The 72,089-nt window shown below is 37.9% G+C and overlaps 1 protein-coding gene across 9 annotated transcripts; it reads left to right on the top strand.

Annotated features, from left to right (window-relative positions):
- The first annotated feature begins 28,830 nt into the window (after nt 1–28,830).
- Nucleotides 28,831–70,176, top strand: THUMPD2 (THUMP domain containing 2). Of its 9 annotated transcripts, none has more exons than XM_025355031.1 (11): nt 28,831–28,993; nt 36,406–36,528; nt 37,918–38,330; nt 38,945–39,136; nt 39,535–39,612; nt 41,590–41,642; nt 46,314–46,401; nt 52,812–52,883; nt 53,367–53,481; nt 64,799–64,907; nt 69,421–70,176. In XM_025355031.1, the coding sequence occupies exons 5-11, from the start codon at nt 39,565–39,567 to the stop codon at nt 69,743–69,745; spliced, it is 810 nt and encodes a 269-aa protein (XP_025210816.1). In that variant the 5' UTR covers nt 28,831–28,993; nt 36,406–36,528; nt 37,918–38,330; nt 38,945–39,136; nt 39,535–39,564; the 3' UTR covers nt 69,746–70,176. The 9 variants fall into 9 exon arrangements, with proteins under 9 accessions (XP_025210816.1, XP_025210814.1, XP_025210813.1 ...); XM_025355029.1 differs by having other exon boundaries at nt 38,847–39,136; XM_025355028.1 differs by having other exon boundaries at nt 36,406–36,538.
- The last annotated feature ends 1,913 nt before the right edge of the window (nt 70,177–72,089 follow it).

The following is a 72,089-nucleotide window of genomic DNA, read 5'->3' as shown; positions in this document are numbered from 1 at the left end:
AATAAATACTGTTGGGAAAACTGGATAGCCATAGGCAGAAAACTGAAAGTGGACCCCTTCCTTACACCTTATACAAAAATTAACTCAAGATGTATTAAAGACTTAAACATAAGACCAAAACCATAAAAACCCTGGAAAAAAACCTAGGCAATGCCATTCAGTACATAGGTATGGGCAAAGACTTCATGACTAAAACACCAAAAGCAATTGCAACAAAAGCCAAAATTGACAAATGGGATATAATTAAACTAAAGAGCTTCTGCACAGCAAAAGAAACTATCATCAGAGTGAACAGGCAACCTACAGAATGGGAGAAATTTTTTGCAATCTATCCATCTGACAAAAGGCTAATCTCCAGAATCTACAAGTAACTTAAACAAATTTACAAGAAAAAAAGAAGCAACCCTATCAAAAACTGGGCAAAGGATATGAACACTTCTCAAAAGAAGACATGTATGCAGCCAACAAACATATGAAAAAAAGATCATTGTCACTGGTCATTAGATAAATGCAAATCAAAACCACAGTGAGATACCATCTCATGCCAATTAGAATGGCGATCATTAAAAAGTCAGGAAACAACAGATGCTAGAAAGGATGTAGGGAAATAGGGATGCTTTTACACTGTTGATTGGCGTGTAAATTAGTTCAACCATTGTGGAAGACAGTGTGGCAATTCCTCAAGGATCTAGAACCAGAAACACCATTTGACCCAGAAATCCCATTACTGAGTATATACCCAAAGGATTATAAATCATTCTACTATAAAGACACATGCACATGTATGTTTATTGCAGCACTATTCACAATAGTAAAGACTTGGAACCAACCCAAATGTCCATCAATGATAGACTGGATAAAGAAAATGTGGCACATATACACCATGGAATACTATGCAGCCACAAAAAAGAATGAGTTTATGTCCTTTACAGGGTCATGGATGAAGCTGGAAACTATCATTATCAGCAAACTAACATAGGAACAGAAAACCAAACACCACATGTTCTCACTCCTAAGTTGGAGTTGAACAATGAGAACATATGGGCACAGGGAGGGGAACATCACACACCAGGGCCTGTCAGGGAGTGGGGGTCAAGGAGACAGATAGCATTAGGAGAAATACCTAATGTAGAGGATGGGTTGTTGGGTGCAGCAAACTACCATAGCATGTGTATACATATGTAACAAACCTGCACGTTCTGCACATGTATCCCAGAACTAAATGTATAATAAAAATTTTTAAAAATAAAAATACAAAGCCGAAAAAATAGAAATCAATACTAAGAATATCAATCAAAACAATACAATTATGTGGGAAGTAAACAACGTGCTATTGAATGACTTTTGGGTGAACGATGAAATTAAGGCAGAAACCAAGAAATTCTTCAAAACTAATGAAAACAGATACAACGTATCAGAATCTCTGGAACATAGCTAAAGCAGTATTAAGATGAAAATTTATAGTGCTAAATGTCCACATCAAAAAGTTAGAAAGATCTCCAATTGCAACCTAACATCACACCTAGAGGAACTAAAAAACAATAGCAAACCAAACTCAAAGCTAGCAGAATATAAGAAATTATCATAATGAGAGGTGACCTTAATGAAACTGAGATGCAAAAAAAAAATACAAAATATCAATAAAACCAAATATTGGTTTTCTGGGTTTTGTTTTTGTTTTTGTTTTTGTTTTTTTTGTTTTTTTGTTTTAGATAGACTGCTAGCTAGACTAATAAAGAAAAAGAGAAGATCCAAATAAACACAATCAGAAATGACAGAGGACATCACCACCAACCCTACACAAACACCAAAAAGCCCTCAGAGACTATTATGAACCCCTCTGTGGATACGAACTAGAAAACCTAAAAGAAATGGATTAATTCCTAGAAACACAAAATCTCCCAAGATTGAACCAGGAACAAATTGAAACCCTGAACAGACCAATAATGAGTTCTGAAATCAAATCAGTAATAAAAAGCCTACAAACCAGAAAAAACCCTGGACCAAATGGGTTCACAGCCAGATTCATAAAGAAGAATTGGTACAAATCATACTGAAACTATTCCAAAAAATTAAGGAGGAAGAGCTCCTCCCTAACTCATTCTATGACGCCAGCATCATTCTGACACCAAAATCTGGCAGACAACAAAAAAACTAAAACTTCAGGTCAATATTCCTGATGCATAGATGCAAAAATCTTCAAAATACTATCAAACCTAATCCAACAGCACATCAAAACACTAATCCACCACAATCAAGTAGGCTTTATCCCTGGGAGGCAAGGTTGGTTCAACATATGCAAATCAATAAATGTGGTTCATCACATAAAACAGAACTAAAAATGAAAACCACATGATCATCTGAATGGACACAGAAAAGACTTTAGATAAAACTCATCATCCTTTATGTTTAAAGAAAAATACTCAACAAACTAAGCATTAAAAGAACATACCTCAAAATAATAATAGCTATCTATGACAAATGCACAGCCAACATCATACTGAATGAGCAAAGGCTGGAAGCATTCCCACTGAGAACTGGAACAAGACCAGGATGCCCATTGTCACCATTCCTATTCAACATAAAACTGGCAGTCCTAACCAGAGCAATCAGGCACGAGGAAGAAATAAAAGGCATTCAAATAGGAAGAGAGAAAGTCAACTACATCTCTTTGTAGATAATATTATTCTACATCTAGAAAACCCCATAGTCTCTTCCCAAAAGTTCCTAGACATGGTAAACAACTTCAAAGTTTCACGATACAAAATCACTGTTAAAAAATCAGTAGCATTTCTATACACCACAAAGTCCATTCTGAGAGCCAAAGAACACAATCTCATTCATAATTGCCACACATGCACAGAAATACCTAGGAGGATAGCTAATCCAGGAGGTGAAAGATCTCTACAATGAGAATTACAAAACACTACTGAAAGAAATCAGAGATGACATAAAAAGGTGGAAAAATATTTCACATTTATCGATAGGAATATTCAATATTGTTAAAATGGCAATACTGCCCAAAGCAGGTTACAGATAAATGTTATTCCTATCAAATTACCAATGATATTTTTCACATAATTTGAAAAAAAAAACTATTCTAAAATTTATATGGAACCAAAAAAGAGCCTGAATAGCAAAGAAATCCTAAGCAAAAAGAACAAAGCCAGAGACATCACACTACCTGACTTCAAACTATACTACAAGGCTACAGTAACAAAAACAGCATGGTACTGATACAAAAACAGATACATAGGCCAATGGAACAGAATAGAGAACCCAGAAGCAAGGCCAAATTCTAATAATCATCTGATCTTTGACAGAGTTGGTAAAAACAAACAGTAAGGAAAGGACTCCCTATTCATTAAATGGTGCTGGGATAACTGGTTCATCACATACAGAAGATTGAATCTGGACACCTTCCTTTCACCGTGTACAAAAATCAACACAAGATAGACTACAGACTTAAATGTTGAACTTAAAACTATAAAAGTTCTAGAAGAAAACCTAGGAAATACCACTCTGGACATAGGCCCTGGCAACAATTTTATAACAGAGGAACCAAAAGCAATTGCAACAAAAACAAAAATTGACAAATGAGAGGTAAATAAACTAAACAGCTCCTGTACAGTAAAAGAAACTATCAACAGAATAAACAGACCACCTACAGAATAAGAGAAAAGATTTGTAAACTCTGCATCTGAAAATGGTCTAATATCCAGAATCTATAAGAAACTTAAATTAACAAGCAAAAAACAACCCCATTAAAAAATGGGCCAAGAACATGAACAGACACTTCTCAAAAGAAGACATACATGCAGCCAACAAATATATGAAAAAATGCTCTACATAACCAACCATTACAGAAATAAAAATCAAAAGCACAATGAAATACCATCTCACATCAGTCAGAATGGCTACTGATAAAACTTTTTTAAATAACAGATGACATCAAGGTTTTAGAGAAAACAGAAAACTTATACACTACTGGTGGGAATGTAAATTAATTCAACCACTGTGGAAAACAGAATGGAGAAATCTCAAAGGACTTAAAACAAAATTACCATTAGACCCAGGAATCCCATTATTGGTTGTACACCCAAAGGAATATAAATCATTCTACCATAAAGAAACATGCACATATATGTTCACTGCAGCACTATTCACAATGGCAAAGTCATGAAACCAACCTAAAGGCTCATCAATCACTGACTAGATAAAGAAAGTATGGTACCTATACACCATGGAATACTATGCAGCCATAAAAAAGAAGGAAATAATGTCCTTTGCAGCAATGTGCATGGAGCTATCCTAAGTGAATTAATGCCGAAACAGAAAAACAAATAGCACATCTTTTCACTTATAAGTGGGAGTTAAACATTGAGTACACATGGACACAAAGAAAGGAACAATAGACCCAGGGGCCTACTTGAGGGTGGAGAACGGAAGGAGGGTAAGTACTGTGCTTACTACCTGAGTGGTAAAATAATCTGTACACCAAACCCCCATGTCACAAAATTTACCCATATAACAAACCTGCATATGTACCCCCGAACCTAAAATAATAGTTAGAAAAAAAAGAAAAGAAAATTAAATAGAAAATAAGAAAAACAACAAAAAAGACTAAAACAAAAGCAAGTAAAAGACTAAAAATTATATAATATCTAAAATTAAGAACTCAGTGGATGATTTGAGCATTATATTAGAGATAAAGAGAAAATCAGTGAATTGAAAGACGTGTCAAAAGAAACTCTAAAATACAGGACAGAAAATTCAGAAAAGAAAAGATAGATACTACATTGAGAGCTTATAACATATGTTTCACTGGAGTCCCCCAAAAAGAGGAAAGAATGTGTCAGAGGCAATATCTAAAGAAAGAGAGGAGCTGAGAATAATTTAAAACCGATAAAATACATTAATCAACAAATCCAAGACAAATAAATCCTTAGCAGGAGACATAAAAAAAAAAAAAAAAAAAAAAAATCCATACCTAGATACATCATACCAAATGGCAGAAAACAAAGACTAACAGGAAATCTTAAAAGCAGTTTAAGTAAAAAGACCTTCAAAAGATCAAAAATTAGAATTACAGCTGACTTCACTATAGCAACAATGGAAACCAGAAAATGGTAGAGTATTTTCAATACGGTGGGGCCAGCGAGGTGGGGGCAATCAGTGAATACCAACGTAGAATTTATACCCAGAGAAATTTCAAAAATATTTTCAAAAATAAAGAGGAAATACTGACATGTTTAGGTTTAAAAAAACAAAAATGGGCCGGGCGCGGTGGCTCAAGCCTGTAATCCCAGCACTTTGGGAGGCCGAGATGGGCGGATCACGAGGTCAGGAGATCGAGACCATCCTGGCGAACACAGTGAAACCCCGTCTCTACTAAGAAATACAAAAAATAGCCGGGCGAGATGGCGGGCGCCTGTAGTCCCAGCTACTCGGGAGGCTGAGGCCGGAGAATGGCGTGAACCCGGGAGGCGGAGCTTGCAGTGAGCAGAGATCGGGCCACTGCACTCCAGCCTGGGCTACAGAGCGAGACTCCGTCTCAAAAAAAAAAAAAAAAAAAAAAAATGAAGTTATCACCAGCAGACCCGAAGGAAATTTTAAAGAATATACTTCATGCAAAAGAAAAATGATCTGAGGTGGAAGTTTCAAAATGCAGCAAAGAATAAAGTACAAGTAAGATGGTAAACATATGGATAAATACAAAAGAATATTGGCTGTATAAAATAAAAAACAGCATCTTATGGCATTTTAAATATTATAGCAAAATTACTTGGCAACAGTAACATATAAGTTAGAAGGGAAATAAATGGAGCTGAACTATTCTAGGGTTCTTTGTATTATCTGGTAGAAGGGTAAAAACATTCATTAACATTAGACTTTTATAAATTATTAATGAATATTTTTGATAATTATAAATGCATTTTTTAATTTTGAGAGTAAGCACTAAAAGAATGTTTAATGTAATTCCTAAACTACTAGATTTTTAAACAATGGAATCATAATTAAATTCAAAAGAAGGCAGTAAAGAAAAAAAAAAGAATGAGTGGGACAAATAGAAGGCACAAAATAAGATGATAGATTTATTTCATTTCATTTCATTTTTTGAGACCAAGTCTTGCTCTGTTGCCCAAGCTGGGGTGCTGTGGCACAATCTTGGCTCACCGCAACTTCCACCTCCAGGCTCAAGTGATTCTTGCGCCTCAGCCTACCCAGTAGCTGGGATTACAGGAGTGCGCCACTACGACTGGCTAATTTCTTTATTTTTAGTAGAGATGGGGTTTCACCATGTTGGACAGGCTGGTCTTGAACTCCTGGCCTCAAGTGATCCACCTGACTCGACTTCCCAAAGTGCTAAGATTACAGGAGTGAGCCACCACACCTGGCTGAGATGGTAGATTTAAATCCAAACACTTAGTAATTTCAATAAATGACCAGAACCTCAGAATTAGAAAGCCTTCTCCACCCAGATGCAGGAAGTGCTGGAACGATCAAGTTTCTCCTTGGGCACAGATGGAGGCAAGTTGCCCTGTAAACTTTTCCACTGAGTAACCTGAGATTTTGCCACTATTCTCCAACCTGGGTGACACAGTGAGACTCTGTCTCAAAACAACAACAACAACTTTGCAGCTTGGAGGAGCCGAAAAAAATGCATGCTCTATTGGGGCAACTTGGTCAACTGGATCCCAAGAGAAAATGGAAGGAGAAGGTAGAATCGTTTGGACGTCCCTTCCAAATTTCATGTTGAGATGCAATCCCCAGTGTTGGAGGTAGGACCTGATGGGAGGTGTTTGGGTCGTAGGGGTGGATCCCTAATGGCTTGGTGCTGTCCCGGAGATAGTGAGTTCTCGCAAGATCTGGTTGTTGTAAAGTATGGCACCTCCCCAGCTCCACTCTCTTGCTCCTGCTTTCTCCATGTGAAATGCCTGCTCCTGCTTCACCTTCCTCCATGAGTAAAAGCTCCCTGAGGTCTCCCCAGAAGCAAAGCAGATGGTGGTGCCATGCTTGTTCAGCTTGCAGAACCATGAGCCAATTAAACCTCTTTTCTTTATAAATTACCCAGTCTCAAGTATTTCTTTATAGCAGTGCAAGAATGACCTAACACAGAAGGGTCTCAAGAGAAAATGGAAGGGGATACCCTGTTGAACACTCAAACGTGCCCACTTCCTGTTCCCAGTTTTATCAGGAAAATAATTCACTTTTTCCCTGAGAGAGACGCAGGAGGGAGCAGAGAGGGGTTGAGAGTATTATAATAATTGATAAAGCTCAGGAAAAGTCGGGCCACTTCCACAGAAATATTTTTTGTTTTAGTCTAGGCCATTATGACATGTTTATTTGAGGTGAGGGGGGAAGTGAGTGTACATAGAAGGAAACTCTGAAAAGATATAAAGTCCATACCAAGTTTAAGGAGGACTGGAGAGAATGAGTCAAGGGTTGTTAGGACAAAAATAAAGAGTAATAGGAGGAGATACAAATGATTGGGAGCAATAGGGGAAGAAAATTGGTTAATACAAAACTTCAGATGGCATATCATTCCTTCGAGGCTGTATGTCTATCTTTACCTACATCCTCTTGAAAAATATCAATTGCACAAAAGCACTTTTTTAAAGGTGCATTTTTCAGCTAAAATGGGAGAGCAGTTTCAACCAAAGGGCTCAAGTAGAGTTAGAAAGGATATCATCTCAACCCTTCCATCTTTAAAAATACCCCTAAGCCAGTCACCTCAGAAAGATAAAAATATATCCTGTATTTAAAGACCTCTAAGAAAGATTTTACACGCCCTCTTGAAAATTAATTTCAGCACTTTAACACTACTTCTTTTATCAATTAAATTAACCATTATTCAGAACCTTAACAGGAGCTTATTCAAAAAAAAATGCAATTTAACCTACGACTAAATCCAATTTTTTTCCTTCCAAAAGACAGATATTATGTGAGTGCCATAAGGCTGGTGGTAAAACACCCCATCAAACTCTCAAGCAAATCTCCCCACAAGAAGACTTAGAAAAGTAGGAAGTTGCATGAAAATGAAAAAACCAGAAACAGCATCGTTCTTCATCATTATTGCTTGACAGATCTGGTGTAGGTGCAGAATTTATAATGCTAAAGTGAATTGCTTGACTTTGCAGAAATCAATGGAAGTAAAATTCAATTTAAACTTTTTATTAAAATAACATAAATTGTAAGATGTGACTTTCCTGTCATAGTAAATCATCAAGACTGGTAAGGATTACTAAAGGTGGAACCAGAAAATCATCATTCAAGTACACGAATTATGCCCTTGCGAATAGAGTATTGGCCCTTTTGAGCCCATCAAGACGAGAAAATTTAAGCCAAATCTATATATTGCAGGCACACTGAACTGCAATATAGCATTCTAGGCATGTCAGTAGTCCCCAGAGACAGTGATTGGTATGGCCAAGTCAATTACACAGTAATATGCATCGATTATCCAAATTACTGAAATTTGGAAAGAGACCAGGTTATACACTATCCTTTTCAAAATAGCGATATAGCTTGAGAACTGGTAATATTATAAAGAATGTACACTTGTGGTATTCTATCCTGAACCTGATCTTAAGCCAAAACAAACAAAGTAAAACAAAAAACAGCTAGAGAGAATCAAGTGCATTTAAAATGCTAACACAAAACCCATAAGAGATATTTGGGGATCCAGAGGGTGGGGAAGAAATGGCATCCCAAATTCACCAGCAGGTTGGCAAACTGGGGCCTGAGCTTGGACTCCTCTCTCAAAATACTCATTATAAGCCAAGGTAGCAAATATCCCCAGAGAAATATAGGCTTGGAAGGAAAATGGCATTAGAACGGCCTAAGTGCTGTAAAACAAAAGATAGCAAACCATAACACATAGCAGAGATGAATCGTGGAACAAAGAGATTAGGAATTTAAGGTAAGCATAAAATCACGTATTGGTTACATGATGCAGAAACGAGAATTTTAAAGAATCAGTGAAGAACCATGACAGGCAGCATGGATAGAGCAGAAAACTGCCTTAGAGAGTTGGAAGACCAAAGAAAACAACCATCCCAGAAGGATTCAGGAATGGAGTCACAGACGGAATATATGAAGGATATGAATACATGAAAAGATATAAGAATAGTGTTACCATCTGTATAATAATGTAATAGGAGTCCCAGAATAAGAAAACAAAGTAAACAGAGGGAAGTAAATATTTGAAAAATTAATGACTGAAATGAAAGATGAAACACCTCAGTTTGTAAAGGCTCAGAGTGCCAAGGACCTTACAGAAGAGAGAGGGTAAAGAAAATCCAAAATCCAGACATCAATGGGAAAAAACTGAAGCACTTCAAAGTTTGAGATTAAATGAGTAAAGCTTTCAGAAAGAAAGAGCATCTCAACTATAAAGAACAACGTTGAGATTGTTACCAGTCTTCCCAACATTTACACTAGAGACAATGGAAGAATACTTTTAAAGTGTTTCAGGAAAATAACATTAAATGTAGAATTTCATGTCCAGTAATCTATCATTTAAATATGAGAAGACAATAAGGATATTCTTTATATGCAAAGCCTCAGAAGATTTACCACACAAAGACCTCCTGCGAAAACACCCTTAGAAAAAGGACTGTAACAAAAAGAAAAAAAAAAAATGCCAGATACGTGGAAGTTAAGATGAGCAAATAATTCAGTAAAATTTATTTTATCTAAAAAAGCAAAGGCAGAAAAAGTGAATGAACATACATAATAATCCAGAAGTAAAACTGGATGATAATAAATGACATTTCTTCAGGGAAGAGGGGGCTGGAAGCTGCAGTCAGAGAGAAGTGAGACTTCATTTGACAGATGAGGAAACTGAGGCACAGAGAGGTTAGGGAGTCTGAACAAGAGGCAGCACCAAGATTCAAACTTAGGCAGTCTGACTCAGAGTTCATAGCCTTCAGGGGAAACTGTTCCACCTCAGATTATCAGGCACTAGATTCTCATAAGGCGTACACAACCTAGATTCCTCGCATTGTGCTATGAGAATCTAAGGCCACTGCTGATCAGAGAGAAGGCAAGGCTCAGGTGGTAATGCTCACTCACCCGCCACTCACCTCCTGCTGTGCAACCCAGTTTCTAACAGGTTGCAGACCTGTAGAGGTCTGTGGCCCATGGGTTGGGAACCCTTGAGATAGACAACAAATAAACAAAGTAATAGAACAAGTCAGCAAATTCTAGCTTCCAAGCTGGCTACCTATATTTATAAATAAAGTTTTATTGGAAGACAACTATGCCCATTCATTTACATATTTTCTATGGCTGCTTTTGCATTACAGCAGCAGAGCTGAGTAGTTATGACAGAGACTATACGGTCTGAAAAACCCAAAATACTACCTGTCCTTTAAGGAAAGCTTGCCAGCACTTGCTACAGAAGACGTAAACAATAAAATTAACCAGCTCAACCATTTTATACCTAGAGAGCATTTTACACCTGGAGAGTCTACATATCTTCCAAAAAGTGCATCAGATTAACTCCTGTAAAGCTCTAATTCCACCCTCACTGCACGAATACCACAGCTGTCCAAAATATAACCCTAGCCACAATATTAGAGAATAAGACAAACATTAAGGACCAAAGAAGATGAAAAGCTATATCTTAAGAAAGTGCTTTTGCGTGTGACAGTTACATACACAGATCTTCGATGCTAATTTAAATGAATGTAGATGTCTAAGTAAAACATCTCCATGCAACTGTGAACATTTGTCGACAAGTTTTTAATAAGCACTTGCTGCACATCTCTTAAAAGAGAAAGAGTGACATATAGCAGGTAAGAGTTTGGGCTTAGAGGCCAAACAGCAAAAGTCTTATTTTCTTTTCTGCCCATTAACAGTGTGTATCTTTGGAGGAAGTCACCTAACTACAGTTTGCCCCAATTTCCTGATCTGTAAAATAAGGCAAATAATAATATCCACCTGATCACAGAGTTACTGGGAGTAATAAGTAAGATAATGTAAATGAAAACAGAGCTTAGCATACTTCCTATGTGTTTTCACATAGGAAGTCTTCAATAGACACTATTGAATTACATATCTATTGGGGATACTATAAATAATTGAAAACCACCATGACTTGAGAAACAACGTGCTACGAGATTATTTTCTTTTGTTATCTTTTTCCTGTTCTAGCTGCTGAACCAGTCAGTTCAGTTTACTGCTATCCACTATTTTCTCACTAGAGGAGAATATCTATGTATAGAAATAAATGTTGTTGGGGAGGGGACAGAGGAAAGAGCCTGATATCTGTAATAAGGAGAGAATAGAGTTCAACATGTAAAGAAATCCAAATTTAGGAGGCTATCTTTTATTTAGTTCTTTGAATGCCTCCTAATAATGACTATCATAAATGATAGTTGGGGTAGAAATGTTTTTATGATCAGTACCATAGAAAGCAAGGTGTTAGCACGAAGGACCTCTATGGTAGGAAATCAATTTTTAAAATAGAAGTGTAAGGAATATTTTCTCTTAACTCTAACCATGATGGTGTAGGTCAAAAAGCTGTATCTCATTCTGAGCATGGATGAAAAGATATAAAAATAGGATTGCCAGACTTCAAACGTGTCAAAAGACAAAATTACAACAAATTTAGTTTAACAATCTAAATTGGCTTTTATTCATGATTCTAGAATTGGGCAACACCTCATTCTGTAAGATAGGATGAGTGTTCCAATGAGCTGAGCAGAGGAGGTTGGCCTTACAGATAGAAAAGAGCTGAAAAAAGCAGAAACAGAACAAAAATAGATTGGTCATTTCAAAGTTACTTTCCTTGTGAAGGTTAAAGCAGAAGGGACTTCCTTATCATGCCGACTAAAACTTGCCTGCTTGGGGATTTGGCTATTATCGCTCTCTCTCTCTATTTCTGGGAAGGTCAGATAAACAACTTAGTTTCGGCTTGGTGGTGTGGAGCTTCAGCGTGAGTGACTCCATTTGGGTTTGGCCTGTCAGACCTAATGCAGGATCTCAGTCCAAACCAAAGGCCTCCTCTAAATTTTGTTTAGCGTAAGTAGCAAAGTTTCACCAAAATTTAGGAGACTCCTTTTTTAAAAAATCATACCGGCATCAGAAATAAAAGCAGGGGAAGAAAAATTGGCAAAGCTCATGACTCAAAGATCTGGTTCAAGAGCAGAACTTGGGTCCAGAATATGTAATTAATGATGTCAGTGGGGAAAGTTTACTTTACAGGTCTCTGGACACACTTTTTAATTTGAACATTCAAACTCCAAGAACCATAAGCTCTGTAACAAAGGAAGCCTAGAGGGGAAGAATAAAATACATTCCTCATTAATATAGTTTGGATATGTGTCCTCGCCCAAATCTCATGTTGAAATGTAATCCCCAATGTTGGAGGTGGGGGCCTGGTGGAAGCTGATTGGATCATGGGGGCGGTTTCTCATGAAGGTTTAGAGTGTGTACAAGTGAGTTCTCACTCAGTTCATGCAAGATCTGGTCATTTAAAAGTGTGTGCAACCCCTCTCCCCCGCAACTCCATCACTCTGTTGCTCCTGCTCTGGCCATGTGACACGCCTGCTTCCCCTTTGCCTTCCACCATGACTGTAAGTTCCCTGAGGCCTCCCCAGAAGCTGAGCAGATGCCAGCACCAAGCTTCCTGTACAGCCTGCAGAAGCACAAGCAAATTAAACCCCTTTTCTTTATAAATTGTCCAGTCTCAGGTATTTCTTTATAGCAATGTAAAAATGGCCTAATACACTCATCTTAGGTGAAGTTTCTTAAAAGGTTCTGAATCTTTATTGTGAGGAATTTCTAATTAGGAGTCATGTCTATAAATAGGACTGTTTGACTCAAGGCTGACATTGTGCCTCATGGTCTTCATGGCATATGGAACTCTATGTATATATTAGATGTGTTCATCCTAAGCCTTTAATCTGTTATTTTACTTAAGGCTTTTTTTTCTCTCTTGTGCTTGTAAGTCCTCATAGAACAACTTGTTCTATTAACTCATCAAGCCTACTCAATAATTACTACAACTAGTCATTTCAATTCACACAATGATTTAGAAGTATTCCCAAAGTAAACTAAGAAAAATTAATAGCTTGACTTATATCATTTTTCTGTGAAATGTTACACTAGTTATATTAAATCCTGTATTTTTAGGATTAATTAATTAATAAATTATACTACCAATTCCAACAAAAGTAATTAGAACCCCTACATTTTAACACTCCATCTACTAATTCACATTTTCCAAAGATGTATAAGAAAAAGATATTCTTTGAATTCTAAATATTATTATTGAATTGGGCCTAACACAAAAAACATATAGCTGTGTTCATTTTCAAAATCACAGAAGCAGCACCAAGCAACTTGAAATTTGATGAAGATTTCCTTCTGACATTTATTTACTGAACTGTGTGAACAGTAAAAAAAAATACATTATAAAATTTAATTTCTGTAGGCAATGCTAGCGCTAATGCAATCAAATGGAATAAACAGGAAGATGCTTATAAAAAACTGTTTCCAGTGGCAATTACTATTTTTGAAACTTGTTCCTCAGATTGTATCTTATCAAAGTTCTGTTTACACCTTATCTAGGATATGAGATTGGATGATTTGCCTCTGTCAGATGTTGAAGCCTGAGTAAAATAAACAGTTTTCATTTTGTATCATAAAACTTCAGACCACAAGGCCATCATAAAAACTCAGGTCCTTAATGTTTGTCAAAAAAACAGAACACAGAGAAGGTTAAACAGAACATTTTTTATTCTCTTCTGTCTTCATAACAACAAACTGGGCTGAAAACACATAGCCATGAAACACCAACTGTCCTTAGACAATTTCCCCTGAAGGCCTTCACCTCTAGAGACTGTTTGTTCTGCATAAGTTTTTTAAATAAGTAACATCATACGATTACCAGGTGCCCTAAAGAAGACGTGGGGACCCCCATATACTGCTGTGATTTGGCTGAAGGTGAATCTGTGTCCGCCGTCATGGTTATTTTGGGAAAAGAATAACCTTCTTTTTGGTTTTTGGTGTTTGTTCTATTCCCCATCCCCCAAGTACATTTTGAAAATACTTTTTTTATAAAAAGAAGCCAAAGGGGAGCTAGTAAAGCATTTACCCCAGTGGGCTCCTCATAAGAACCTTTATATTAAGATGACAATAATTAAATATCAATAATATTCAAGCCCAGGACTATGGAGGCCTTGGCATTTCTTTAAATAATTAGCTTTTTACCATTGTCTCAGGGTATTTGTTAAAAACCTCTTAAAATATTTTACACAGAAATTGATAACTTACGTATATGATTTTTATAAATATTGCGAGCAATTAATCGAGGTAAAATATTAGGAAAACTCTATGGAGAAACTAACTCTTACATCTGCTTCTTTCCCAACTGTTGGCATTCCTGGTTGTGGGGTTTTCCTGAGAATTCACAAAACTACTTTTAAATCTACCAAAGGAAAACAGACAGCCAAGAGTAACAAGAGTGGCACCTGTCAGAGGTCGCAGGAATGCCCACTACTGGTTGTATCATTTTCCTGTTCCCAAAGAGCAACATGTTGCCATTGCAATGCCCTTTTAACTCCATGAGCGTGGGCCTCTTTAGGCTTGTTCACCACCGTATTGCCAGTACCTAGAACAAACAAATTATTATTTGCAAAAAAAAAAAAAAAATTGTTTTTAATTCTGTAAATGCAAACTGCAGAAGATCATACCAATGTTTAGTTTTCAAAAATTATGCATCATGAAATGTCTAATGAGAATATGAGGTAGATAGGCAGACTTATTATCTTAGCACAATCAAGGATCATAGTTTTTTTTCCCTTACCTGTGTTTAACAGATTTAAACTTTATTTGCCCTTTGCAGAACATATGGCTATATTATATTATGTATTCAGAAAATGAAACTAGTATTTAAGATTATATCATTTGATTCTTTATATTTATGTTTTTATCCGAGTATTTAAAGATGTGTCAAAAGTAAAATCTTGTGAGTAAGGGCTACCCTCTCCACCTGACTTAAAACTGTAAACCGTTCTCTTTCCTACATTTCTGATAATCCTTAGCCTCCTCAGATTTTATTTTAGTTTTTTATTTGTTTGTTTGTTGCATTTTCACCTTCTAACACACCACATGTCTTTATTTTCTTACCTCCCTTTACCCCCAATTAGAATATAAATGCCACAGGGATTTTTTAAGGACAGGAATATTTGTTTTGTTTACTGATGTTTTCTGTATGCTTAGCTAAAACAGTACCTGTCACAGAGTGGATGCTCACTAATTGTTCAATGCATGAATGTTATTTTTTAAAAAATTAGATATGCCCTTCTACCATACTTATATTAATAACTACAAATATAAAACTATAAATGCAAAACTGAGTGAGAATTATAATATATCCAACCTTGGTCTGTTTTTGATAATGGCCTCAGGGAATGTTTCATGAGAAATAGCACGGACTTTTGTAATAACTGTTATACCTTTGGGCAAATAGCTATAGAGCGCTGGCCAGGTTTTCTCAAAACCATTTCATCCCAGGGATGTATCTGCATTCAGTCTATGAGCTTGGTGCAGAATATTCTTTGTTTCAGATCAGAATGCTTTTGTAAGCAAGTAATAATAGAAGGTTTGAGGGGATTAAACTATAACGACATTGATTGTTTACTTAACAAGAAAAGGTAGATATGCCCAGGGTTTGACCATGTTATTCAGGGTCCAGGCTCTGTCCAACTTTCTGCTTCCCATTCTTACCTTGTTTTGCTTTGTTTTGTTTTCTTTTTTTCTCTTTTTGCTTAGTAAAGTGCCTCATGGTTGCGAGATGGCTACTACTGCATAAGGCTTCATAACTGCACTCAAGACAGAAAAGAAGCAGGTGATGCAACATTGGGTTTCCTGACATCTGTCCCTTTTAGAAGAAAAGCAAAAAGTTTTCCAGGAAATCCAGCAAAGTTTCACTGACCAGAACCAGGTAACATGACCATCCATGGGGATTAAATACCCTGGAAAGCAAATATCTGGTAGAGAACACAATTGCCTGATAATGATTGTCTACCCTTGCGGGAGATTTTTAAATTCTTAATGCCTAGGCCCCACCTCTGACCAATTAAATTAGATTCATGGAAGGAAAGCAGGAATCTGTATTTTTAAAAGCTATCTGGATGATTATATCATGCAGGCAGGCCAGACCACCCAAGAATCATTGCGAGGGATAGGCACATTGTCATCATGAGTGAAATCTGGGTTTTGTTAAAAACAGAAGTAAAGGGGAAGGGTTAAGAAAGCAAAAAACAGTGCCAGTCACACCTTCAATTTGTTATTATTACTGAGAGGTGAGTCCAGTTGGACTTCCTGGGTCGAGTGGGGACTTGGGGATCTTTCCTGTTTTACAAGAGGATTGTAAAACACACCAATCAATGCTCTGTAAAATGTACCAATCAGCACTCTATAAAATGTACCAATCACAGCTCTGTAAAACGCACCAATCAGCACTCTGTAAAATGCACCAATTAACAGGATTCTAAAAGTAGCCAATCGTGGGGAGGATTGAAAAAAGGGCACTCTGATAGGACAGAAATGGAACATGGGAGGGGACAATGAGGGAATAAAAGCTGGCCACCCCAGTCAGCAGTGGCAATCTGCGTGGGTCCCCTTCCACACTGTGGAAGCTTTGTCCTTTTGCTCTTCACAGTAAACCTTGCTGCTGCTCACTCTTTGGGTCTGTGCCATCTTTAAGAGCTGTAACACTCACTGCGAAGGTTCATGGCTCCATTCTTGAAGGCAGCAAGACCATGAACCCACCAACAGGTGCCAACTCCAGATATATTACCACACCTCTACTTGAAAAGACTCATTCTGTTGTTCATGCTCACATTTATTCAGTAGACACTTATTACAAACCTACTAAGTCATAGGCACTGGGGACAAAAAATGAGCAAGTTCCATAAGTTGGAATCGAATGTGGGGAGACAAATATGTAAAGAAAATCCATCAAAACCCAACATAACAGGGGCTTGGAGAAGGGATGAATGGAGAGTTATTTTTCAACGGGCATAGAGTTTCATTTTTGCAAGATGAAAACGTTCTATGTTGCGGGAAGTCAGGGACCCTGAATGGAGGGACCAGCTGAAGCCATGGCAGAAGAGCATAAATTGTAGAGATTTCATGGACATTTATTAGTTCCCCAAATTAATACTTCTATAATTGCTTATGCCTGTCTTTACTACAATCTCTGAACATAAATTGTGAAGATTTCATGGACATTTATCACTTTTCCAATTAATACTCTTATAATTTCCTATGGCTGTCTTTAATCTCTTAATCCCATCATCTTCGTAAACTGAGGATGTATATCGCCTCAGGACCCTGTGATGATTGCGCTACCTGTACAAATTGTTTGTAAAACATGTGTGTTTGAACAATATGAAATCTAGGCATCCTAAAAAAAGAACGGGATAACAGTGATTTTCAGGGAACAAGGGAGGTGACCATGAGGTCTGACTGCCTGTGGGGCCGGGCAGAATAGAGCCATATTTCTCTACTTGCAGAAAGCAAATAGGAGAAATATCACTGAATTCTTTTCCCAGCAAGGAATAACCGTGGGAAAGGAATGCATTCCCAGGGGGAGTTCTCTAAAATGGCCACTCTGGGAGTGTCTTATGTGGTTGAAAATAAGGGATGAAATACTCCCTGGTCTCCTGCAGCGCCCTCAGGCTTGCTAAGATTAGGAAATTCCAGCCTGGCAAACTCTAGTCAGACCAGTTGTCTGCTCTCGAAATCTGTTTCCTGTTAAGATGTTTATCAATGAAAATGTGTGCCCAGTGGAACATGGAACCTCATCAGTAATTCTAATTTCGCCCTGGCCTTGTGATCTTGCTCTGCCTCTCTGCCCTTGTGATCTTTCATTACCTTTTCAAGCATATGATCTTTGTGACTTACTCCCTGTTTGTATCCCCCTTGTATCCCCTTTTGAAATCCCTAATAAAAACTTGCTGGTTTTGCAGCTCAAGGGGCATCACGGAACCTGCCGACATGTGATGTCACCCCCGGAGGCCCAGCTGTAAAATTTCTTTGTACTCTTTCTCTTTATTTCTCAGACTGGCTGACACTACAGAACTGTACACTTAAAAACGGTTAAGACAGGCCAGGCATGGTGGCTCATGCCCATAATCCCAGCACTTTGGGAGGCCAAGGCGGGCCGATCACCTGAGGTCAGGAGTTTGAAACCAGTCTAGCCAGCATGGTGAAACCCCGCCTCTACTAAAAAAAATTCAAAAATTAGCCTGGTGTGGTGGTGGGCACCTGTAATGCCAGCTACTCAGGAGGCTGAGGCGGGAGAATTGCTTGAACCCAGGAGGGAGAGGTTGCACAAGCCAATATCACGCCACTGCACTCCAGCCTGGGCAAAGAGCAAGACTCTGTCTCTAAAAAAAAAAAAAAGATTAAGATAAATTTCATGTAATGTATTTTTTACCTAATTTACAAAACAAAACAAAAAACTAATATGCTAGGTCCTAATCAAGGACTAAGACTAAAGAGCCTATGAGAGAACAGAGGATAGTTTTCATTTATTGAAATTTTGGAAGCAGATAATTGCCCAGCTTATCAGTAACTATCTGTCTTTGTTCTTTAATTTAACCCTTTATGACCTAATCTGGGGACACTTACCTTGCTTAGACTGTGATAAACAAATGGTAAACAAGCAGTTGCTTCACTCTGGAACACCCAGATGACACCTTCATGGGAATGAAATCAGCAGACGAGACAGCCAGAAAGAGACCTTGGAACTTAGAAGGTTTAAAAAAGCTTTGAGGGATTGAGCCCAAGCCTTTCTTCCCATCCTCTTTGTAAACAGGCTAACAAACCTATTCTTAAAATTGAATATATTTAAGGCTTTTCTTAGCCTTCATTTCAGCAAGCTAAACAATCTCACCTCCTTTAACCTTTCATGTAAGATTTATTTTCTTTAGGTATTTTTTTCCTTGACCTTCTCTAATTTCATATTCATGTTAAAAATGAAATTATTGGCTGGGTGCCGTGGCTCACACCTATAATCTCAGCCTTGGGAGGCCAAGGCAGGCGGATCACCTGAGGTCGGAAGTTTAAGACCAGCCTGACCAACATGGAGAAACCTCATCTCTACTAAAAATATAAAATTAGCTGGATGTGGTGGTGCATGACTGTAATCCCAGCTACTCAGGAGGCTGAGGCAGGAGAATCACTTGAACCCAGGAGGGGGAGATTGCAGTGAGCTGAGATTGTGCCATTGCACTCCAGCCTGGGCAACAAGAGCAAAACTCCGTCTCAAAAAATAAATAAATAAATAAATAAATATTATTATTATAATACATGTCAGAAAAAATATTATGTCAAATAACAGCTAACAAATGTGCAATTTGTGATCAGTTCATGGTCCACTCTTAGTGTTTTGGGTTATAACAGCTAAATTGGGATTAATCTTGCACCTAACCAGTCTTTCCCTTGCATTCGCCCCATCAGATTTATCTTATTATTGATAATTTTTTTCTGAAGTTTTTGAATATCACTTTGACGGTGTTTGGGTAGAAGGCCAACTATAACTTGAAGAAGAAGAGCAAGAGATTTCCAAATCAAGTTATCATCTAGCACAGTTTTCAATAATGTACATAAAATTTTAAAATAAGATGTATTCCCAGCTTGAAATAGCAAATACATTCATGCACCACTTAATGAAGAGAATATGCTCTGATAAATGTGTCATTAGGCTATTTCATAGCTGTGCGAACATCATAGAGTATACTAACACAAACCTAAATAGTATAACCTACTACAGACTTAGGCTATATAGTATAGCCTATTGCTTCTAGGCTACAAACCTGTGTAGCATGTTATTATGCTGAATCCTTTAAGCAGTTGTAACATGATAGTGACTATCTATGTATCTGAACATGAAAAAAGTATAGTAAAAGTACTGTATTAAAAATGAAAAATGGTACCTGTATAGGGCACTTATCGTGAATGGTGCTTGCAAAACTGGAAGTTGTTCTGGGTGAGTCAGTGAATGAGTGGTGAGTAAGTGTGAAGGCCTAGGATATCACTGTACACTGCTATAGATTTTATAAACATTGTACACTTAGGATACCCTAAATTTATATAAAAAATTTTTTCAGTAATAAAGTAATCTTAGCATAACTTTTTACTTTATCAACTTTTTAAATGTGTCTTACTTTTCAACCCTTTCGTGATAACACTGAGCTTGAACACAAACACATTATACAGCTATACAAAAAATTGTATTTATATTGTTGTATCCTTTCCATTTTTTAAATTATTTATTTTAGTTTTTAAGCTTTTTTGTTAAAATGTAAGACACAATCACACACATCAACCTAGACCTACACAGAGTCAGGATCATCAACGTGACTGTCTTTCATCTCCTTACCTCATCCTACTGGGAGGTCTTCAGGGGCAATAACACACACGGAGCAGTCATCTTCTATGATAATCTCTTCTTCTAGAATACCTGCTAAAGGACCCATCTGAGGCTATTTTACAGTTAACTTTTTCTTTATAAGTAGAAGCAGTATAGTCTAAAATAATGATTTAAAAATACAGCATAATAAACACATAAACCAGTAACATAGTCATTTATTATCATTATCAAATATTATGTACTGTACATAATTGTATGGGCTATACTTCTTTATGACTGACAATGCAGTCTGTGCAGATTTGTTTATACCTGCATCATAATATCATAGCACAACACGTTACTCATATGTTTGCAACATGTTGTAACAAACATATGAGTAACATGTTGTGCTATGAAGTTATGACAGCTATGATGTCATTAGGCAATAGGGATTTTTCAGCTCCATAATGATCTCACAGTACCACCATCATATATGCAGTTGATCGTTGACCAAAATGTCTTTATGCAGTACATGACTCTGCTTGATATAACTGGGCTATACATTTAAAACATACGGATGTCAAATATATCTGAGATTGTTTGGATTAACAATAATTTCCAATATTTGTTACAGACTTCTGTGTCTTAGGACTCTATTTACTAGATAATGCTCAGTACTAAAGTCGTCTTCCAGGAAATCCATCTTTCCAAAACTGTAGCGGGTGTGCTCAGCCCACAGACAAGCAGCCTTGGGGTTTTGTAAAAGCACTTCTCTCCTCCCCATTCACACACTCTTTCACAACTTTAGGAAGTCGTTATTTAAAGAAGCTCACCACCACTGTTAAAAAGAAAGCTGCCAACTTGGAGTGTGTGTGCCCAGCCCAAAAACTCTGGAAAATCTACACTATAATCGGCATCTAATGTAGACAGCCAATACATCATTCGATGCAATCTATGTACAATGTACACAGATTCAATCAATTCTGATTAACATGATGAATCAATGTGCTGGTACAAAGTTAGTACTTTTTTTTTTTTTTTTTTTTAGATGAAGTCTCAGTCTGTTGCCCAGGCTGGAGTGCATGGAGAGCTCTCGGCTCACTGCAACCTCCACCTCCCGGGTTCAAGCAATTCTCCTGTCTCAGCCTCCCTAGTAGCTGGGATTACAGGCATGCACAACCACACCCCACTAATTTTTATATTTTTAGTAGAGATGGGGTTTCACCATGTTGGCCAGGCTAGTCTCAAACTCCTGACCTCACGTGATCCACCTGCCTTGGCCTCCCAAAGTGCTGGAAAACCTATAGGAAATTATAAAATATAAAATTGAGAATATAAGGCCCAACTGCTGATTATAATCCCCATTAATTAACCTGCCCCGAGTTGGCCCAAGATTGCATTGTCCACACCTATCAACAATAAGTAGTAAGCACTTAAGCATTAGACGTTTGATTTATAGAAAATCTATCGTCCGTGAGGAATAAATTCAGCCAAACTCGGATGTCAGCTGGATTATCTTGATTTGAAATTGGCTTGCACCCCCATCCTATGGCATTGATGACCCAGCACCCCTTTCTGTGCATTCCCTGATGACAGACTACATGCTTAGGTGCCCCTTACCAGCCTGTACACTGACTTCCTGCTTCTGCTGAATGTACTGCATTGAAAGACCTCCACAACCCATGTGGAGGATGCAACTCCTTTTCCTCATCACAGCACCTTACTTTGAGTGCATCACCCTGGTACTTTCACTCCTACTATTTGAGGCAAATGGCTGTGTTTTGTTTGTTTATTTTACTGAAAGTTTGGACCACTAAAGATGGTTTAACCTGGCAGTGCCAGAAACAAATTTGAGCATTGAACATCCTTCTTAGAAGTTCTCAGCCAACACCCCACAGGGAATCTCCTACTGCCAGCTCATCCTCACTGGTCTCAGCTTTGCACAATGCTGTTCCGCATGTTCCCCATTATCTGATCTTTCTCCCAGGTAGGGTATTTCCTACCTCTTTTTGACTTCTTATGCAGAACAGTTTAATTATCTCTACATTTCTCTGTTTATGACTTCAGAGCCTCACTAAACTCCATCAAAAAAATTTCTTAAACGGACTATTGTGTACCTAAGATGAATTCCAGGACCAGATTTTAAAATTATTTTTCTTAACCTGGCTACATTTTGATTTCGAAGTTTATGAGACAGAAGTTCCATATCATCTAAATCTATCAGAGAGACAGAGCAGCCCCAAAGCCATACATAGTGATTGAAGGTGCAAATATTGTTACCTGTCTGTGATCTGAAAGCTCAACTGGCAACAAATAATTTCAGGCATTATGTCTTATTTCAAAGATGTTTGACGAGAGAATGAAATGATTGCCTAAGTCAGTGCTTCAGGTTGTATGCTTTTTTTATATCTATATTATTTTTCTGTTTAGCCAAGTATTTCATACCTATTACAAAAATTGTAACATTAAATATGAATATAAATCATAATTTTTAATTATTAGATTTCAGACTTTTTAAAAGAAAATCATTAGAGGATAAGCCTGATTATGTGTGGATACGAAAGAGAACACTTTTTCAATGGTGCTAAAATCCATTTTTCAAAATAGTGCAAGATATCCATGGGCAGCAAGTAATTATCACTCTTCAACAAAAAGATAAAAAAACAAACAAATACGTAATAAGTAAGTCTGCTTGTTCCATAGTCTACTTTCCCTTCATGACAATGACAGTAGCAATGTTGACTGAATAAAGCTAATGTTCTAATAAACTCTTCAGATTCTATTCTGCCAAGTAATGATCATAATAAAGTAAGGTTCTCTATTTGTGTTTTTGAGAAAATAAAAGCTAACCCTCGGTTGTTTTTATTTGCAGATCACATCTGCTTGAGTTTTGAGGTAATTATTTTTTTCAATTACCACCAAGAAAACACACAAAATAAATGACCATCTACTAAAATGGAATAAGACACAGAGGAAAATGAAAAGGATAAATATCAAAACATAGGTATCCTAGCTAGTGTTGGACATTTCTGGGGCTTTCTTTGCACTAAGAAATAGAAAAAGTTAGGTAATAGCAAACCTCCAAGGAAAATAATTCATAGTCAATATTGTCATAAATGCAGCAAGAGAAAAGGAATATTAAAACAATAGTCTGAGGGAGGTGAACATAACTGCAAAAAGAAAATGGCTTTATTTAGTCACTAGAGCTGATTCAAGTAAATTGAAGAAAATTGCAGATTTAGTCATTCATTCATTCAACATATATATCCAAGAAATAATGCCCATACTCTCTTCCAACTGGGGCATCATAAGGTCTATATTTTGAATTTTATGAGCTCAAAATATGTTTAAACAAAATCACATCAAACAGCCTCATGTCTTGAAATATGCATTAAATACATGCCACACTTTTCAGAAAAGACATTGGAAATAGTCAACTGTATTTGTATATCAAAGTAATTTCATGCACTATAGATCTAAAGCAAAGATAACATATAAAAAAAGAATTATCTCTCTAGATCAGAGCGTAAAGATTGTATCTTTTGAATTTTGATTCTACATTAAAACTAGTGCTGTAAACACTAATTAGCAAATACTGTTTTAAGGACAGTATTTCCATATACCATGCAATGTTCTGCTGAATTTTCTCCTTTTTGATTGTATGTTCAAAGAAGCACCATTCAAGATGATTATTTTGTGTACTTAAGTGGTTTAAAGGATCAGTATGTGACCAATAGTTTTTTCCTAAATGGTTTGCATTTGCCATAAAAATATGTAGATTCTCTTTTTCACAACCTATACTGACTCGGTTGGAATGTGCCTGTCTGACAGATTCGTGTGTCTGTATCTGTGGTTTTACCACAATGCCATAATACAATTGAATTCCATAAAATGTATAAAATCCTACTCTTTCCAAGTTACTCTATGAGGCTGTGTGGCAGGAGTTCATCATACCGTCACAGTGCAATGCTCACAAATGAATGGGGGAAGAGACTAGGCTAATACAAATCACAGGGAGAGAAGCAAACCAAGTTAGCTGCTCCTACCTAGGAAGAGCGGGTGCCTGTATCAATCAAGATTCCTTGTTGCAAGAAATGGATGCTAACTTTAACTGATTAAGCAAAGTAAAGCGTGTGTGCGTGCGTGCGTGCGTGCGTGTGTGTCTGTGACTCATTTGTTGGGCAGTCTGGAAAACCAATCTGGAAGCTAAGCTTTCAGAAACTGGCTGGGACCAGAAAACTAACTGCTGCCCCTACTACCGCCACCCCAGCAGTTCCTCTTCTGCCTCGGGAACTCAATCCTATTCATGAGGCTGTTCCTGAAGGTCAGACACCCCAACAGTATCCCCAGGAAAGTAAAAGGAATTGTGGAAAGAGCCTTTTCCCCTACATGGCTCATTTCTGAGTCATGTGAGGTTGATCAGTAATGTCTAGATCACACGACTATGCCCTGGTTAGCAAAGAGGCTCCACCAGCAGGAATTGGGTGGGGCTCATCAGAAGGATGATGCCCCAGACTTGGCAGAGATATGGTTTGGATTTGTGTCCCCGCCCAAATCTCATGTCGAATTGTAATCCCCAATGTTGGAGGAGGGGCCTGGTGGGAGGTGACTGGATCATGGGGGCGGAGTTACCCCTTGCTGTTGTCATGACAGTGAGTGAGATCTTAGGAGATCTGGTTATTTAAAAGTGTGGAGCACTTCCCTATCCTCTCTCTTCCTCCTGCTCCCACGAGATCTGGTGATTTAAAAGTGTGGAGCACTTCCCTATCCTCTCTCTTCCTCCTGCTCCAGCCATCTAAGAGAATCCTGCTTCCTCTGCCCCCATGAATGTAAGTTTCCTGAGGCCTCCCCAGCCATGCTTCCTGTTGAGCCTGCAGAACAGTGGGCCAATTAAACCTCTTTTCTTTATAAAGTACCCAGTCTCAGGCATTTCTTTATAGCAGTACAAGAATGGACTAATATGGTGTTCAAAGGGAGATAAGAAACCAAATACATGACAAAGGCTTACTCAGCTTCAGAATAAGCTCGTTTATTCAACTTCACTAAGTGGCTACCATTGCTGAGGCCAGTTGCTTTCCTTTTATTCCCATATATGACACCGTGTTGTCATCCTTTATGTGCCCCTCTCAGCAATTCAGCCCTGTCACCATTACCTCCCATTGATTTGAAAGTTTCTCAAAGGCTGGAACATTTAACTAGCACATTTGTCACAAACTCAACAAGTATTTATGAATGAATAAACAAATGATAAATGTATAAAATATTGCATAAGTGAAAGCGTACAAGAAAGGCAGGAAAGCGCACCATAATGTGGCATTCTAGCCTATCCTCAAAGAAAAATAAAGAAAGGAAGAGAAGAGCGCTCTAGCCAAAGGGAACTGTGTAAGCAATGGCCTGGGAGAAGGGAAGTAGTGGGCATTTTGAAGAAGTCAGCACTTGAATTGCTTGGCATCTAGCAACAGTTCTTTATCTCATGGAGAGAAGAGGCCAAGGCTTGTCACCAACCCTACTCAACTGTACCAGAATACAGGAGAGCGAGGTGGCAAGCTTGACACTGATGACTTCTCAGGTAATTCTGAGGAGTATTCCTGGATAAGAAACATTATTTATAAAGTGTAGAGGGAGGAAGAGGAGCTAATGAGGAAGAGAGGAAGTAGCAAGCAAAGTTGTGAAGAAGTTTATTTTGCGGGTCCTCCTATCCCCTTCATGCCCTCACTTCTCTACTTCATTGGCCTCACTACCTTGCCTTTATTCCAGTATCTTGCTTGCAAAGGCCCCTGCTGATAGGGCAGTTACTGCAATTCTCCTGAGAGGGACCTCCTTAGTTGCCCTTCCATGTAGTTACTTTTTATTGGCATACATTTGAGAGGCCACCACTGGCAAGCCAGTGTTCTCGCTACAGATGCCCAGATGAAGTCATCCCACCCTCAAGGATTTCACAATCTATAGCACTTTCATTTTAATATATAAGAATATACATCATACACCTTTAAGAACTAAAAGAATTGTCAATGGCACCAAAATAGGGAGCTATCTCGAAGCAAATAGTCTTGTCCTAAATTCTTAAAACACCTCCACTTAAAAGTCTGTCCATTCTAAAATTGTTCCTGCCAACTTCCAATTTCCTACATGTTGAAATATGTAATATTCAAACAGCAAATTGCAGCTGGATATGCTAAATTTGTCTACAGGGATCCATAGTTTTCAGAAGATACTTTTTTAAATGATAAGCGATGATGGAGAAAAGAGTATCTGAGTAATGGGGGAGAGAATTCCAGGCAACTCTCTTAGCAGAAAGTGCATTAATTTCTTCCTAAAGAGGCAGAACTCCCCCTACTCCATCACATCGCAAGCATTTTGTGAAGGGCATTGGTACAGCTGACGTGCTGCAGCACAGTTCAAAAGGAACAAATGCACATGACCCCCATATCTGAAACAAGAGTAGCCCCTGACCTTGCTAACCAAAGGCTCCTGGAGGGGAAAAGTCATCAGAAGAAAGAGCAGAACGTAAGGGGAAGATTGATTGGCTCTGCAAGACTGCAGCCTCAGCTCAGCTGTGGTTTCACCCAGGTGAGCACACTGCTGGTCGGAGCTGGGCTTATAGGTCATTTTATTTTTTCAGCTGCCTTTGGTTGTACTGACATAACTGGGCCCCCACCCACGGCTCTACCACATCTCTATCAACTCTACTCATACACTTTATGCTCTAATAACACCTAACCACTATCGTGGCCTTCCTGTTCCCGACCCCCCACACACTGTCTCAGACATTTTCATCTGCTGCTTCTCCCTCTTACACATCGTTCAATGCTGGACTCAAGAGCGATTTTGTCCAGGAAGCCCTCTCCGCCTCCTCTTTGTCAATGCCGTCATATCTTCCTGGGTATGTCATTCAACTTCACCATCCTCTAAGCCCTTGAAGTCCAAACCCTTGCTTACCCATCTTTGAATCCTCAAGACAGGGTGGTAACTGGCAGAGAGTAGGTGTTCAGTATTTGTTGAACTGAATGGAATGCATCCTATCTGCATATTTAACATCTTGGGCACAGAATGTAGAGAGAACTAAAGAGGGTTCCTGTCCTCCCCAGACAGACTTGACAGAACCCCAAAGTATACAGAAGTTGGAATGAGCTACAGCAGTAGCCCAGAAAAGGAGAACATATGTCTGAAGGCAAGAAAAGAATTCATCAAAACGGTAGTGTGTGAGGGCCAGGTGCTTGTAATCCCAGCACTTTGGGAGGCCGAGGCAGGTGCTGGGATTACAAGCTTAAGCTCAGGAGTTCGAGACCAGCCTGGCCAACATGGTGAAACCCCGTCTCTACAAAAAATACAGAAATTAGCCCGGTGTGGTGGGGCTCGCCTGTGGTCCCATCTACTGGAGAGGCTGAGGTGGGAGGATCGCTTGAGCTCAGGAGGTGGAGGTTGCAATGAGCCAAGATCACGTCACTGCACTCCAGCCTGGGCGACAGAGGGAGACCTGTCTCAAAAAATAAAAACTAAAAAGAAGCATCTGAGAAGTCCTAAGATTGAACCTTGGAAAAGCTCATGTGATGTGACTCCATGAAGAATTTTTACTGTAGGGCCCAGTAGAGCATGAGTTGGGGGTGGGTGCGGGGGGGTGGGAGTGTCGGGGAAGGTGAGGGAGTATCAGTTCTTCACCTTAGCATCCCATTCTGAAGCACAGGAGAGCCCCTCGTCAGAGACAGACATGCATTTATCATTTCTGTATAACTGACTCAATGTACAGCTACGGAGCTAATTTCACGCTGTTTATCTTGTAACATGGATTCTGTCTATGCTTCCCAAGTAATATTTTCATTTCCATTTTAAAATTCAGAGTTTAGAAAAAGGCCCTCAAATACTGTTAGGAGAACCATTCAAATCAGGTGCCCAAAACTAGATGGCACATTCATTCATCTATGGTTGGATGGTTAATAAGCAGTGCAAGAAATGAGCTGTTTCAGAACGCAGACATTTGTTAGAGAACAGGAACTTCTGCTCTCCGTCCTGGAGATTCACAGGTTTGGCCCAATTCTTTGTGAAAACAGACCAGGGCTCCTTCTATGAGAAGAGTAGAAGAGAGGAATGAAGGACAGGAAGAGGACGGAGTTGGGAGGAACAGAAGAAAAGGCATTATGTTACATAGGGAGAAATCTAGGCTCCAGCCTCAGCTGTGCTGCTAACTCGCTGTCTCTTGACCTCTCTGGGCATTAATTTCCTCAATCTACAAAATAAGGCAACAGGACTGAATTATCCATTCTAGCCCTTCCACCTATGATTCTAACCCATTTCGGTGCGCCTAATGAAGGAGGGGACATATGGTCAACCAGGAAGACCCATAGGGGCCACGGCGGGCTGATACGACCCTCCCGGGCTCTCCCTCACCACCCCGCCTTTGGCACCACCCGCCCCTGCGCGCCGCCTCCGGGAGCGAGCCGCGCGCGCCCGAGGCCACGTGACCTAAAGCCGCGGGGGCGCGCCCCAGCCGCCATGTCGGAGGTGCGTGGAGAGCCGGGGTCCGGAACTGAGGCCGGCACCCGATTCTTCTGCACCGCGGGTCGCGGCCTGGAGCCGTTCCTGATGCGCGAGGTGCGGGCGCGGCTGGCGGCCACGGAGGTGAGTGGGCCTCGCTGCGCGCCTGGGAAGGTGGGCGGCCCTGCCCCTGCCCCGTTGCCCACCCGAGGCCAGTCGTGCACGCGGGAAAGCGACGCCGGCGCCCCTCTCTGTTCCACGCGACGGTCGCCGCCCCCCGAGGTTAACTGGCAGGCGCTTCCGCTATGGCCGAGGGAAGCCACCATTCCTTTCTTTCCTTGCATAGCAAATCCAGTTCCTCATTTCTCAGGGCTCAAGTTTTTAAGAGAGGTGTTGAGGCAAGTTATTTCCTGCATTCTTTAAAGTACTTAGTAGTGCCTGTAATTAGAATCTGGCCTGGCAGAGTTAGAACCCTTCGTTCTTTAAATGCAAAGATGATCTCCAAGTTCAGTTACCTGACTTTTTGTTAGTTTCTTGACAGTGATTGTGTTTTACTTCGTAGGATTGTTGTGAGGATTAAATGACGTAGCGTATGCAAAGTACACTTTAAACGCGCAGTAAATAGCAGCCAGAAAAATAATATACTCTTGCGGGCCTCATGGTTATCTGTTGTTGATTTCCGTGAAATGAACAAAGTTTTTAAGCATTGGTTTAGGTTTTAGAACGTTGAAAACTGGTTTCTTGAAAGTGGAGGATGAAGGTATAATAGAAAAGGTATCGGGGTACATGGGACAGTGTGAGTGGTGTGCTCTTGGAAAAGAGAGCTTGCTAAATGAAATTAACCCCTCCACCCTGGCAGCTTCTACAGTGTGGGAAGCCCACAAAAGGAGTTTCTGCAGTGAAGAGTTGGAGTCATGAAGAATTATGTCAGTTTTATTAGACTGCCTGCCACCTGTGTTTTGGGTCACAGAATTTAATAGAGTATTGAATGTAGCTAATCTAAAAAAGCAACAATATATAGTAACTACTGACATTTATTGAACATTTAATATGTGTCAGGCATGTGTTCTTAGATCTTTACCCTACATTTATTTGCGTACTTTTCACAACAGCCCTATAAGGTAGGTGTTCCACATTTAACAGATGAGAAAAATGAAGCACAGGTAAGTCCAATAATTTATTGAAATCATGCAACTAGAAAATCGCAAAGATGGGATTCAAACCTGAGCTGGGAAATCAAGAATGAGTATATAATCACGTTCAAACCAGGCCCATGACATAGGGCTGCGCTGGTTTGTTTTTTCAAACGCTGACTTAGAGTGCTTGGTGTGAAAGAGAGATGGCTTGGCCCAGTTGAATATGTAGGTTTATTAGAAAAAAGAAAGACTCTCTGCTTGTTCTCCATCTTCTCTAAAGACAAATGAAATTGGGAAAACTTTATTACCAGGAAGAAAATTCAATTACCTATAGGGAAAACTTTGTGACAGTGAGAGTAATTAAATGCCAGTAGATTTGGGAATTTCCATATTCTGCTCTTGTATGTTTGAAGGATAGATAGGTCCGGAAATGGGATCTGAACAAATAATCTCTGAAATCCCACCTCAGTTGCTCTGATACAAAGTGAACTCTCAAAGTTAAGGCAATCCTGAAATAACAGTGATGACAACTAACATTTATTAAGCACTTAAAATGTTAGACAAGTTATGTGCATGTTATGATTTAATCCTCAAAAGACTCCTATGTGATAGACTTTTACCTCCATATTTTACAAAAAAAGAGAAGATTGGGACTTGTATCTGGAGCCTTTCTAGTTTTAAAGCCTGTGTGCTTTACCACTAGGCTAAGTTACCGTGGGAATCTGCCCTGGAACATTGGATGTAGTTTATTTCTGTAACACCATGGTAGAGTATGTATGGGCTTTAGAATCAAAAGACCTGTGTGCAGATCTTATATATTTCTGTAGTAGATATGTAACTTTGGGCAAATTACTCAAATTTCTGAGCCTCAATTGTCCTGAATGTAAAATAGAGATGATAGCTACTTTAAAGGATTAATGTAATCACTGAAACAAAGATAGCACAGGTAGCATGATGCCTAGCAAATAGTTGGTGCTCAATAAATTTTAGTTCCCATACAATGAGTTGTATAGTAATACTTAAAACATTCTTTTAGTGACAAGAGAGTGTTAGAAACTTTGGATCACATCAAGGAAGTTAATATTCTAAAATCTAAATTTACAAAACAGATTAATTCAAGAATGATTGTTTAAGAAAGTAATCACCTCATTTTAATCAGTGTTTTTCCAATTTTGATGAACATAAGAATCACTGGGGAAGCTAGTTGAAAATGAGTATTTCTGGGTGCCAGCCCCAAAAGGTTTTCTTTTAACAGGGCGGCTGGTGAGCCCAGGTGATACCATTTTAACATGAAAACATGCTGCCCTCCCAGGTAACTCCAACACACAGCTTGCAGTGGAAAATTTCCTGTGTATTCTCTTTAGCTTTCTATCATGGAGAATTTCAGAAATATACAAAAGTAAACAAAATAGTATGCTGAATCTAGCCTGGTGCAGTGACTCATGCCTGTAATCCCAGTGCTTTGGGAGGCCAAGGTGGGCGGATTACCTGAGGTCAGGAGTTCAAGACCAGCCTGGCCAACATGGTGAAACCCCGTCTCTACTAAATATACAAAAAGTTAGCCAGGTGTGGTGGTGCACACCTGTAGTCCCGGCTATTCAAGAGGCTGAGGCAGGAGAATTGCTTGAACCCTGGAGGCGGAGGTTGCAGTGAGCCAAGATCACGCCACTGCAGTCCAGCCTGGGCAACAGAGCAAGACTCCATCTCAAAAAAAAAAAAAAAAAAAAGAGAAAAAAAATAGTATGCTGAGTCTGCATGGTGTAGTTTAACATGTTCCTCTATCCTCTGTATTTCCTACAGGTTGAAATCCTGTAAGTTGTATCTAGAACTTGGTCAGATTCAAGTTTGATGTTTTTTCTCCCTTCTGGCTGTATGGCAAATTTCTTCATAAGCCCCTGGATGATGTTAAATATTTAATTTACGTATCTACAAACACGGATCACTTAGACTACTTTGAAGAAATTAATATATTGAGAAAAATTAAGCTTTACTTTATAATGATGTTTAATGTATTAAGTGCTGCTATTTATTGTAAGACTAATAGTAGGAACAGTTATTTTAAGATAAAATTGAATGTTGTAGAGATGTCTCTAATGTCAGTTCACCAGAAAAGTCCTGTCAGTTGATTCATTGGTCTTTGTAAACTCACATATCAAACACTATTAACACAGGTCCTGAATAGGCCATGTAAATTTTTGTTTTTTTAATGGTGTCATCACAGTCGAGGGTAGTGGGGTCGAGTTAAGCAGAAAGTCAGATTATTTCATAGTTATTTTCATTTAATGGAATAATTGGATAAGGTTGCCTTAAAGATTCTCTGCATTCACTTTAAATTGAATGCCTCTTTTTTTTTTTTTTTTTTTGACAGAGTCTTACTCTGTCACCCAGGCTGGAGTGCAGTGGCGTGATCTTGGCTCACTGCAACCTCCACCTCCCAGATTCAAGCAATTCTCCTGCCTCAGCCTCCCAAGTAGCTGGGATTACAGGTGCCTAGCTAATTTTTGTATCTTTAGTAGAGACAGGGTTTCTACTAAACATATTGGCCAGGCTGGTCTTCAACTCCGGACTTCAAGTGATCCGCCCACCTTGGCCTCCCAAAGTGCTGGGATTACAGGCATTAGCTACCATGCCCGGCTGAATGTCCTTTTTACAAATTAAGTGAAACATATTTTTGAATTCCTTCTTCTAAAATAAACCAAAACAAACTCAAACACCACATTAACCCATCACTTAGCACTTTCAAATTAGTTCTGAAACTGGCCTCTGTAGAATTAGGAGACCTTTGGTACCTCCCTATATCATGATATGTTTTTGCGTAGATTTAAACTTTTTAAAAAAAATTGTCACAGGATCAGGCTCTATCACTCAGGCTAAAGAACAGTGGCGTGATCACAGATCACTGCAACCTTATTTCCCCAGCTCAAGCAATCCTCCCACCTTACCCTTCCAAGTAGCCTCTTGGACTACAAGCACATGCCACCATGCCCATTTACTTTTTGTACAGACAGGGTCTCACTGTGTTGTCCAGGCTGGTCTCAAACTCCTGGGCTCAAGCAGTCCTCCCACTTGGGCCTCCCAAAGCACTGGAATTATAGGCGTGAGCTACCACATTCACCCTAGATTTAAACTTTTAATCTTGGTGTTAAATTTGAATCCATGAATTTTAAAAGAAAGGAAAAATAATGTTTAGACAATCTAGTAGAAAATAGAGCTGTTATTACTTAATAAAGGCTGTTATTTCATCTTCGGAAGTGTTATACATAAAACCAGGTGTTTTTAGACACTTGGTTATGATTTAATTCTAGATAGAAAAAACTAGATTGTATATATAAATAAATTTTCAGGTGAGAAACTTGAGAACAAAATATTCCAAATGCCTTATTTCTCCCTGAGTGTTGTAATTAAATATGAATAGTTACAAGAAATAAACTAAAGAAAAAGAGAATTAGTAGCTTCAGCAGTTCTTGAAATCATAAGCACTAAAATTAATTCTCCCTACTGTTTTAAGATATAATACCTATCTTCACAAAGAGTGAACTGTTTAAGTGCATTCACAGATAGGATTATTTGATTCTCACAGTTACTACTATTTTACAATTTATTAAACTACAGTAAGTCTTCATTTAATGTCATCAGTAGGTTCCTGGAAACTTTGACTTCAAGCAAAAAGATGTATAATTAAATCATTTTTACCATAGGCTAATTGAAATAAACAAAAGTTCCTACAGTATATTTCTAGTCGCAAAAATTTCACAGACTTCTAAATAAAGAGGTTATTTAGAACACTTCTAATAGTAAATGCTGAAATAACTCTTCTAATATTAAACATTGAAATAAATGTAAGCTATACATACATTTAAGAAAGATTGATAAAAACAAGTAGGATAATTATTTATCCATCTATTCCAGTTCAGTTATTCCATGGTTGTCGCTGGCCAGGGCCTATCCTGGCAGCTCAGGGGACAAGGTGGGAACCAGCCCTGCATAGGATGCCATCCCATTCCCCGGCGCACTCACACACACCCACATTTACTTGCACTGGGACCATGTAAACATACCAGTGACATAACAGGCACACTCTGAGATGTCAGAGGAAACTGGGGTACTCAGGGAAAACCCATGCAGACATGGTTCACCTGGACAGTAGCCCTGGCTGGGAATTGGTATTTTTTCTTATCAATATCATGATGAAACAATGTTGAACAAAACAGTGTTATTCAAGGACCTGCTCTACTTCTGATAACATGCTTATTACTTCTAAAAGAAATGTAGGCCTTATGATAATTCATAGAATAATGTTGCTGCTTTTGGTTTTGAGAATGTATAATTCTTAGAATAATGTTGCAGTTTTGGGTTTCGAGAATGTATTTGGCATTTTACTGCACTAACATACTATTCTTATGATCTGATGTTCTAAATAAACTTTTTGGGTCCTCTTAATTAACTTGATAGTCATATTCTTTTTGGAAACCACTGGCCCCAGGGGGAAATATATATATATTTAAATGTAAATATACATTTTTAAAATATAAATATATTTTTTATATATATATGTTAGAGAAAGCTCATCAGATAAAATGCTTCCCTTGATATCTGAATAAGAAAAGAAGATCTTCGTACAATTAAGTAACTATAATATCTAGATCACTGACTACGTAGGTTAAAGTCACTGGTCTAGATCTTTGCGCATCATTTTACTTGTTTACAGAATTTGAAATTTAAAACCATACATTTTCAGTAAAATATTTAGTCCTGTTCCCCCAGAATCTTGGCAAAGTATTTCGTCAGTTAAATTGTTCTGCGACGGCTTTAGTATCAACTATATTCTTACGTCAGCTAACTTACGAATTTTTGATAATTTACTTTTTAAAACTTTGTTTTCAAGTTTCTAAGCATTTTGAAGTATATACTTTAGTTTTGGGGAAATGTCACCTATGTAATAAGAAAGAAGTAAATTCTAGAAACCAGAAGTTCTGGTTTTGGTTACTTCACTATCCCCTTATATATTGATTCCTAAATGTTCTTTTCATTCCCTGCTTCCTCCCATAGTGTCATTGTCTGTTCCTCCATCTATTTTGGTCAGCTGCATTGCTGTAAGCTATTTGAGTTTTAATTGGTGCCAATCTAGGGCTTCTTCAGGAGAGATTCTCTTTCATCAGCCTGGAGTAGCAACCCCAGAAATTACCATTCCAAGAGTTTAATTAGATCTTGTCAGATCCAAAACAAGCAAAAACCCTTGGAGTTCAAGTACCCATGGATGGTAGCTGCCTTAACACAAGAAACCCCACAGTCCCTGGTGTCTGAGTTCTAGGAGATTATTTAGAACCATGCTATTCAATTGTTGGCCACTGCTAAAAAGAGAGCTCCAAGAGAGCCCACATCCATCCTGGACTTAAAAGGGTTGGGTTGACCCTAAAAGAGTTAAGATTCCATTGGTATTGAGCACCCTTTGTCACAGCATATTAGGCTTCCTGTGAGTCAGTGCTCTTTTCATTTTCCTTCTGTTGCCACGTATCCATCCTTTCTCCAAAACCTGTTTCTGTTTGATGCATATGTCTTGCTTCTACTCGTTATCCAGTTTCTGCAGCCAAGTATCTCGTCATTTCTGCCTCAGTAACCTCCTTCTCCCTCTAGCATCATATTCTACACTCAGTCCTTTATGCCTCTTGTAAAGTAATTTTTTCTGTCAGCTAATTCAGTGCTGTCACAGTTTTCATCAAAAGTCTATAATGGTTGACCATTACCATTCGTGGTACTCAAAATTTCATAACCATTTGTCAGGCTGGCCTAAACTACCTCATCCATCCACTATCAATCAGCATAATACAGCAAATGTTGCTTACAGTTTACTTCAGCCAGGTTTTCATTCCCACTTCTGCATCTGCCCCTTGTTCTTTTATTAGAATCCTTCTTCCCAAACCTTACAGGATTCTTTCCGAAGACTCTTTGTAATGTCGGCTTTCATATTCATTTCTACTTAGTGTACTTACAGCTTGTCAATGTATTATAATGTTAAAACTTTTAGTTTTCTTCTGGGTTTAATTCAAGTTATTGTCTTATAAATCTTATGTTTTAATGTGTATGTCAGTGTGTGTCTATTATTCAGAATATATGTTTTATGCTTCCTGGTAGCCTACAGGTAAGTCTTCAATAAATATCCACCTTGGGCTAGACACCTAATTGTCTAGTACATTATACCTTTGTCTACTTTTGGTGGTATAGGATCTACCTTAGAGGGTTGTTATAAGGGTGAGGAGGAAAGTACTTATTCAGAGTTCCTAGTACAGAGCCTGACAAATAGTAGATACTTCAGAAATGGTTATTTTTATTTTTAATTTAAATGCTGTACCTTAAGAGGGAAAAAATACCATTTTTACAGTGACACTGGACTACATTGAAAGCTGTTTTTTTTATTTCTAGGTTGAATATATTTCAGGAAAGGTTTTTTTCACCACCTGTTCTGATTTGAATATGTTGAAGAAATTAAAATCTGCCGAAAGATTATTTTTGCTGATTAAAAAGCAGTTTCCACTTATTTCTTCTGTAAGTAAAGGTATGGCATATCCATATGTGTGTTGCTTTTACCCACATGACACATTGTACTCCAACATTTTCTGCTTGATAATTAATATGTAGCCATTTTACACTTTAATATTCATTGACATGTGTGGGATCATTAATTATGTATTTTTCTGTATTTCCTGAATATTATCACTTGATTGTAGTAGAATATTTCTTCTCTTTGCAAACTGTGTGCTGCCTTTTTTATGAGAGTTTAATGTCTTAAGCCACATTTCTTCGAGAATTATGATCAGGTACCTTCTTTAGAGATATATATGGTCAGTTGCATTTGGATTTAGAAACATGCAGTAATCCAAAATGCGTTATTTTAATAGTAAATCAGTGAAAATCGTCATATTGTACATTTTAACTGTGTGATATAATTGGAAAAATACTGCATAGTAAATATTTTTATTTCTGGGACCTTAAATGTTTTTGATAAACTTATGCCCGCTTATCAAGCATTAGAGGTAAAGGGGGCATAAGAGATTTCTTGTCCACTCTCTAAATTTTATAAATATGCTACTAAAACAACATATGGATCTTGATAAAAACAACAAAACATGGTCAGACACTGCAGGTTTAAACGCTGCCTTAAACTTCAATTTGAATTACATAAGAGATCATGTATTTATAGCCTATAATAAACTATTTTAAGAAAGAGGCAAATGGCAAGAAATCAAGACCAAGCAGAAGAAATTGTTTTAAAGCAAATCCCAAAGTATTATACTGTGGGGTAAATATAATTCCTCCCAGTACTCTACACACATTCATCTTTAAGGAACTACAGTAATTTTTGGATCATCTTGATGACCCTGGTTCATCAAGAGAAGATTAAACTTTGCTGAGCATACTGGCAGTATGCTAAGCTATGAATGGATTGTGAGTTACTTTATGGAAACGCACTATAATATACTTATTAATATGGTGTGGGCTAAAATGTAACAGGCCCAAGATTCAGCTCCTCTGTTTCTGAGCTGAGTTTTTCAATTTATTCTTTTCTTATAAAAACTTAATTTTTATAGGCAAGATCACCATTATTTAAGGGTTGATATACACTCTAGGTCTATGTATATGTTGAAGAGATACATATATTACCATAGCACAAATAATCTTTCTAGGTTATTATATGGTAATTCTATAGAAATTTTAACACAGTGTGGATGCTATATATGCAATATAAGAATGAACTTTATTCTGCACAATATTCTTATGGTAAATGGAATATAAACTCCAAATGGAAGTGAAGTTATTCATGGAGCAATTTAATAAAAATTCAAAGAAATAAAGGTAATGGAATTTGGGGGTGATGATTGTAATAGATAGCCTTTAAAGCTTCAATACAGGATCAACAAGATTTTTCTTATCTAGGAAAACTACTTAACGAAATGCAAAGACTTATAAATGAAGATCCAGGAAGTTGGTTGAATGCCATTTCAATCTGGAAAAATCTTCTTGAACTTGATGCAAAAAAGGAAAAACTTTCTCAGAGAGATGATAACCAACTAAAAAGAAAAGTGGGAGAAAATGAAATCATCATTGCAAAGAAATTAAAAATAGAACAAATGCAAAAGATAGAAGAGAATAGGGACTGCCAGCTGGAAAAACAAATAGAAGAAGAAACTCTGGAGCAAAGAGATTTTACCACTAAAAGTGAAAACTTTCAAGAAGAAGAATTTCGGAATGACATAGAGAAAGCAATTGATACTCATAATCAGAAGGACTTGACTTTCAGAGTATCTTGTCGCTGCAGTGGAACTATTGGAAAGGCCTTAACTGCACAGGTATGCTTGCATCCCAAAGTGGAGTCTGTCGCCCAGGCTGGAATACAGTGGCACGATCTGGCTCACTGCAACCTCCGCCTCCCAGGTTCAGGTGATTCCCTTGCCTCAGCCTCCTGAGTAGCTGGGATCACAGGTGTGTGCCACCACACCCAGCTAATTTTTGTATTTTTAGTAGAGACGGTTTCACATTGGTCAGGCTGGTCTTGAACTCCTGACCTCAAGTAATCCACCCACCTCAGCCTCCCAAAGTGCTGGGATTACAGGCAGGAGCCACCGCACCTGGCCTGTGGGTCCCATTTTTTTTTAAAGAATTACTTACTCTTTAGATTGAAAATGAGATGCAAACCTCTCACAGAACGAATAACTAGGCCCAGACAATTAGTTCTTATGGAATTAAATATCTTTAAAACTACATTTTCCTTTTAATTTTCCCTCAGATGTTTAAGAGGAATGGAATGCCATTCCAAGTAATTCCTTTCTTATACTTTGTGCCTAAAAATTTCCTTAAATCTACAGATGTCCTTTGTATTTGGAAATCCTGATACCATAGTCCTCAGCTTTTGGGGTTTCTCTTCAGTTCAGCTTTGTGCTTATTCAGTGGCTACTCTGCACAGGTCCTGTACATGGGATTGTCACCAGGACCTAGACTGCAAATGCACGTGAAGTCTCAGCAATATAGAGAAGAGTGAACACCACAAATTGGCCATCACCAAACCTCATCAGTTGGCCCTTACAAAGTTCAGTGATGTTAAAGGCCATTGGTCTGAATACTTTTATCAACCTTAAAATCAGTCAGACCCTAAAGGGTGAGTCTAATGATACTAATCTGGTAATTTTTAAACACATAGGCTTATAGTAGCTGAAATAGTTATCTTTCAGCTTGCATCTGTTTCCTGAAACCCAGAATGATCATATTTATCAGGTCATAATCTAGTTATTTCATATGCCTAAAATTACAAGAATAGAGATTATGCATGAGTAGACGTTAATGCCATGGAGTGTATTGGGGGCTAGGGCAGATAAAATACAGCCTTACTGCCTGGAATAGAAAATGCTTTCATGTACGATTTTAATATCAGAACTCTAAATTACTGTCAGATAGCCTGACTTGATTTTCTTATAGGCTTCTCTGTTAGTTTTGCTTACATTTAAACTTAAAATTTTCATTTTTAGTATTCTTTTCTTTAACTTGCTACTTTTCCAGGAGGTAGGAAGAGTAATTGGAATTGCTATTATGAAACACTTTGGATGGAAAGCAGATTTGAGGAATCCAAAATTAGAGGTAATGAGTATTTATTTTATTTTGTATACTTGTAACCTAATTCTTTAAAGACCGTGTCCTGTATTCTTATCATACCTTTCCGTTTTATTTTACAGTTGTAAAAAGTATATCGACAGGGATCCAGCAGTCCATTTTATCTTTAGTATTACAATAATACAGATAGTTTTGCCAGCAGTTTTCACTGTGAAAATATCTTATCCAAACTCCAAGAAAAGATTTTTTTGGAATGAAGTTATCTGGTCACAGTTGAAGAAAAAACATTTATTATTATGAGGTTACAGCGATGTTCTCTATAGTCTCTATAATACACACAATCTGTGATTTAAAAAACTTTAGCTAATGTTAAAAAATGGATAACAACAAAAGTCCTGCACAAAATTCAATAGTATGTGTTAATAGTGGCTTTGTTATGGATATGGGATTATGTTTTTATTTTCCAAAATTAATAAGGTTACACTATTTTTAATTGGAACAACTATTTGGGGAAACAAAAAATATTCTTTGCTATTTTTTGAAAGCCATCTTATAAAGTTGACATATAACCAATAATTTTCATGATTAATTCATAAATTTATCACTTGTTATGTAGGTTTAAATGGAGTAATAACTGGACAAATCAGAACATTGTGTGTCGTTTTATTTTTAGATTTGCTTTTGTCTGACATTTTTCACTTTAAAAAAAATGCCTGGTATATATTTTTTATTGTTTGTCATACTAAATATTTTGATCCCAAGAATGTTTTGACATACAAGTATCTTTCTCTTACCTGCCCCTTTCCAATTCTTAATCATCTCTTCTCTGTGGCTTTCTCGTCCCCATCTCCCTGAGTCTCTCATTGTCTCAGAATTGTTTTTCTCATAGATTATCTCATGAATAAATATAGCAAATTCAATTCCTATCAGCCATTTAATGCAATTAATAGCTATTATGGATAGAAATAATTAACACAAAATTGGAAACACAAAAATCACATGTAGTAAAATTTATGACTAAAAAATGACAGAAGAATGAAATCTCAACAAATTTCCTTCTGCAAAATTGATAGGAAAACATTTATAGTGGGAGAGGCTATTCTTAATAACATTCAATATGTAAACATTCTCATCTTTAGAATAAATTGTCAATAGAAAATAATTCTAATAATTTTGCTAAAATGCATAATGTATAAAATTGGGAAGTTTAGCTGTGATGTATCAGTTAAGTAATTAAATTGACCAAATGGAATCACTCCAGGTAAGTCTTTTCTTGATGAAAGTAATCAATTTTGGAATAATTCTGATTAAGCTGCTAATATTTAAAGTTATCTTGGAATGAAATTGTCAGGGACCAGATATTCTTGAGATTCAAAACAGCATTTAAAATATTCTGTAAACCTTATCAGGCTACAAAAGAAAGATTCTAGCTTTTAAAATTTGTGTTGGCTACTAATTATAATGTGGGGCACCTAAATACTCTTCTTGACATAGCAGAAGAAAGAAAATAAAGAGAGACAGAAACTTACCTATAGAGAAAAGAGGACCCTTGCTGCCATATATTTGACCTAAACAAAGTTTTCTGTTACCCTGAAAGTATTTGCAGCCTCTGATAGCCCTGTGTGGCCTCGCATCCTGTTTGAGATTAGAATTAGGGTGGATTTAGAAAATCTTCTCTAACGCAAAATACTGAAGTCTGGTCCAGTTATGATAATTCGGAGAATCTCTAGGAAGAAAGTTGGTTTTGAGTTCTTTGTAACATGACTCTCCTGTATAACAAATTGACCTCAGCATTTTTCTATGAAATGTACTTAAAATTTAGTTTCCTTCTGCTTAAGAAAAAAAAAGATTATAGAACATTTTTTTTCTAGATATGATGAATAAGGCCTTGGATTTTTTTTTTAAAACATAGGTCATGTAAGTTTAAAATGGAAATTTCAAATTGTCGGTACTTTGGTAATGATGTTTCTTATTCCATTCTAACTTCTGTGTTTATTCTTTCAGATCTTTATACATCTAAATGACGTTTACTCTGTGATGGGGATTCCTGTGTTCAGGTAGATATTCTAAGCTTCAAGTTTGTCCCATAGGACGGATTGTTAAATTCAGAATTTATGTTTTTTATTTATAGCATGAATGAAGCATTGATATAACAGAGAAGGCTAAAGGCAAAGCATTTGAATTCTTTGCTTAAGACAATAAAATATTTTCATGGAACTTAGTGGATGTAATTTGAACTGACCAGTTAGAGCTGAGAAATATTTGGTCATGGTAATCTACTGATTACATGATTAATACTGAAAATTATATCTAGTTCTATTATTAAATGATTTTCACAGCCCTATAACTACACCTAAAATGTTTCTAGGCTGCCCTACTCCAGTGCCTTTCATTGAACAATTTTGCCTATCTGGCTTTTTAAAATTCTATGACAATTTTAAAGACAGAAAGGGTGGGGAAAACTAAAAGATGGACATATTTCAGCAATTATAATAATAAGTATAATTATTGATGGTCACCAAGACAAAAGTAGGAAACACTAGCAAAACAAGCAAAATATAAAATATATGCATTTTTAAATTTATAAAGTAGTTAATTTTTTAAAATATTTTGACCCCCAAAAAGTGAGCCTAAGCATCTAAAAAATTTACTTAGATACCAGGCGCAGTGGCTCATGCCTGTAATCCCAGCTCTTTGGGAGGCTGAGGCAAGCAGATCACGAGGTCAGAAGTTCGAGACCAGCCTGACCAACATGGTGAAATCCTGTCTCTACTAAAAATACAAAAATTAACTGGGTGTGGTGGTGGGTGCCTATAATCCCAGCTACTCAGGAGGCTGAGGCAGGAGAATCACTTGAACCTGGGAGGCGGAGGTGGCCGTGAGCCAAAATTGCACCACTGTACTCCAGCCTAGGTGACAGCAAGACTCCGTCTCCAGAAAACAAAAAAATTTAGGAAGAGTATCTAACCCCTAGCAGTGCTGAGGTGGTATTAATTAGATTCTTACCACCAAATAAAATAACTCATTTTTAAATTATTATATATAAAAATGCTAAATTTTGTGCTCTTTAACTAGTATAACCTTAATGTTTTTAAAAGGTATTTGATTATTTAAAATTATTTTAATGCTTGCTAGAAACATTCAAGATGTCATGCCATGGCATTTCAAATAATAATTGATAATGTACCTTAAAGTTTACAAATAAAAGATAATGTATCTGAAAATTCAGACTCAGACCTTGAGTGAGCACTGGTTGAAAATGAGGTTACAGTAGATGCTCTGTGTTTAGTCAGTTTGACTACCTCAGTGTAGGAAGGAAGCAGTCTCAGTGATGAGTTGACTAAAAAGAACAATTTGCTGGGACATGAAAAGGGGAGACATGAAGACTTGCACAACACATAGCACTGGACAAGAGAAGTGACAGTGGATATCAGAAACTGCAACCTGGTGACCTAACAACAGAAGAAAGTCAGAAATGATGAAACAAAGTAGAGAGCAGCCATGAAGTTAGAGGATCACATAAAAATGTGTCCCAAGTTCCTAAAGACATTGTTCATATTTTGAGCTTTACTTTCTTTAAAGAAAAAAACCATTTGGATATCAATAGCCCCATGAAGCATTAACTGTTTTATAGCTGGTGCCACACTATACGCATCACCTACTACAGTATAGCATAGCAGATAAGAACTGTGGACTTGAATTCTGTCTTCACAAATTCTTATAACTCTGCAAGTTTAGACAAATTATCATATTTCTCTGCTATAAAATCAAGAAAATAATAGTACCTACTTTATAGCTTCATCCTTGGAATTAAATGAGATAACCCACATGAAAATCTTTGCTACTGTTTCTAGGATACAGTAATCATTGATTAAATTTCAACTTTTTTATTTTTGAAACAGTTCAGCAAGTAGGAGGGGAGGGCAGAGACATTTACTGGAGTAAGATGAGTTCAATTAATTTTAGTTGAAGCATCAGTTGTACACTTACTGTATGCAAAAAAATTGTGCTAGACGCCCAAAGTTCAAAGACAAAAAAGACGAGTATTAATTTCAAGGAATTCAATCCAGTGGTAGCACAGATCTGTGATAAATGCTTGACTAGAGTTAGGAAAGAGAACCTAACTCTAATTGAGGACCTGTGAGCAAAAAGATAAAAGATTGTCCCTAAGAGGAGACTTGACAGCAATAAGAAAGGGTATGTCATGTGGACAAGAGAAGGAAAGGATATTACGGCAAGGAATCTGTGCAAAGGCACAAGGTATAAGGAAGCTGGATTTACATGGGGCATGGCAGGTAGTTTCAGTGTAGATGGGACATAGAGAAAGTGGTAGAAAATTAGAAATAAGCCATGAAGTGCCTTGTAAGTATGTTAAACAGCTTGGATTTTATCCTAAAAGCAATAAGAATTTGAAGCAGAAGAGTGAAGTGATCAGATTTCTGATTTCAAAAAAATTACCAAGAAAAAAATATTTTTAAATGAAAGAGAAATAAAAAGAGAGAATGAGAGGATTTAAACTCTTGGAGGTAGCAAAAAGGCCATGAAATCAAAAAGTAGTTAAGGGGTCTAGAATAATTTCAGATTTCTGATTTGAACAATTAGTAAATACTGGTATTAGTCACTGAGATACAAAATGTAGCAAAAGAAAACAGTGTATTCAGTGAAAAATGTCCCAGTAGATATTTGAAGTTACAGATCTAGAGTTCAGGTGACAAGTCTAGACTAAAGAGTTAGATTATGGTACCCAATATATGGGTAGTAAGGTGGCACAAGAAAATGAAGAAACATATCAATATGTGAAATCCAGGAGAGTGTATTCAGTTTATACCTGTTGACTTTGTACTACTTATCTTCCACATAAAAATGTTGAAGTACATATTTGACGATAAAGATCTGGGGGTTCAGGTAACAAGTCTAGGCTATAGATATAGATTAGGACATCTTTGTCTTGGTGGTACAAGGTGTACAAGAGAATAAAAAAGAAATGCACACATGCAGAGAAGAAGATCAAAAACCACATTTATTTTTGAACCGTGTACGTTAGCTAGATTCTGTGAAAGTAGAGCATTATTTTTATTTTCTAGGAGTTTATTTCTGAACATGCCTTCTTCTGAATAATTGTATTATGCTGGTATAATGGGGCCCTTTTGTTGAAGTAATGAGATAATTTTGCCCAGGTTTAAGCAAAATGTGAACATTCACTTTTGTCAAATATTGACAGAATTATGTCCCATAAAAACTTCTATTAGCAAAAATATATACATAGTTGTTGAAACTTTGAAAGGTTCCATATAAATTCCTGCTGCTTAGAAGAGCATTTTTTTCATATATATGGACAAAACTGGTTTTCCATACGCATCTCCCTTTTTGGTATCTAGAATGCAAACTCTGTTTTATAGTTTTGGCATCTAGAATGTAAACGGTGTATTATAGCTTTGGTATCTAGAATGCAAACTGTGTTTTATAGCAAGATAATTGCTAAGCTCTCCCTGCAGAAGCAAAATTCACTGGCCAAAATATTTTATAGTGTTTCTACCTGCCAGTTTACATCCCTGATTCCAAATGTATGTATACAGTACTGTTTACAATGTGAATTATTTCTTGAAAAAACCTTATTAAAAAGCCAAACTCCCACGGGTTTGCGATGTAGAAATTCCTCATTGTAATAGTAAGTATACAATTACACTTTTACTTTAAAGGGATATGTCATTTAGTTCTCAGATTTTAAGAGGCTTGCAACAAATACAAAAACAGGATAAGTTAAAGTCAAAGAAAAATGAGAGACAAAATTCTGAAAGAAATAAATGTTTAACATTCACATACCCAGAATTCTGTTGAACAACTTGAAGGAGGGTTTGAAGAACATTGTGGCTTTCCGTAAAGTTCGTAGAAGACCTCTCTTGGTGGTTTTGGAACAAGCCTACCCCAAAACAAACCAGCACACGTTCTTGACATCACGTCTTCATACCTTACCAACAAATTGTAGAAGTGAACTAGAAAAGCCTGGAAAGTTGAAATTTCCAAGGAGATTCTGCTTGTTCATTGCATTGGAAAGATATAAATGATAGATGACATTTTGAAAATTTCTATCAAATCTGGAAACATTGATGTGATGGTGGCATTGATGAGGTGGAGGATAAAGTGTGAAGCGATGCTTGTTGGAGACCAGTGAACTGATTTGGGAGATGTCTGGTTTGGCCCATCATCCAGTAAATTATTTTAGACAGTGCAATGTCATGTTTCATTTCATCTTTTGGGGAAGATGCAAATAACCAAAAAACAGACCTACAAAAGGGACTTTTTATAGAAAATAGATTTTAAGGGTTAGCATCCCTTCAGTTCTACTTCCCATACTACATTTATATCACAAAATAGTATATTCCCCTTCATGACTTCAGACAGCAAAAAAAGGTCTACTCTGGGAAGACAGGGAAGTATAAGAAAGATTTTCCTCATGTGTAATTACATTTTTATACATTAAATACATGAGAGTGTAAATTTCAGTTGTCTAAAAATTTAACTTTCTGAAATTCCACACTGGCTGGGTAGACAAGGTGCCCATTAGAGAAGGAATTTTTGTAATAAGATTGAAACATTCTCTAACTTAGGGAATACTTTAGTGTATGTTGGATGAGTATGTTTAAATGATTCTCAGATTTGGACAGGTAAATCATTTTTATATCTTGTTCAATGTGTAATAATATATAATCAGATTCTTTTCTTTGTAGGGTTCCTTTAGCCAGCAGAGCTTACATCAAGACAGCTGGACTGCGATCTACCATAGCGTGGGCAATGGCATCTCTCGCTGACATTAAGGTAAGAAAAATGTTTTCCTTCCTGTTAATAGCAAAGTTATTTTCATAATTAACTTATACGGTCTCTTACTGATGGATATTTGTATTACTTGCTTTTTCTTTTCTCAACGCTTTTTATTTAACTTCTTTTCTTTTTGCCATTATACTTACAAACTGCTGCAGTAATGCTTTTATATATTGTTGAACTTCTGAGAGTATTTTGGCTGTGAAAAGGCTGAGTCAGAAGTTAGCTACATTTCATTATTTCTAATGTTTTGTGTCACAGTTAGAAAATGTGGCCTGTAAAACCTCTGATTCTTAAATTTTAAGTTTTTTTCTGTGACCAAGATCTTGGTCAATTTTTGTAAATGTTCTATGGACGTAAGATGATTTTATCTTCTAGTGAAGAAATGTTCTCCATTATTTTTACTTACCATGTGTTTCTCTGCTCCATTTTCAAAGAAGTTTTTGAAATCGCATTATATTGTATTTTTTTAAGTTTTTGCATTTTTATGAGTTGTTGAATTATTCAGCTGCCATGTGACTTGGTATATACATGTTCGTGACTGTCAATACATCATTGTGAAGTGTGCCTTTTGTTACTTAAGTCCTGTTTATCTTGGTTAAGTTTAAATTTAAGTCTCACTGTCTTACTAATATTTTCACTCCTTTTTGTTTGCATCAGCCTAATATTTCTTTGCCACTGCTTTTTTTTTTCAGCTTTACATATTTTCTTACAAACACACAGCTATTTTTACCCCACTCTGATGGTCTTTCAGTGAGAGAATTCAGTAAATGTTGTGACAGATAGACTTGATTATATTCTTCCTATTTTTATTCTATTCCTAACTTCTCACACTTTGTTTCCTTCTCTTATTTTTGCTAGTTTGATCAAGTTACTTGCTAATCATTTGTCTTGCCCTGTTTGAGGCTTCTGCTCTGGTTTACTTGTTGCTTGGGTAAAGTCTTATCTTAGGTATTTTTCTCAAATGTGGTATTTAATGATATACTGTCGGAATTTCTTTTTATCTTCAAATTTCTTCCTGTTATCTGGGTATACCTATCTTGGCTGGGTATAGGATTCCTGAATTGCAGTTCTTTTCTCTCAAAGGTCTGTAGATGCTGTTCCATTGTCATTTAGCTTCTGGTGGCACAGAGGAGCAGACCATGCCAGTTGGATTTTTCTTTTATTTTCATTTATAACTACGTGATTCCTTGTTTTTGGAAACTTGTAAGGTGTTTGTCTTTAATCTTAAAGCCCAGGAATGTCACCAGAACATGCTTATGTATATGTCTTTTCTATTTAGCCCAGACCGTGGTGAGTCTTAGATTCTGGCCACCACTTACTGGCTGGGAAGCTTTGGGCAGGATACTTAACATCTTTGTGCCTCAGTTTCTCATTTGCAAGATGAAAAGAGTAGTAATATCTCATGGGATCATGATAAGATTAAATGAATTAGCATTAATAAAGTGATTAGAACAGTGCCTAACATTCAGAAAGTTTCTAAGTATTAGCTGCCATTTTGGTAATAATAATAAATATAACTATAATTATTAATACCAAAATTATAGTTAATAACTAGAACTATAATTACTATTTGGAATATATAATAATTATAAAAATTATTATTTATTTTTACTTCTCCGGCCTGAGCACTTTTTCTTCCATTATTTAATTATTGCCTCTACTATTTAACGAATTTAACTTTAAACTAGTCTCTCTTTCCTACTTCTGAAATTCCTATTAGGAACGTGTTAAGCTTCCTGGTTCTATCCTCCAAGTCTCCTACCCTTTTGACATGATTTCCATCTCTTTATATTTGCATTTTGAGTTATTCTTGAACATTATCTTCCAAATTACAACAAGAGTCACAGAGACATGCTCTATTTTATTTACATTTTTAGATTAAAAATATGGCTTTTTAGCTTCATAAAGGTATATGTGTCACATTTGAATATCTCTGAAAGCTCTTCTTTTATTCAAATATTGATCCGTGTCCTCCAGTAATTAGTAATTCTATTTTACTAGGTGTGTGTTCTGATTATTCTGCGTATTTACTCTAAAACTACTGAGGGACCTCTTCCTTTTTTTTCAGATGTGCCGTTGGTTTTTGTTTGTTTGTGTGTTTTGTTTTAGCTTGCTGGGGCTAAAATGTGACTGTTAAGTATTTTAAACGGCCAGAATCCTGTAAATGGTAAAAGGCAAATGGATCTCTGGCACCCCAGGCTCAGCAGTGTAAGGAGAATCTGTCAGTCCTGCTGAGATACCTGGAGGAAACTTCTCTAGTCACTGACCTCTCTTTGGGTCCATAGATCTCTGAAGACCAAGCTCTTCCCTAGTTCCACTGATTCTCCCCTCTGGGTTCCACTGCTGTTCTCTAATCACTACCCAACCCACAGCAGGGAGGTCCCATCACACACGTTCCTTTTTCTGGGACTGTGACGGAGCCTTGGGCTTCTCTTAGCACCAGTTGCCTCTAGGTCTGAGCATCACTTGGCTCAGCAGAAGCAGAAAGCTTAGAGTTGAGAGTGGAGGAGGGAGCCTCTTTCAGATTACCAGGTACCCAGAACCCATGATTTTATGTGTTTGTTTGGTTTAAATCTTTAGTTCAGATTTTTTTAGTATAAAGAAAGAGGTATGGTTAATTTTTTCCCAAACTGCCAGTGGTTTCACCAGTTTGTATTTAAGTATAAATTTACATAATCACCTACACATTTGAAATGTTACCTTTGTTTTAATATAAACATGTTTTTCAGAAAAGTCAAAAGTAAATGATCAAAAATATCCAAAGATAGTGCTTGATAAAACTTTTCCTTACTGTGAATTTTCCCTGAGACTACAAAAAGTAAGAAATGTGTCTCTCAATGTGACCACTGGCCAAGGAGGTCTGTTAAAGAACCTGGGAAATGGCATGGTAGAGTTCTTTTGGAGGGAATGTGGTAGTGACCCACAGTCTGAGTGACCCCAGTATCCAACCTGATCCATTTCCCTCTTTGGAGCTTAGTACCCAGAGCAGTACACAGACAGCTCAGTCTTGGGTAGGCCAGTGCCACTAAAAATGAAATTTAAAAATGGGATGTTCGTTATTTATCATGTGTACTATAAACTGTTCTCCTTCCTACATATCATAATAAGGGAAATCAAGTTCTATAAATCTTAAATGTTGTTATAAGTATGCAGAAATACTTCTCTACCTCAGTCTGTGTCTACAAGTGTCATGGCAAGAAAAGGTCCTAAGGTAAAATAAAGCCGTTTAAAAATACTTTAGGTCAGATTATATCATTGAATACAGATCATGGGAGAGAAGGAGCACAGTGTATGGCACATTTGAGATCCTAATAAAAATGGGTTCTCATACTGTTAACAATTTAACAACAAAATTTCCATTTAAATTTTTCTTTCTGCTCCTTACTGCCCCTTCATGGGGGATTTGTATGATACTCTCTTTAAAATTTAGTACCAGGGAAGGCTTCTGTCTCCTGAAGAACATTTTGTTTCTTTCCATTAGGTACCATATGGCTGTGGCAGAAACCTGGCTGTCCCCTGAGGACTCTGCTTCCTCTGTAGACATATCAAGTGGTGGATGTTTTTTCTCCCCTATCTCGAGCACCACTGGGCCTGACAGTGGGGTACGTTCCTGCTTGCTCCTTCTTGCCCCTTCTAGAGAATTATTTTCTTCCTTCTGCCCAGAACCTCACAGTGCCTTTGAAGCACATGCCATCAGATCACCCCAATCAGAGCTCTCTCCCTCTCATTCCTGTAAGAGTACAGGCCATTATTGCATCATGATTCTTTGGTCTCTGTAACCATTCAGTAATCTTACTCTTCATTTCTTGGCTTCCCTATTCATCTGTTGTAGTCACATCCTAGACCTTGTCATACCCAGAAGGGTATCTCTTCCAGAAATCTCAGTTTCAGGAATCTTGTTCTTAACCACCTCCTCTTTCCTATTTACTTCCTCTGCTACCCGAACACAAATCTTTAACCCCACAGGGCCCTCTAGTCATTTGACCCAACCCCTGTTCTTACCACCTGTGCTCATCCCTCCTTCACAGCTTGGATTTTAAAAATAGTCATTTCCTTGCCCATACTTTTAACTCTCTTCCTTCTTTTTATCCCTTTTTTTCCCTTTTTTTTTTTTTTTTGAGACGGAGTCTTGCTCTATCGCCCAAGCTGGACTGCAGTGGTGCAATCTCTGCTCACTGCAAGCTCCGCCTCCCAGGTTCACGCCATTCTCAAGCTCCCTTCCTTCTTATTTGACTTAAATAATAGAATCAGAAGAGAACTTCTACATGTTCTCCTCACCAAGTCTACCAACATACCAGAATCTATGCCTACATACTCTTGCTTTATTGTTGTTACAATAAGGGAACTGTCCTTGTTCCACGCTAATGCTTGTGTGCCGGATTCCGTTCCCTCTTATAGACTTAGGAATTTTTCCTTCTACTGGGTCATCCCCATCAGCATGTACACCTGCCAAAATATCTTTCAACTTAAAAAAATGAAAACCCCCCGCTGAAGCCATACATCCCTTCAGCCACCACCCCCTTTTCTGCTTCCCTTTACAGAAAAAGTCTTTAAAATAATTATCTACATTGGCTGTCTCTACCTCCTTTCTTCCCATTCTCTCATATAGCAGCCTCCATGGGGCTTTCATCACCAACACTCCACTGAAACTGCTCGTCTCTCTTACCCGCCTGTCACTTCGACACTGATCACTCTCCTTCTTGAAGCAGTTTCTTCACTTTGTTTCAGGACCACTACTCTAGGTTCTGCTCCTATTATCGGAATGAGCTGCTTCTCAGTGTGTGTGGCTGATATTCCTCTTCCAAACATGTGAACTTCAGAGATCACCAGGGGCCAATTCATAGACTTCTCTTGTTAAACTTCTCTTGCTTTCTAGATGATCACATCCAGTTCTGATGCTTTAAATATCATTTATAGCCGGGCGCGGTGGCTCAAGCCTGTAATCCCAGCACTTTGGGAGGCCGAGACGGGCGGATCACGAGGTCAGGAGATCGAGACCATCCTGGCTAACACGGTGAAACCCCGTCTCTACTAAAAAATACAAAAAACTAGCTGGGCGAGGTGGCGGGCGCCTGTAGTCCCAGCTACTCGGGAGGCTGAGGCAGGAGAATGGCGTAAACCCAGGAGGCGGAGCTTGCAGTGAGCTGAGATCCGGCCACTGCACTCCAGCCTGGGCGGCAGAGCGAGACTCTGTCTCAAAAAAAATAAATAAATAAATAAAATAAATATCATTTATAAGCTGACTGGCACTGACTGTTCCTAAATTCCTATCTGTAGCCTGAACCTCTCCCTTGAACTGTAGACTCATGTCCAGTGACTCACTTGACATTCACACTTAGAGGTCTAAGAGGTATCTCAAAATTAACAAGGCCAGAACTATACTCTTGTCTCCCGCAAAGTGTCTTCTCCCCAACTCTTCCCATGTCAGTAACAGGCAACTCTGTTCTTCCAGTTGCTCAGCTCAAAAATTTTAGGCATTCCAGACTGTTGTCTTTCATTAACATTCCACATCCCATCCATTTTTGGCTCCACCTTTTAAAATATGTCTAGAATCCAACCATTTCTTACCACATCCACCAATTCCACTCTTAACTCAAGCCACTATCATCTCTTGACTGGACTCTCTAGCGCTCTTACCCTTCTATGGTCTGTCCTCTGCAGAATAGCCAAAATGATCCCTTTGAAATGTAATGTCATAGGACTCCTGTCCTCAAACCCTCCAATAGTTTCCCATCCTTCAGAATAGAACCAGAATCCTTACACCACCTATGAGATCTGGCATGCTGTGATTTTCAGAGTGGGAGTAAGTCGTTTTTTCTCCCAATTTCCTGTTTTTCTCCCAGGTACAGATAGGGTTATACCTTCCTGGCCCCTTGACACTGTGTGCCATGTGACTAACAGTTAATACTGGTGGAAGTGATGTGCATCACTTTCAGGTGGCACCTTTCTGAGCCAGTGGACAATTTGTCATGCTTTCTTTCCCTCTGCCACAGTGATGGCAGCACTCAAGATGATGATTGCTCGTCAGTTTGGGTTCCAGAGTGAGGAGCAGAGGCCCCAGGTGCCCTAATGTGGGCATACAGTGTGAGCTACTTGTTTTAAACCCCTAGAATTTGGGGGTTGTTACAACATGCAGCATAACCCAGTCCATCTTCACAGAATCCCCTTGTTCCCTCTCTGGGGCTTTCACTACCTTTTCCTGGGCTTTGGCCAGAATGGCCTTCTTCCTAATTTATAAACCTACCGAACACACTCCTGCATTAGGGCTTTAAGTACCTGAAATTCTTAATAAAGTGTAAAAAGTAACCTTTCCTCTTGAAATATTGATTCCTCAAGTTTAGGTTTCTTTTATAATACCTACTATAGTAGTCTTAATAATACCAAATTAATATTTCTGTCTGCAGGCTGGTGCATTTGTTTTAGATCCAATGTGCGGACTTGGAACAATACTTTTGGAAGCTGCTAAAGAATGGCCAGTAAGTTCTGAAGTTTGGTAAAGCAAGCAATTTATCTACTTTAATCAGTATATATAGTATAATCACCAATTATTTACAAGTAGAATGTCTATTTTGGGATTATTCCTTTTAATTATGTGAGTTATTCACTATACTCAAAATAGATTGTGAAGGATTAAATTGCTATGTTATTTATTTAAATACTATGAATTTAGGAAAATATGACAGAATTCTAATCATTAGTCATGACCTAGATTATACTAATCCTCAAATTCTTTACACATTTGTCATTATAAAATATTCACAGATTTTTAAAATTTTAACATAAACTTTACATTTTTTGATATTATCATTTTAAAAGAATACCCTAAATGTGTTTTGACCTTAATTTAAAATGTACTAATTTCACTTCCATCATTTGAGAAAATGCAAGTTGATTTTCTTAACTACATAAAATGTGTAATAATTTTATTTATGCTTAAAATATTCTTTCTTTCCCCATAGGATGTGTATTATGTAGGTGCTGATGTCAGCGACTCACAGTTACTAGGTACTTGGGACAATCTGAAAGCTGCAGGCCTTGAGGATAAAATCGAATTACTTAAAGTCTCTGTTATAGGTAAGCTACTAAAAATGCAAAACAATTGAGAAAATGAACAACGTAAATATATTTAGAATTATACAAAACAAGACTCAGTATGTAAAGGTTGGTTTTACCCTGTAATATATCTGTGGGACTAATACTGAGTTTACTTCTAATAGTGTAACCGTTTTATTTTCAAAGGGTTCATAATAATTGGGAAGTAAAACAATAAGCATGTAAAGCATGACTTAAAATGTGTATGTTAAAAAGAGAAAAAAAAAGTATTTGTTGCATCTGAACCATTTCTCATATCAGAACCAGTGATCAATTAATATAGCCATAAAATAAGCAGTGTAATAATTCTTTGAATTTCTTTTGAATAAACTATATGAAATATTATTGCCTCACATTAGATAGTATCCCTGAGATACATAGGAGTAAGCTAACTATCCATCCCAATTTGCTAAACCAGGACTTGCAGTGCTAAAATCAGCAAAGTCTGGAGTAAACCAGGACAGTTGGTCACCCTGTGAGGTAGAGGGAAAGTATTAACCCCTGTTTAATGAAGGGGAGTCAGCAGTGACACACGTGACTAGGAATCAAGTCTACTGAGACCAATCAAAATAGTATTTTCAGCCAGGTGCAGTGGCTCACACCTGTAATCCCAGCACTTTGGGAGGCCAAGGCGGGCGAATCACAAGGTCAGGAAATCTAGACCATCCTGGCTAACATGGTGAAACCCTGTCTGTACTAAAAATACAAAAAATTAGCTGGGTGTGGTGGCGGGCGCCTGTAGTCCCAGCTACTCGGGAGGCTGAGGCAGGAGAATGACGTGAACCCGGGAGGCAGAGCTTGCAGTGAGCTGAGATCGTGCCACCATATTCCAGCCTGGGCAACAGAGCAAGACTCCATCTCAAAAAATAATAATAATAATAATAATAATATCTTCCTGAGGTCCATGGTATTTAGACTATTTTTTAAAACTATTCCTTGTTTTATTCCCTGTTCCCCAAATATATATCTCTCCCTTAAATCATGAGTGCATTTAATTCCCAGTTAAGAACATTGTATTCTGTTGACAGTGATAGGTAGTAGATAGTTCCCAATATCAAACCTATAATCAGGAGGAACATAATATTATTTTAAAAATTTTGTTGTAATGGAAAAGTAGTAAAGATGAGTATCAACAGAAGAAAATACTAGGATAACTTGCATAAAAGCATAGTAAAGCATCCCCAAAGAAGAAATTGTCTTGTTGATTGAGATCTCATAGTTGTTTGCTGTTCTGCCAAGGTTTTTAATAGGACTCTGTGTAGGAGACACAAGTTTCTAGAGCAAACTAAAGGGTGACTAGACTGCAAGCTTTCATGATCCCTAATTTCTTTAAGAATGCTATTTCTTTGAAACCTTTAAGAAAACTGAAATTGCTTCATAAGTTGTTCCAGAGCAGTGCGTTTTCAATCCCTTTACATTCTCCAAAGCACCTTGTAGGCATGAGGGAGGGAGTACTGAGTTGGCCATTGGACCGCTGTTGCACTCCCAGCTCCACTTTTATGTATTTTCACTTTAGAGGGCATTTTCTATAAGATTTCATTTAAAAAATGGAAGTGCTCCACTGTTTGTGTGTGTGTTTTAAAGGTTCTATGTGGCACCAGGTAACTGCATAAATCTTCGTTTTTGAAAGGATTCCTCTTAGACTTTAGTGAGGGCAGGATGGAAACAAAGAGACTAATTAGGATACTGTGGCAACTCCAGTTATAATCCAGGTAAGAAATGACAGTGGCCTGGTCCAAGGTGGTATTCAAGGAGGTGTTGAGAGAAGGTCAGATATATATTTGGCAGAGAGAGCCAACAGGATTTGTTGTCGGATTGGATGTGGAGTATGAGAGAGAACATTCTAGGCTTTCTGGCTTGAGCAGCTAGAGGATGGAGTTGTCATTACTGAGGTGGGGAAGACAGATGGTGGATCAAGTTAGAGTTTAGGACCTGTTAAATTTCACACAATTATTAGACTCTAAGTGAAGATATCAAGTTAGTACCTCAGTATCCAAATCTGGAGTTTAGGGGAGAGGTTGAGCATCACTGGTATGGAGAACATTTAGTTTCATGAAATCTCCTAGGGAGTGAGTTTAAGTAGAGAAGGGAAAGGGGACTGAACCTTAGAATACTCAGATGCTTGGACTTCGGGAAGGTGAGCATCTGGTAAAGGAACAGCCAGTGATGTAAGAGTGTAAGAATCCGGGGAAGATAGATAGATCAGCTGTGTCAGCTGCTTCTCATTGGTGAAGTACGATGAGGCCTGGTGACTGCAGAAGTCAAGGGCAGCTTCCCTGGAGGGGCTCTTGAGAGAATGGGAGGAGATAACTTGAAGACAACTAGTTGAGAGCATTCTGTCGAGCAGTTTGGCTAATAAGGAGAGCATAGAAATGGGGCGGTAACTGAAAGAAAGGATATCGGGGATCAAGCAAGGAATTTTTTTAAGATAGAAATTAGAATTTTTTTGTATCTAGAATGTTTGATCTCACTAACAAGAAAAATCAAATGAAAAGGAGGAATTTGGCATGACGGAGGAGAGAGGAGAACAGCTTGTCTGCTGTATCCAGGCCCTAAGAAAGGATGGGATCCAGTGCCTGAGCGGTTGAGCATGCACTTCTAGGAGCAGGGGAAGGCAGAGGGAGGAGAATGGACCTTAAAACAGGTCACACGTTATAATTTTTATTAGTTTTTTCAACTCTACGCATTTGATAGGTTTGCTTAAATTTACCTTTCTTTACTACTGAGAGAAACTTTTTCATGTTACGTCATTTGTAGATGATTCTTCTGTGAATTGTTTTTAGGATAACTTTCTGAAGGAAAGAATAAAACATCTGTTTCAGGTTATTTCAGCATCACAACCTCTTTAAGTTTCAGTCTAGGAGGAACTATATGTCTTGCTAATACAGGGGCCAATTTTAACTAATAATTAGCCCTTTATGGCACCTACTTTAGAGGTAGACATTCAGGCTAGATAAAAGCATTTATTTTCTTCATTAATTTGGTTTTTAAGAGCTCTAATTATAAATACAATTTAGAATGTTGAGATCTACGAATCCCTTAAGGGATCTCATGCCTTTTTACTGTAGGAATTAAGAACACTTACTGACTTTAAGAGTCACACCAAGTATAAATCCTAGCTCCACCATCATTTTTCCACTGTGTGGCCTTCAGCAGAAAAACTGGACCTCTCTTTATTTTCTCATCTATAATGTGAAGATTATAATGCCACTGCATAAAGCTGTGATGAGGATTTATTACATAAACACACAGAGTACAGTGTCTAACGCACAGCATGAATTAGTAAGACATCTGTAAGCATTGGTATGTTGGTATATCTAGGAAGTTAGTAATATTCATTACCATTATGACTTACATTTCTGCAAAATCACAATCTTCAGCTTCTGTGTGCTTTAATGACTTTATTTTTTCTACCTTTTTAATAAGCATTCAGTTTGTTTTATAACCCTCAACTAATATAAAAAGAAATGATCTTAGCCAGGTGCAGTGGCTTTATGCCTGTAATCCCAACACTTTGGAAGACTGAGGTGGGTGGATCAGTTGAGCTCAGGAGTTTGAGACCAGCCTGACCAACATGGTGAAACCCTGTCTCTACTGAAAATACAGAAACAAAAAAAATTAGCCAGGCTTGGTGGCTGTAGTCCCACCTACTCGGGAGGGTGAGGCAGAAGAATCGCTTGAACCCAAGAGGTGAAGGTTGCAGTGACCCTAGATTGTGCCTCTGCACTTCAGCCTAGGTGACATGGTGAGACTCTGTTTGTTTGTTTTTGAGACAATCTTTCAACATGAAGAAATCATATGTATTTATTATTCCTAAGTTTTAATCATTATGAAAATTTGGAATCAAATGAATATTATGTTACAAGTTATCTTAGGAAATAGCAATTAGTCATTAGGCTTTTTTAAATCTGCAGATATGTATACATTCTCAGTATAAGATGGAAACTATAACATAAACATATTTGAGCAAAAGAAACACATTTATGGTTTAATTAAAATGGCAAAATTATAGCTAAAAGGAAATATTTCCTTTCCTTCCAGTTAGGCATTCTGTAGCCTATCACACATCACTTAAGTGTAGATTTATAACAAGATTATTGGCAACAGTTGTGCTTTGTTCTCAAGTGTTTCCATTCTTGTATAAGATGGCGTGCTTTTTTCAGGACACCCATAAGCACCCCATAATGTGGTGTTTGCATTTTCTCTCATATTGGTGTGTTTTCTCCTCTGCTGCCTGTCCTGCCTCTGCTGGCTTGGCCTTGGTGTTCTGGCCAGGTGTCTTATGGCCCATGCCATATACTGCAAGATTCATGAAGCTGCCAGGCTGCCCATTTGGGAAATCAGAGGGAAATGTGGAAAGTGATGGGGTAGGTGTATATGAAATATGCGGAGAAAATAGGGGATAAGTTCAACATAGAGAGTAGTTCACATGTTCTTGCTGCAAAAGCTTTATCATTTATTATATGGTATAAGTCCTTTTTTATTGTTTGGTAACACTTCTATTTTGTAACAAACTCGGAAGCAATAAGGTTTTAAAAATGCATTTTTAATGAAAAAGTAAGTGTTGAGTTTCTATTTCTTAAGACAGCTGATGAACATATAATTGAGTCAATATTTGTTGATATTTACAGTCCTACTGTGAAGACCATGGCGATATCACTGACCAAATGAAACAAGTCTGTTTATAGAGGCATCAAGCATTTACCTTAAAACTCAGTAGCTCTTTTTTTTTTTTTTTTTTTGAGACGGAGTCTCGCTCTGCCGCCCAGGCTGGAGTGCAGTGGCCGGATCTCAGCTCACTGCAAGCTCCGCCTCCCGGGTTCACGCCATTCTCCTGCCTCAGCCTCCCAAGTAGCTGGGACTACAGGCGCCCGCCACCTCGCCCGGCTAGTTTTTTGTATTTTTTTTTAGTAGAGACGGGGTTTCACCGTGTTAGCCAGGATGGTCTCGATCTCCTGACCTCGTGATCCGCCCGTCTCGGCCTCCCAAAGTGCTGGGATTACAGGCTTGAGCCACCGCGCCCGGCCAACTCAGTAGCTCTTAAACAGATTTTTTGTTGTTGTTTTTTGAGACAGTCTTGCCCTGTCGCCCAGGCTGGAGTGCAGTGTGCAATCTCGGCTCACTGTAACCTCCACCTCCCAGGTTCAAGCAATTCTCCTGCCTCAGCCTCCCAAGTAGCTGGGATTACAGGCACACGCCATCACCCCCAGCTAATTTTTGTATTTTTAGTAAAGACAGGGTTTCACCTTGTTACCCAGGCTGGTCTCAAACTCCTGAGCTCAGGCAGTCCACCCACCTTGGCCTAACAAATTTACAAGAAAAAAGCAACCCCATTAAAAAGTGAGCAAAAGACATGAGCAGACACTTCTCAAAAGAAGACATTCATGCAGCCAACTCACATACAAAGAAAAGCTCAACATCACTGATCATTAGAGAAATGCGAATCAAAACCACAATGAGATACCATCTCATGCCAGTCAGAATGGCAGTTATTAAAAAGTCCAGAAACAACAGATGGTGGTGAGGTTGTGGATAAAAGGGAATGCCTTTACACTGTTGGTGGGAGTATAAATGAGTTCAACTGTTGGGAAGACAGTGTGGTGATTCCTCAAAGATCCGGAGGCAGAAATACCATTTGACCCAGCAGTTCCATTACAGTGTATATATCCAAAGGAATATAAATCATTCTATTATAAAGATACATGCACACATATGTTCACTTGAGCACTATTCACAATAGCAAAGACATGGAATCAACCCAAATGCCCATCAATGATAGACTGGATAAAGAAAATGTAGTACATATATACCATAAAATACTATGTAAACATAAAAAGGAACAAGATATTGTCCTTTGCAGGGACATGGATGGCGCTTGAAGCTGTTATTCTGAGCAAACTAACGCAGGAACAGAAAACCAAACACTGCATATTCTCACTTATAAGTGGGAGCTAAACGATGAGAACACATGGACACATGGGTGGGGGACAACACACACAAGGGTCTGTCGAGGGAGGCCAGAGGGGAGGGGAGAGCATTAGGAAGAATAGCTAATGGATGCTGGACTTATTACCAAGGTGATGGGTTGATCTGTAGCAAACCCATGCATCCTGCACATATACCCTGGAACTTAAAAGTTGAAGGAAAAAAATAAAAACTTAGTAATTCTAAGAATGCTAGGCCCAAAGCCACCTATTTATCACATGCAACTGAAGAAAATACATTTAAAATATCACGCTGTGAAGTATGACTTTCCTTTTAGATCAAATGGCTATTCTTCTAAACTTATTTTGCTCACATTCAATTGTGAGTTTTGTTACGTACCTAAGCAAAATGAAGCTGGTACTGTTAGTGTGCTCGCTTCATTAGCAGACCTTTGCAGACAGTTAAGTGTTGCCAGTTTTGTATCAATATCATCACATGATTTAGAAAGATAATCAGTTAAGTCAATTCCAGTAGTAGCTTTGTTTCCTTTTTACCCTAATTCTTAGAAATTTCGTCGGGTTTTTTTTTTTTTTGTCAAAGATGTAACTTCTTTGTGAATGCTACTGTAAATTCAGTTCGGCATTGCCCATCTGTGTGCTTATGCATTACTGTGGTGGGCCACAACATCATGCTAAAAATTAATATTCTTACTAAAACCTATGGAGCAGAAAGGCACTTGAAATTCATTGTTACACCTGTATATATCATAATTATCTCCCAACAGGCTGCAGTGTCCATTGAAATAGACATTTGTCAAAATAATTGAATTTTGTTTTTTTTTAAGACAGGGACTTGCTCTGTCACCCACTAGAGTGCAGTGGTCTGATTATAGCTTACTGCAGCCTTGAACGAACTCTTGGGCTCAGGCAGTCCTCCCATCTCAGCTTCCCAAGTAGCTGGAATTGTAGGAGGCGCTCACCACCATGCCTGGCTAATGTTCTTTTTTTAAAAAAATAGAGGTGGGGTCTCACTGTATTGCCCAGGTTGGTCTTAATTGATCCTCCCAGCTCAGCCTCCCAGAGTGCTGGGATTACAGGTGTGAGCCACCCCATACCTGGCCACTTTTTTTTTTTTTTTTCATTGAGACGGACTCTCTATCGCCAGACTGGAGTACAGTGGCGCGATCTCAGATCACTGCAACCTCCGCCTCCTGGCTTCAAGCAATTCTCCCACCTCAGCCACCCGAGTAGCTGAGACTACAGGCGCATGCCATCACGCCCAACTAATTTTTGTATTTTTAGTAGAGACAGGGTTTCACCATGTTGGCCAGGATGGTCTTAATCTCTTGACCTCATGATCCACCTGCCTTGGCCTCCCAAAGTGCTGGGATTACAGGCGTGAACCACTGCACCCGTCCTTCTTTTTAAAATATACACAGAATAGCTGAACTGCAAACTATTTGTGATGAAGATGACTGAATGCAAAAAAATACTTCCGCATAGCAGTACACTTTCTCTGCTTGTCCATCAGTTGGATTTTAAAGTGTAAGCCTTCAAAGAATTGCTCTGTAAATCAGCCAAAGTGTCCTAGGATAGTGCTGTAAACTTTACCAAAAAAAGTTGCCTAATTTTGATGGCATTTTATTCAGAATATACTAGAAATCTGTAATCAAAGGATTCAACAAATGAAGTGTCAAAATACATGAGGTTTGAATTTTTTGGTGAATTACAGTTGTTAAAAACAAAGCTGGCAGCAGGAAGACATTGATCATCTTTTCCTAAAAACCTGAAGGAAGAAATGAACAAATTATTGAAAGCTCAACAATGCACAAGACTTAATTATGAAATTCTGTAAATTTACTTTGGATATGGTATGGAAAGAATCTCCTGATGACTTTCCTTATTGTAATTGGGTAAATTCGTAGTCTAGAATGGAATGGAATGGAATGAATTTGTGAAGGCCTTAACTTTGTATCATCTAAATTTGGTAAAACAATTAAAAGAATGATAGAGGTAATTTGCGTTTTGTATTGTGAACATATTTGTCAAAGGCACTGTCAGTGGAGGGACTGAACTGGAGGGCTGAAATATTTACCCTTCCCATATGAAAAAATTGAACTGAAAGTATACTTCATTTACCAGAACTTGTTCAGATATTAGCACTGTAGGCAAATTATTTTTTCTCAAAAAAAAATAGTCTTTTGTTAAACTTAAAAATTTCATTTTGCACAGATGTTTTTAGAGCCACCATAATAAGCCAGTTTATTGGATAATAAATATTTCAAATATTTCAAGCATATGATTTTCATATAAAATAACTAGCATAGTTATTTCTAGCATTCGCTTCTCAGAAATGTTCATTTGGTCTGTAAATTGTATGGTGACCCAATCCAGATGCCAGACTACATTTTGCATGTTTAAGACTAATGTTTATGGACTTCTTGATTAAGACGGCAGATTGAAATTTCATTGAAAGCTTTACCCCCTCTTGTATTTACTGAAATGAGAAAAAGAATAGTAATCATCAAAAAAACAAATTCAGCAACCAAACGAGAGAAGGTCATAATCTAATGCAATAAACCTCAAAATATATTTTGGCCACAATGGAAAGAAAATGTTACAGAGCATTTGACAATAGAAGAGTGGTTATTTACAAAGTTACCGAAGCAAAGTGTGACCCAAAAATATTATGCCTAACCAAAACATCATCTTAAAGCCAAACATTTTGAAATATGAAAAAGTTCAGACAACATTTCACAACTAAGCCCTTATGGGGAAAACTATTTAATTCCAGGGATTGAGAGATTAATCAGCTGAGAAATGGAGAAAATAAAGGCAAAATGATTAGTGATAAGGATGAAATTAACTATAGAACTAAGTTTGAACAATTATGGGAATTACTGTTAGGAGACAGAATCTGAATATTATAAACCTGGACAATAGAAAGAATAAACAGCAGAAAGAACAAGGAACAAAAATAGGAAGAAGGATATGCTCAATTTTATAAAAGTGCTCAATGAACCTGGTCTTTAGTCTAAATATATGCATGAAAAGACATCTTGAAGGCCCATAAATCCCTTTGGAAGAAAGTATCATGGGGCCATAATCCTGAGGTTTAGGAAATTTTTACCCGTTTTTCTCCTGGAAGTAGGAAAAATAGGGCAGTTTTTCTTTCTTCAAAACAACTGGTATTTTAAAACTAAATTTTTTTCATGTTCTTGAATCATCCTGCAGAGATGTAAAATAGAGATGATTTTTACTTGTTTTGAGCTATGTTTCTATTTCAGAATCTTAGCTCATTAGTTACAAGCAAATTTTTTGTTCACGAGCAGTATTCAGAGCATCTAATAATTTAAAAGATTTTACTGTATGTTGAGTCGTATGGGTCAGGTGCTCCCAGTTCTAGGAGTACCTGCATCTAAACGTATGGAGGTGGGGACAACAATCTGTTTTATAAAGACCTTTCAGTTGATTCTAATACGCACTAAGTTGTACTTTCCAGATGATACTGATGCTGCTGCTGTGGGGACCACACTTTGAGAACCACTGATAGAGGAAAGGAGAGTAGGAGAGAGGCCCACCTGGAAGTAGTTGCCTTACCTCAACTTTGGATGTCCAAGAATGAGAGAGAAGGGGGATACTGTGTTCTGCAAAGCTTTTCTGAAGGATGGCGCACTGGTTTCCACCTGGCTGTCATCTCCCATTGACATCAGAGAGGGACATTATAAATAATGACCACAAAGCAGCTAATAGTTACTGAGTGCTCACTTTGTGCCAGGCCCTGTTACATGTCTTCCATATATTACCTCTTTTATTGACTTCTGAGGTACATATTCTTATTCCATTTTACAGATGAAGAAATTGAAGCAGTAATTTCCCAAAGTCCCACAGCTCGTGAGCAGCAGAGCCAAATGCAAGCTGTCTGACACCAGAGCTTACGCTCTCAGCCACATCAACAAAAGCTTTATTTTATGCTCTATTGGAAGATGACACAACTTAGTTCTGGAGATTTTTTTTTTTAATTATTCTCTTCTATCTATATGAAGTTTATGTATTCAACTTCTAAAATTATTTAAAGCAGTTTAGCATATTATATAATATAGAGCAGCAAAGTTCCCAATAAAAATGGAGACCCAGAAGAAAAAAATTAGTGTTACTAAACCTGGACATAATGGGCAGCTAACTCATATGTAGATACTGTATTTCTGTGTAGTGTAAGGCAAAAGACACACTTGGGATTAAATTCAAAAGTAAATTACTACATGCTTCCTCATAAATAAAACATTTGAGAACTATGGTTGCCTTCATTGTTCATATATTGTCTTTAGTCATTTTGTAAATGGATGTGTACTATATCAACACCCTAAAACCATGAGGTTAAAACATAACTTGGAAAAAAGGAATTCCTGTCTCAGCTTAAAAGAATATTATCCTCTTATTTTTTTTTTTTTTTTTTGGAACAATCTCTTCTTCTGTTAACCCCACATAAGGGTTAGAACTAGGAGAGATCTAGCCAAGTAGTCATTAGACTTTCCCAGATTACAAAGCATTTTTTATTAAATTTCCTACCAACAGAAACTTTTGATATTTAGTGAAGATTATTTAAATTTCATTACATTTCTGCAAAATTAGGTACTATTCAAAATGAAAACTGGGACATCCGTCTTATGAGTATTTAACTTAATTTAGGAGATGGATGAGAAGTAAAGTAAGTAAAAAGTGGAAAGTACATCCAGAAGATGTGGATGTTAGGGTAGAGTCTTTGTTACCTTCTGATAATGTAACTTCTGAGAAGAAAACATTAAGATAATAAAGCAATTTAGAATAATCAGACACTATAATTTTTAGTGATAATCATTGTGTTGATTATTGATTATATAGCCTTTTCTCTAGTCTTAGGACTTAATAGATACTCTTAACCTTCCAAGTTCTCCTTTAAAAATACAATCATAGCTATGGATCATCTCCCTCAAAAACAAGTAGATCTAAATGTACAGTTTTAAAATAGGAAATGAAAGTTGTAGAATATAATTTTGTAGAATATTTTTCTAGGCAACTTAGTGGAGCTAGCAGCTTTCTATACAAGCTGTATATTTAGAGAATTGAGTTTTCTGGTTAATTTAAAATTCTGCTTAACTTACATTTTATTGTATCTGAAAAACCAATTTTCGACGAATAGACTACAATAACTATATCATTTATCATTAGTGATTGTGAAAGCATTTTGGGATCTTGTAATTACTTTAAAACAATATTAGCAACCCTAAATTTTATCTATTAGGCAAAAATAATCCTGTGTACTTCAGTTTTCTCATTATTTAGGTTGTAAATATTTGACCTTACTGTAATAGGATTCTCTGATTTCTGTATTTCAGAATTGCCATTGCCTTCAGAAAGTGTTGATATTATTATTTCTGACATTCCATTTGGGAAAAAGTTTAAGTTAGGAAAAGACATCAAAAGCATTCTACAAGAAATGGAAAGGTAAGTTGCTGAATTTATTTTCATAATTTTTTTAGCTACTGGGCATTTAACCGAAATACATCATAGCTCTTCAGTTAAGGTCTGATTGCCTTATAGTAATTTCCCAGAGTTTTTGTAGCTTAATTTTCTAAAGGTTTTAAGTCAGAAGTTTATAATTGAAATAAATGTTATCCATATCATCTTATAAATTTTATTCCGAAAAAATACTAATTTTCTATTATGTACTGAGATTTGAATGTATGAAATAGTGACCTATTCAGTGGTCTGAAGCAAAATTTTACATATTTGCTTCTATCCCTCACAAAAAAAAAAAAAAAAACCTGCCTTCTGTGTGTTAATCCACCACACGTAACAGATGAGAATCTGGGGCACGGAAAGATTAACTTTCTTATGATCACTCAGCTGCTAAACAACAGAACAAAATTCTGTTACATAAGGAACCTTCCATAACATAGAATGAGCAACACCTTTATTATTTGTTGTTGTCTTTGTCCATTTTCTGTTGCTATGAAGGAGTACTGGAGGCTGGACAGCTTGTAAAGAAAACAGGTTTACTTGACTCGTGATTCCGCAGTGTGTAAAAGAAGCACAGTGCCAGCATCTGCTCAGTTTGTGATGAGGGCCCGAGGGTGCTTCCACTCATGTCAGAAGGCAAACCCAGTGTGCAGAGATCACATGGCAAGAGAGGAAGCAAGAGGGAGAAGGGGGAGGTGCCAGGCTCTTTTTAACAACCAGCTTTCCCTAGAACTAATAGGATGAGAACTCACTCATCGCCGCTCACAGGGAGGGCATTAATCTATTCATGAGATATCTGCCGACGTAACCCAAACACTTCCCATTAGGCCCCATCTCCAACACTGGGGATCAAATTTCAACATGAGGTATAGTGGGACAAACATCCAAACTATAGCAGCTGTGAAATGAAAATGTGAAAGTATTCATCTTATGGTTTCTAATGACGTAAGGGAATATAATTCAATGGAAGCATTTCTTTGAGAGGTTGAAACAATGAGGCATGGATATGCATTTTTCTGATCGTCTAAATTGGTAAAGAAGAGAACCTAGAATGCATATAGTTATGAATGGACATGAATATAAGAGTTCAGTTGATATTAAATTGTTTAGGTGGGCATTTGATAACATAAATGTCAAGAGCCTGCTGTGTAAATAATGGGTCACCAGTTTAAAATATGAGCCATGTGTTTTAGATAGAGAAAATTCTAGGCATCTTGCCATGTATATATGTACAAAAAGATACATGTTTTCTACTCTACATAAATGGGATTATCCTTAACTTACTATACTGTAACATTGCTTTTTTTCTACTCAGCAGTGTCATGAATCTCCTTTCTGATCAGTTGTTATAATATACATTATAATTCGTGGTTGCCACATTATATGTATGTACCATTATGCAACCAGTGCTTATGGATTAATATTTAGATAATCCTCAATTTTTTATTTTAATAAAAAACTATTCTTTGAACATCCTTGCATGGTTTTTCAAACTTAACTGTACGACCAAGCACCATGGTACCAGTTTCTTCATCTGCAAAATGACAATGCTATAGAACATACTTAGAAAGATAATTCTGAAGGTTAAATGATATATAATACAGAGCATTTCCAACTGACTGGCACATATTAAATCCTCAATAAATATTAGCTATATCACCATTATTATCGCTATTATTCTACTACCACTTCTACTATTACGTTTTCTTAGGATAATTTCCTAGAAGTGAGATTGCTGGGTCAAAGGTTATGCACATTTCATATTTTTGATACGTTATTGCTAAACTGTTGCCCCAAAAAGTTATTTCAGTTGATGTCTTCAGGAGTACTCGTTTTCCCATCCACTTCCTCCTTGCTCAGTAGAAGAGGTTTCCCTCTTCCTGTGAGGGTTTATCCTCTCAGTTCCTTCCTCCTCAAGGATCACACTCTGCCCACTTCTCATTTTTATCTTCTGCCTACTCATCTGCTGGTTCTTTCCAGGAGATTCATTTATCCCTTCCCCAGACACGTTTGGAAGTCTTTGCATCTCCTATGCACTTCCATGTACTTGGCCCTGGGGATTACTGCAGTGAATAGGACACACAAGGTCTCTGCCCATTCATTGTGAGAAGACAGATGGTTAATCAGTAAACAAACTGGATAATATCAGATCATGACTGGTACTGTGATGGACATAAAACAAAATGTTTTGCTTTAGAGTGAGAGAAAAGTAGTGGTTACCCTAACTAGGTAGTCAGGAAAGGCCTCTCTGGGAAAGTGGTATTTGACTGTGGGACGTGAATGATGAGCGTGAATGATAAATGCGGGGTGAACAGCAAGTCCAAATGTCCTACGGTGAGAAGCAGCTTGGTGAGTTTGAGCAGCTGAAGGAAGTCAGTAAGCAAAGAAAGCTGTGACATCAGAAAGGTAGGTGAGGATCAGATTGTGTAGGAACCTTGGTTGCCAGAGTAAGGGGGTTAGAATGTATTTGAAGTACAGTGCGAGCAACTGAGGAGTTAGCAGAGAATTTACATTTGTCTTCTGTGTGGAAATGGAAGACAGAGTGGGAGGGGCGACAAGAATGGAAACAAGACCTGTCTACCAGATTGTTGCTGTGGTCCCGGCAAACTATGAATGAAGTACACAAATATGTGATACAATTTAGAGACAGAATTGTGTAGCTTTGCTGATGGATTAGACTAGGGAATGCTACCTAAGCTTCTTAGATTTTTGCTGGGCATGAGGCAGATTCCACTTCACCCTTGGTCCTTTAGCTGCCACTCTGTTTCTTCGCCTGTACAGCTGAACTTCTTGAAATAATAGTCTACACTTGACACCTCTGCTTCCTCACTTTCCAGTCCCACTCCACCCTGACAGACGAGCATCTGCTCCTGCCTTCAGCTAGGATTGCTGTCCCTGGGGTCACTGATGATTTCTCATAATCCTGATCACCTATTAGTCCTATAGCATTTGTCATTTTATTGTATTTATATATTTTTTATTTTATTTTAAAGACAGAGTTTCTCTCTGTTGCCCAGACTAGAGTGCACTGGTGCAATCTCAGCTCACTGCAACCTCTGCCCCCTGGGCTCAAGCAGTCCTCCCATCCCAGCCTCCCAAGTAGCTGGGACTACAGGCACACGCTGCCACACCTGGCTGATTTTTGTGTTTTTTTTAGTAGAGACATGTTTTGCCATGTTGCCCAGACTGGTCTCAAACTCCTGGGCTCAAGCGATCCTCCTGCCTCAGCCTCCCAAAATGTTGGGATTACAGGCATGAGCCACCATGCCGGCCCTATAGCATTTAACACTGTTGAAACTGTTTCCTTCTTGAAACTGTACTTCTTTGGCTTCCTTGACATCACTGTTGTCCAGATTTTCTCTGAGGATGTCTATTTCATGGATCTTCTCCTCTGTCACTTTTAAAACGTGAAATCTCTGGCTCCTTGTCCCATTTTCTCTTCTCAACCTGTACTGCCACCCCAGATGATCCCATCCACCATTATGGCTTTAGCTACCATTTACTATATCTTTACCTCAAGGCCTGGTCTTTTCCATTACTCTAGGCTGTGTATCCAGCAGTCTGGTGGAATCCACACTTACGTGTTCCTTAGGTACATCAGCAGATTCCAAGCTGAACTCCTTACTCCCCTCTTCCCTCCACCTCCCACCCGCTCTGACTCACCCACCCACTGAGCTGCTTTCAGAGCTGCCTCCCCTCTACTTCCTCCCATCTTTGCTGCTTTTTCTGCTTCCAGCATCCTCCCTTGCTGCAGCCGCTTGCCGTCGCTTTGCCTGGCTCATTCCTGCTTATCTTTTAACTCACAGCACAGGTATCTTCCTCTGGGAAATGCTCCCCTTTCTCCCATGCCCGGGTTTGGGACCCACCTCATGTTCCCAAGCCCCTTGTGCCTGCCTTGATTGTAGCATTTCACTCCCTTTACTTGCCTCTCTCTTCCAAAGAGATGTTCAGTGATCTCTTAGCAACTTCCAGGGCTGTGTGCGGGACACAGGCAAGTGTTTTCATCACTTTTTCCACATAAGTGCTACACAGACTTTGATAATTGAGTAAATGCATTCTCCTCAAAAAGCTGACATTTCAAGATCTGCCCTTCTTTTTCTGATTTTTGCTTTGCCATTTCTTTGTTCGTGTCCTAACTCTTTCCTGTTAACTTTCTTCTGCTGTCAGCCTACTGCTTTTAATACATGCAGTCTTTAGGATTCTGTCATTCGCCTTTTCCTTTGTACAATCATTTATTAGACTGTGACTACAAATTACTTTGAGGCTTGCCTTTTAAGTGGAGTAAAAATAGATAATTAAAGCAGATTTGTAGTAGGGATTTCATAATTACTATAATGAATATACATTATAGAAGATACTACCTAATTATCAAAAATCCTTGTATTTAAATGGATAAAATTAAATTTCAAATTAAAAACACGAAATATTTTAAATGAAGTGGGATTGTTTGTTGTCTAGAAAGGGAGAAAGATAGCAATTACCATTTTTTTTTTGTCAGAGTGCTTCATGTTGGCGGAACCATTGTATTGTTGCTTAGTGAAGATCACCACAGGCGCCTTACAGATTGTAAAGAGAGCAGCATCCCTTTGAATTCCAAGGACAGTCACACAGATGAACCTGGAATTAAAAAGTGCTTGAATCCTGAAGAAAAAACTGGTGCATCCAAAATAGTGTCAACTTCATTCGAAGCCAGGAACCACGAGTTCTTAGACAGAATGTCACCATTTGGCTCCTTGGTACCAGTGGAATGCTACAAAGTTAGCCTTGGAAAGACAGATGCGTTCATATGTAAATATGAGAAGTCGCACTCTTCTGGACTATAGCAGGCTTGCTGCCATCAGCCGGGTTCAGGCCCTTGTAAGTTAGCTGTACAGCAGAAGTTTGCTGTCTCTAGGATTCATATAGTACCCACAGAGCTCCAGGTAACCAAATTCCCCCAAAGACGGGAGGTGTGGCTGTTGGGTACACGTGCTTGGTAAGAGTTTCTGCTTTATATTCTAAAGTGCCTAATGTTTTTGACAAAAAAGTTACCAAATATTTTTTAGACTTAAGTTTTATATTCTGTCAGAATGTGAAAAGTTCTGCCCAGTTTCTGAGCAAAAACTTCAATTTCAAAATAAAAGTTTTCAGGGGTTCACCTAAGTGTATCACAATCAATACCAGACTGGGGATATTTAACTATCAGATTTTCGGAAATGTAAAAACCTTTATATGTAACTTCTTTTGATATTAAACTTGATTTTTGAGCCTGTAATTTTCTTCTCCATTGGAATGAAAATATTTTGTATTTGCAATACATTTTATATGTTTATTCTGTAAACCAACAGTGAGAATAATAACTGAATTAAGCCAGTATCCTTCAAAACATGATGGAAAATTGCTTTTTTTCTAAAAGCATTCATAGATTGTCACCTCACCCTTATTTGTAGAAATTCAGTTTGTTTCTTATGTTCACTACCTGAGAAAAAGAAACAGTAAGTTGAGGAGAATATATGCTCTGGTTTAATTTTTTTCAATAGTCTGATACAATTGTTCTGCTTATTGGCAGCTTTAGTGGTATTTGAACACCTCTCCTATGTTTGGGAAATTTTCCACCCTGTGAATCACCTCTCCAAAGCAGAAGTCATAAAAGCCGGTGACGAGTTGATGGGTGCAGCACACCAACAAGGCACAAGTATACATATGTAACAAACCTGCACGTTATGCACATGTACCCTACAACTTACAGTATAATAATAATAAATAAATTAAAAAAAAAAAAAAAAAAAAAAAAAAAAAAGCCGTTTTCCAGCTAGGGTGTGGCAACCTGGGCCCCTGGTATCAGGTGCGCCCATGTACAAGCTATGGCATTTGTACCCAGTGGCAGCACAAAGCGGTCTTCACCAGGACATTCCTCTCCTGAGGTTTCAGCACTGCCCTTGGCTAGGTAGCCACCACTCAGCTTCTCTCTCCTGCCTTCCTAGGAAGTACTGAGAGCCACCTACTAATCTTGAATGCATTTCATTTGTGCTCAAACTAAGTAAATTTGGTTGTGTTGTTAACAGCTGGGATTCTGATAATGGCGATTGATACTCTGAGGGGTTTCAAGCAAGAGGCCCCCAATAATGTGAATTCGTTATCGTTATCTGGCTTGGTTGGGTTAAAGGCAGTGAGGATACAGCTAGTGTCACAGAAAGTGAATGGCATGTGATGGTGAAACAGTTCATAATGCCTGTGCTTACCTGACGCTCTGGGAAACATCAAAAACCTGAGGAATACAAGCACTATGGGGCGGGCTGTCTGCTTTTGGTAGAACTTCACAACTCAAAGAAAAAGCAAGATTCCTGCAGTCCTTACTCCTTGGGTTAAAGCAAGGGTCTCAGTCAGGGGCGACTTTTGGTCACATACGGTAACGTCTGCAGACAGTTTTGATTACTACAACTTGAGAGAGAAGAGAGATACTCCTGGCATCTAGTGGATACAGCAGATAGAGGATGAGAGATTAGGTTAACAAGGTAATGGATGGCAAGTAGAAGTGGTGTATTAGATCAGATGGGGCCTTGAAGACTATTTTAAGGGCTTTAGCTTTTACTCAAAACCACTGAAAGAGTTTTGAATAGGTGATGTCACCTAACTATGTTTAAATGATACTGTAGCTGCCATATTACAAATTGATTGTAGGAAGGGAAGGGTGAAAGTAAAGAGATCAGTTGGGAGTTTTTTGCAATAATTCAGGCAAAAGAAAATGGTAGCTTGCCCCAGGATGGTAACAGTAGTGTTGGTAGGAGGCACATGGATTCTGGATGTATTTTGAAAGTAGAACCAGAAGGATCTGCTGATGTGTTAGATGTGAGGTATGATAAGTGGAGAGGAGACAGGAATGACAGAAGACTTTTGGCCAAGAACTTGGAACAATAGCGTTTTCATCGGCTAAGAGAGGAAAGGCTGCAGAGGGTGCAGGTTTGGTGAGAAATATCAGAGTTCTGTTTTGGACTTGTTAGGCTAGACAGCCTAATTTAGACTAGTCTAGACAGTCTAAACTAGCAGATCTTGTTTAGACTTGCTTGCTAGACAGTTTTAGACTTGCTAATTTTGAAATATGCATTAAACAAAGTGGAGATGTTGATTAGGCAATTGAATATGTGAGTCTGCAGTTTAAGAAAAAAGGTCTGCTCTGGAGATACGTTA

Source organism: Theropithecus gelada, chromosome 13 (assembly GCF_003255815.1).
Source record: "Theropithecus gelada isolate Dixy chromosome 13, Tgel_1.0, whole genome shotgun sequence".
In the NCBI taxonomy this organism is placed as follows: domain Eukaryota; kingdom Metazoa; phylum Chordata; class Mammalia; order Primates; family Cercopithecidae; genus Theropithecus; species Theropithecus gelada.
Note: the sequence above shows the minus strand (reverse complement) of the source record. Positions and strands in the feature narration are given on the sequence as shown.

Excerpts from the sequence above, each read along its gene's own strand:
- THUMPD2 (XM_025355023.1), top strand. The coding sequence starts at position 28,868 with ATGTCGGAGGTGCGTGGAGAGCCGGGGTCCGGAACTGAGGCCGGCACC. Across the intron at positions 36,539-37,917 it reads TATTTCTTCTGTAAGTAAAG|GAAAACTACTTAACGAAATG; the intron begins GTATGGCATATC and ends TTTCTTATCTAG. Across the intron at positions 64,908-69,420 it reads ATTCTACAAGAAATGGAAAG|AGTGCTTCATGTTGGCGGAA; the intron begins GTAAGTTGCTGA and ends TTTTTTTGTCAG.